The 70,894-nt window shown below is 46.9% G+C and overlaps 2 protein-coding genes across 2 annotated transcripts; both read left to right on the forward strand.

The window, feature by feature from the left end:
- Nucleotides 1-206: 206 nt before the first annotated feature.
- Nucleotides 207-18,480, forward strand: PHF6 (PHD finger protein 6; the record flags this gene model as incomplete). Its single annotated transcript, XM_084269184.1, has 10 exons — nt 207-344; nt 551-652; nt 4,198-4,331; nt 4,624-4,667; nt 14,244-14,407; nt 14,588-14,731; nt 15,967-16,071; nt 16,845-16,978; nt 17,629-17,758; nt 18,055-18,480. The coding sequence occupies 9 exons, from the start codon at nt 207-209 to the stop codon at nt 17,756-17,758; spliced, it is 1,095 nt and encodes a 364-aa protein (XP_084125310.1). The 3' UTR covers nt 18,055-18,480.
- A 14,007-nt stretch (nt 18,481-32,487) lies between these two features.
- Nucleotides 32,488-49,473, forward strand: HPRT1 (hypoxanthine phosphoribosyltransferase 1). The gene is made up of 9 exons (XM_084269315.1): nt 32,488-32,592; nt 34,624-34,730; nt 36,196-36,379; nt 41,673-41,738; nt 42,727-42,744; nt 45,033-45,115; nt 46,301-46,347; nt 47,897-47,973; nt 48,591-49,473. Exons 1-9 carry the CDS (start codon nt 32,566-32,568, stop codon nt 48,636-48,638), a joined length of 657 nt encoding a protein of 218 aa, XP_084125441.1. The 5' UTR covers nt 32,488-32,565; the 3' UTR covers nt 48,639-49,473.
- The last annotated feature ends 21,421 nt before the right edge of the window (nt 49,474-70,894 follow it).

Below are 70,894 nucleotides of genomic sequence, written 5' to 3' on the forward strand. Positions count from 1 at the left end.
TGCTGCTGGGACCGTGTTTGTTTGGGTGTATTGTAGCAATGTCAAGAAAAGGACCAAAGGGAATGGATCATTTTCAAGCAACCTATATTAAATTTATAAAACTGTAACTTAAATCGCCTCTTATTGACATTAACATACTCACTGCACCTTTCTTTTTCCTGTAGCACTGAGAGGACTGAAGTGGCATACTAAGGTCATTTAAAATCATGACAAGCTCAGTTGGACAGAAAAAAGTCTCTTCAAGACAAAGGAAGTGTGGTTTTTGTAGATCTAATAAAGATAATGAATGTGGACAATTATTGATGTCAGAAAACCAGAAGGTGGCAGCACATCACAAATGTATGGTAAGTAAAGCATAGGAAAAGGGAAAGGAATGCAGCAAGCTAGTAAAAAAGCTAAAACAGATGAAAAATTCAACCAGCTGTGGCATTGGCAGAAATGATTAATCAGGGTAATTTGAAATTCCTGTGGGTTTCATATATATAAATGTCCTATATCACATATACCCTTAAAACTTACAAAAGAATAAGTATTGTTCTTATAATTTTAGCTGTTCTCATCTGCACTGGTATCTTCACACACTGATAATGAGAGTCTGGGTGGATTCTCTATTGAAGATATTCAGAAAGAAATAAAGAGAGGCACTAAACTGGTAAGTCTCTGTTTTTGGCCTTGGAACAGACAGCAATACTCTCTTGCCTTCTGTAAAGTTTACCGTGAAGCTGGTCAGTTTATTATGTACATTGATGGGGTTTTTTGAAGTGCTGCCTTGGTGTGAGCTCTCAGGCAGTGGACAACTTATAAAAGATGTTGAAGTAAAATTGGTCTCAGATTAAGGAAGAAAAATCCCCCTCAGTATATAGGATTATACTGATACTGAAATGAAATTTAAATGCCGGTTAACCTACCCTTGAACAGCCCTTAGGAAAGCATAAAAAGTAGTTTTTCAGTCAAGTTCAGCTCTCTTGTAAACATACTGCTTTAAGAATTGTAGTTTAATCATGGAATTATTTAAAATAAGCTGGAATAATTATTTTTACAGTCACAATTTTTTTCTCATTGGCAAGTGCAGATGGTTGGAGCAGATACGGGGCTTGTTTTCAAAGCACATTTGAGAGCACGTTCACATGATGCACCTGTGTCTTCCTGTGGTGGGCTGTGTATAAATAATATGGTTTCCTAAATTTGTGCTTCTAATCCAGTAATTTCTACTTACTGTTTTCTGTTCGATTTCAGAATGAAACTCACATTCTAGGGGCCTGGTGGGGGTATTATTGTGCCTTTACCAGTATTTGTTTTTGCTGCCAAAATCTGGTTTTAACTACCAAAGATAATTTTATTGTTTCCTTATTTATATCAATTTAGTAGATGATTCTGTGAATACAGGCATCTTGTGAGGTATGTGGCTTCTGTAGTGATTACAGCTCTAGCAAATTCCTGAGAACTGAGCAGTAGTGACGTTTTTTAACCCCCAAGGAGCTGATGAAGCTAATTCATTATTTCTACTTTCTTTTTCCTTTTTTTCATTTTTATTTTTTTTTTTTAGAACTGATTGTTTTTCATTTGGGAAACAACTGAGACTTTTTAAGAAGTATTTTTTCACAAATGATCAATTCACTCCTCACGTGAAGAATTTTCAGCTTAGTTCTTTAAATAACTCTTACGTGTTCACCAGTTCTTGGACTACTCTTGGAAGTCTCAAGTACTATTGTAGAACTGATTGTATAAGAATAGTCCAGTATTTCATCCAGTGTTTCACTGGAGTCTTTTCCAATGCAGGGAACTTTTATTTGCTCTAATTAGCAGAAGCAAAACGAAATAACTACTCACAAGTCATTCATGTTGCCATCAGGGATTTGCAAAGAACACAGCAGTAAATGGAAGGACAGATCATAAAGAAACTTTTTGATTCTTGGGTCTCTTAAACGTTGTGGGGTTTTTTAATGACTTCTTTTTGTGCCGTTGGTGGTTTCTGTCTCTCTGCTTCTGAGTCTCCTTATGTTCCTTCCCTGATGCAACAGCTGGCTGTGTTCTTGGGGCTCACAAGCTTGTACGTATCAGGCACTTTGCTTTTTGCAGAAAACCTGGATCTGGTTAATCTCGTAGATTCACAGTCCTGAGATGTTCCCTATTTGGAGAGAATTTACAAGATAATTTTAGATCTTAACTTAGGTTCCTTATCTCTGTCTATAGCTGTCAGAAAACTGCAGCTCTGAATTACTCTCTGGAGGAGTCTGTCTTTCTCTGTTGACTTGTATAGGAAGCTCAAAGCTAAATGTTTACAGTCAGCCCCCAAACCCCCCTAAGGTCTGCTTTCTGTCCTGTGGGAACACATTGAGCAAAAATATCTCAGTGTGGTGCACTGGGTTAAGTAATTGTATTGATAGCTTGGTCTAAATCTGTCTGCTGACAGATTTTTTTAGGCAGTTGCTCTCCTTCCAGAGATGCTGCTGCTGACCAGGTATGCTCTGAAAATCAAGGCCTGTTCGTTGCTGAAGTGATAATGACTGACATTTAGAGCCTTTCTCACAGTAATATATTTCTGAGAAACATTTAAAGTTCAAACCTTAGGTTCAAACTAGTCATAAAACATGAAGTCTAAATATTTGGGAGCACTAGGCACTGATACAGTGTGTTAGCAGTGCATGGGAGGATTTTTTTTAAAGACCTTACCTATTTTGCAGCTTGTTAAGCTTCACATATCCCTGATAGAACTTGGGAGTTAATTCATCTGTTCACAGTGGCCATTTGGGCAGTAGCACTTGTACCTGGAATAAATATTTTGTTACTATCAGGAAATGCACACCAGTAAGAAAATAGAAAAATTCCCAATGTTGTACAGATATGTCACAGAGAGAAAGGGGTTTTTTAGTCATTTCTGGCTATAAAAATCCTGAGGTACTGACTAAAATTAACTGGATGGATATAATTTCAACATAGACTTTTATAAAGGACTTTGATCAGCCATTATTTTATGTTAAGCCATAACATATAACAAATTTATGAGATAAAATACCCATACAAATTAGATTAGGGAACTGCATATAACTATAGCATTTCAGAGCTTGCAGAGGAGTAAATGGAGATGATCCAAGGCTTTGACATTTTTACTGTTCAGCTAACTTTGTTAAAATTGAAACCCAGGATGGTGATACGTGACTTTGGTGATGTATTTATTTGGTATGTTTGAGACTAACAAGAACTTGATCCAGCTGGCAAGCTGGGCAGAAAGTGTGTTGCACAAAGATATATGTAAGGAGTATCCTGTGTTGCACACTTATGCCTGTGGATTGGGAATTAATTATCTGTGAGCAGTGTGCAGGGTACAAACCAGAATCTCTGGTTGTCTTGTCAGGGAACTTTACTGGGAAATGCTGATATTTTGGAGCAATATTATGTTAGTAGAAAGTATAGAGAAAAATCCTGTGATAATATTAATTATTTCCTTTTCTAGCACAGTATGAAAAGGGCAGTGAACAGTGTAGCAGCATGGCTGTTCATGTATCCTAAGCAATGATGAGTCTACTGCAAGAGGAATTAATTATTGGGAAAGAGAAGAGCTGAAGCAACAGGCTCCCATTTAACCTTTCCTGCAGTATAAGTATAAAGAGCAAAATTTAGTGTAACTGAAAATCAATTGTATTTAAACAATTTTTCACTAAATTCAGTGTTTTGGAAATGACTTTAAGAATAACTGTAGGAAAAAGCGACAAAGTGGCTGCTGAGGCTAAGGTAAATTTGCAGATGATCAGCATTGCTGATTCTGCAAGATTCATGGTCAAGTGAGTGTCTTTTTTCTTGCCCTTCTACCTTTGTGATGTAATTCAGAATTAAACAGGTACAATTTAGGATTTTAAATTTTCTAAAATGGCTGGTACGAGCAGACTGCCCTTGGGAGTGGGATAGTCAGTGAGTAGCTGTGTCACTTGTGGATTGTCATGGGTTTGTTTAAAGTAAATTACTTGTTTTCTTCATTGAATTGATAATCAATGCATGATGGTTATTTTATTTTTCCATAATACAAACAAATTTCTCCTTAATTTTAGTATAAATTATGAAAAATACCTGAGAGAAGGAAGACCAGTGCAAAGTGTGTAACTCCATTTATTTTGCCACCCGGACCAGTAACTATTTTGTTTTAAACTCTGAAATACTCAGCCAACAGTAACATGAATTGTGCTTTCTTTTTCATTACAGATGTGCTCTTTATGCCATTGTCCTGGAGCAACCATTGGCTGTGATGTGAAAACATGTCACAAGACATATCACTACTACTGTGCTTTGCATGACAAAGCTCAGATAAGAGAGAAACCTTCACAAGGCATTTACATGTAACTATTATTTATTTGCTACATTTATTTTTGCATTTATAGTTCACATTGTTTAAAAAAAAGGCAAAACAAAAAAATTTTTGAATCTAAACAAAATTTGCAAAAAAATTCTGATGCTGATTGTGGCACTCAAAACAGTGATGTGCTGGAAAAGCATATTTTCACTGCAAGATTTGTATATCAGTGAGTCTTACAAGTGGGAGAAAAATGTACTGGCATTTAAATTTAAAAGATGAGTAAATAATCTGTGAATCGTGACTGACTTGACAGTTTTCAACTACTTTGTTTATAGGATTTTATGTCGAAAACACAAGAAAACTACGCATAACTCTGAAGGTAAAATTATTCAATATAAATTTTTCCCATTGTAGAAAGATACTTTGGTTAAATTTAATTTTTTTGAGAATATAAATGTTTTAATGAAAAATTAAAACTACATTATTTTTTTTTTTGAGAAACAGTGAGTTTGGAATCCCATTTGATTTTCTGTGTTTTCTCTCAGAAGCATTGGTTGAGGTGGAGAAAAACCCAAAACATAAATTTCAGGATGTTCAAAAGATTTGATGTTCTGACAAGACAAAGTTTGGGTAGAAGCATTGTGTTCCTTTCTGAGAAGAACCTGATTATATTTGGAGTTAAATATTCATGGTGTTAACATCTAAAAGATTTTGTTGGCTAACAGCTGATTTTTGCTTTTGCTAATGTTCCTAAATATTCACATTTAAAAAAACCCCACTGTTAAATAGAATTTTACTCTTACTGCTGGATCCTCCTTATTTGAAGAGTAAAAGGTTTGTGATGAGATCATTTGTCTTTCTGTGTAACCTGTATGGATACATTCATAAGAGCTGTGCATCCTTGCAGAGGGCAGTAGGGAGATGCTGGCAGGATGATATGCCACAAACATAGATACATTGTGTGGTCTGTTAAAATTCCAAGCTAGTTGTGCTATTGTGTAATTCAAGGTGTTTCCCCTTCTCTCTACCATATCTGAATTAGGGTGTGGGATCAGTCATTAGTTTACATTTTGCATTAATTTAAACTGCAATGTTAACAGATCTGACTAATGACTATTAGGTGAAGATTAAAATTCGTTATTTACTCCTGTCTTTTGCTACAAAGTGTACTTGTAAGGTAATATGCCACTTTTTTATGCTCTGGGAAGTAGATTTATTAATGGTAGAGTTTGGTTATTACTTCTGTGTTCAGAAAGATAGTGAAGGCAGGAGAAAATCCCACATGAAAACTGATGGTTTGGGTTTTTTCCCCAGTCTGTTCAGTTAATTATTGGCATGTGCTTTGTATAAAATACTGATTTTGCTATTATTAAGTTTAAACAGGTGGTAGATTAATTCTCTAGAGACAGGGCCACATTATCTTGTAGATTGGCACTGTGTCTTTGGTTTGGGGTTTGTTTTGCTTGTTAGCAGAAACAGAGTATGGAAGACATTGAGTCCAGAGAGAGATTATTCTCTCTAACTGATACTTAAACATAATCTTGTGTACTTATTCATAAATGTCTCAATGTCTGACATCTATTTTAAAAAATTCCTCCAATTCTGCATGGAGCCTGATGCCAATGGACAGCTTCTTCTGCTTGGAATTCCTTGCAGGAGGAGAACTTGTGCTTTTCTTTCAGAGTTTTCAGAAAACATTATCTCCAATTCTACAATGTTATTCTCAACAGCAACAGCTGGAAAATTTTATATGGATATATTTGAGAAGATATGAGAAAAATTACAGAGGCATAGTGGCTTTTTTCTTAAATGTTGGTGATGGTAATTTATTAAAACACTGAACTAGACTCAGCCAAGGAGACCCTTAGAGGGCAGGAGAAGGAGGAATAAAGAACATCATTCAGGAAAACTGAGGCCAGAGAAACCCATAGTATCTTACTTAGCATGTTTAAAATATATTTAGTTCTGTCATGCTTTACACCTCCAGAAACACATGTAGCTGTGCTTCTCTTTTTTTGTTTTCTGGTTTTCTGTTTAATATTTGGATGTGATTTCACCCCATGCTCTTTCCCAAAGAGTTTGTTCTCTTTTTAGTCCCCACAGTTCAAGGAACTATGCCAGGAGAATATTATTACTTAGAGCTGTTGATGAAACAATGCCAGAAGCTGGGGCTCTCTTGTGATAGACCTCCTTTAAATCAAAGAAAATGAAAACACACATTGTATCTGTCTTATGGCAATAACTTCCAGCATTGTACAGCAGTGGTATTGTGCTACACTGAAAACTGGTTACCTTTAGAAGACAGAAATATACAGGGTGCTTTTCAGAGTTTAAGAAGGGACTTTGGAGGGTGCATTTCTTAATGCTGAAGTTTGCTCAGTGAAATGGTAACTGCAACATGTTGGATGGTGAGATTGAGCTTTATATTGTTGGTTTATTTCTTGAGGAGTATGTGAATCTCAAAGAGGAATTTAAATATGAAGGAATGGTGGTGTGTGGAACCAGAAAGGACTTGCAGAGAAGAGTGAGTAGAGCAGCTAGGGATATCAGTTGGTAACACAGTGGCTCTTCCTCCCACCACTACTTGTTTTTGTTTCATTTTCATGTATCCTTGCTCAGCAGTGTTTGCATAACAGAAAGTTAAAGCTTGCCTGTGGTTATATCACTCAGTGTAGGTGCAGAGCAGCACTGGAGTTACCAGTCCTTTTTAATGGAAACTTACTGCTCCTGCTCTGGGATGTTGGTTTATTTTTCTTGGTCAGTGTAGAACATCTGGGGTTTTATCCTTTGTTCTCTGTATCCAGATTTAATTGTTGAAGTCCAAGTATTTTTATTACGTTACTTCTGTTAGTGGATGTTGGAAGAGTTTTGAGGTTTGTGTGGCCCACAGTGGTTTTTTTTTTCTGTAGGCAGTACTGCTGCATAATAATGAGATTTTTTCCTTCCCTTCCCTTGGAAGCAGATGCTTTTGAGGCCATGCTTGTTCAAGTCTGAGAACTGGCTTATGTAGGGCTTTTTCTTAGACATTCTAGTTTTAAAATAATACCTGTTAACCATTTAAAAACAGCTCAAGAAAATTTCTTGAGGCTGCATGGAAATGTGGTTGAAGGACCTGCATTGGAATTAAAGTTACCCAGTTAAAACCTAATAAAAAGGACCTCTTAGATGTTATTTATTGCTGTCATGAAGTTCAAGTGGTGTGAGAATTCATCAGACTAAGTATCTCTCCACTCATCAAGACGAAATTAATGAGTGAAGCGAGTTCATTTTTCTTTAATTGGCAGGAGTTGCTGAACTACCTCTGTTTTCTTTGGAATATAAAATTGAGAAACATGGCAGCTAAGTGTTGTGATCCTAAATTCATTATCTGTTTCAGCAGACTGTTGGGTTTGTCTAATTCATCTCCACAGCCTATCCTTCAGGTGGTATACAGTAAGAGAGCTGTATTTCTCCTCTATACCCTTCGTGTGTGTGTGTATTTCAGAATGGTTCTTCAGTGCTGTGTTCCCACTAACCAGGAAAAGGACAGCAAAAGGGAGGTCACTGGGCTGTGGCTATGAGGTCAGCAGATTGGAAGTCACCTGCTCAGAGGAGTAGACTAAGTTACTGAAGGCTTCATGTCTTGAGTCTTGCCTTACTGGTTACAAATCTTAACAAAATAATCTGACCTGAACTTTCCCTGGTAGTTTAATTTGTAATTTAGGCAGGCAGTCTTAATTTTCAGTACCTAATGGGTTACAGGAATTGCTGCCAGTGCTTTCAAACTATCACAGCTAACTGTTAGCCGAGTTATTGTTCAGTTTGATACAATTGCATTGATTCTTTTTGAAGAATGGAGTATTGTTGCACTAAGGTTTTGGAGCTGTTTGTTGGAATTTATCCCAATGTACTGGAAATAATTGCTGAGAAATTGTAAAATCTGGTGACTTTTGGTTCCCTGCAGGTGGGCTGCCCTGGCCCCTGTGTTGAACTTAAAACAAATTCAGCTGATCAGGAATACTTTAATGGAAACTAAGATAGGAATGTAATTTTGTTCCTCTGTCACATAGTGGTTAAACAAAGAATAATGAATGCATACGTGTGACTGTCTGTTGTTGATGTTTCAAACAGATGCTTGGGAACTGTGGGGTCAGAAAAGAGTGTCCATAATTCCTGTTGTAGCTGTATTTAAAGCCTTGGGCAGTTATGTTTCCACAATGGAAATAAGGACATTCCCTGTCTCAGGATCCTTTCCACGTTATTCTAAAGATCAAACATGAAGTCTGTGCTGCTTGTACTGCTCTGTAAATGAAGTCAGGGTAGGATTTCTCTGTGAGACCCATTTAGAGATGCTGCAGTCTCTATCAAACTGAGTACTTTCCCAAAGCACTGTGTAAGTCAGAGGCTGGCAGGAAAAACATCCAGAACTTTTTGTACATTATAGGTAACATCCTGCTTCATCTTTGGGTGCTTTAGTCAGTGTCTGCTCCCAGCTGCATTTTCTGTAGCACTGCTCACAGTGTGAGCTTGCCTAACGCTGTGTGTACACTAATGCAGCCAGGTATGACAGTTCCCCCAACATTGCAGTTCGTGTCATTTCAGTTCTGCTGGTGGATGGTAAACTCTTCCTAGGCTTTGCTCACTCTGCCTCCTTGTCTGTCTGGCAGAGAATGCTGTTCTGAATGGGGCATCAAATGTATACTTATTGTTATGACAGACACAGTTGGCTGAGGCAGTATGTTGGCAATCTCCTATGCAGTCCTTTGTAAACTGATAAGGGATTTTGCTAATGGGAAGAAAATATAAAATAATTGAGGTGAATGGTTTGTCCTATCTGAAGAGCTGTTTTACATTATAGTTCTTCTCCATATCTAGGCAAGACATTATACAAACAGAAACTTAGTCAGCTCATGCTTAATGGGTTTATCATACCAGTTGTCATAAACTTTCTGATTATGCAGGTAAGCAAAGTGTATTGTCTGTTTTCAGTCTCTGCCAATGATTGTTTGCTTGAAAAAACATTTAGATTGTGTGGTTATGAAAGACTGTTTTATTCTGGACATGGACCCCTTGGAGTGAGTCCAGAGGAGGCCATGAAGATGGTCAGGGGGCTGGAGCACCTCTCCTATGGAGACAGGCTGAGACAGTTGGGCTTGTTCAGCCTGGAGAAGAGAAGACTCTGGGGGAGACTTTACAACAGCCTTCCCATCCCTAAAGGGACTACAGGAAAGCTGGAAAGGGACTGGTTACAAGGGCAGGGAGTGACAGGACAAGGGGGAATGGCTTTAAGCTAAAAGAGGGCAGATTTTCATTAGATATTGGGAAGAAATCCTTCCCTGTGAGGGTGATAAGGTTGCCCAGAAGCTGTGGCTGCCCCTGGATCCCTGGCAGGATTCAAGGTCTGGTTGGATGGGGCTTTGGGCAGCCTGGGCTAGTGGAGGATGTCCCTGCTCATGGCATGGGATGGGACTGGGTGGGCTTTGAGGTCCCTTCCAACCCAAGCCATTCTGTGATGAATTTCCATGTTAAAGAAATAATCTTGAGTAGTTCATAACAGAGAGGGTTCTAAATAGTATCCAGTACTTTTGGAGACCATACTAGTGATGGGATCTAAGAGGTAGCTTAATTTTTTTCCTTTCTGCTCTTTCTCAAGTTTAGATGTGATACCTGCAACTTAGTATTACTGTTTCCATTAAAAAAAACCCCAAAGCAACCCCCCAAAAACCCCCAACAAACAAACAAACATTTTGATTGTTAATTTCACATTTGCTAATCAGAGCTACTGTTATTTCATCCTCGGTTTACTTGATTCTCTATTTCCTTGCAAGGGTTTTTGTGCAAGATTCTGGTTCTTACTAATATTTATAGATGCATTTGGATTGCCATTGTTGGCTCTGGGGACAGTAAGGTTTTTCAGGTGTGCTTTTGACCTTTTTTCAATTTACAATACTTACGTTGCTGCTTATATTCCATTGGGATTCAGACATATTTTTAGGGTATCTACTTTAACTTACTAAAGTACTTTTTCTCTCTCTGTTTTGTGCCCTTTCTCTTCTAAAAGTCTAGTAAGGCTGATTTTGTTCTTTGTAATTTTTATACTTTCTATTTTATCTCAAATGCATGGTAAAACTTTAAACACATGTGTGATTTACCATGTGCCTAGCAGTGGGTCTGAGCCAGGTTCTGGTTTTTGGCTGCTTTTTCCATACAGTCCTACTAACAAATGGATTTTGCCAGTGAGTTTTGTTTATTACCTCCCTCATATACAGACTTGTCCCCTTTGCTTCTGGCTCCCTTAGTTTAATGTTTAAGGTGATGTAGGAGGTGGCTGCAGCAGCAGTATTAGCCTCTATTGTACACATCCTCTTTTTATTTGCTCTTTCACACCCTTTAAATCACTTAAATCTTTCATCACTTTGCTTTACCCTGGCTTTTGGAAACGGGTGGTTCCGTGTATGTTTTAAACTGATGCAACAGAGAATAGATCAGTGGTATCTCAACCTCTTCTCTGCCAAGCCTTATTTTAAGCTGCAAAACATCGTGATCCTTTTTCCTTCTAGTCATGATCAAAGGAGAATTTTTAGATTTCTCTCAGAAGCTGAATCTCCCTGTTAACAGTTTATGTAACACAGAATTTTGCTCGTCGTCTTTTTGTGGTACTTTGTACTGCTCATGGATTTCCAAAATGCAAATTTGGGGCTTGTTGCTACTCATCTTTCCACTCATCTGAATTTACAATATCGTGTTCTTAGGTGCTTTTTAAAAAGTAGACTGTTTCCTCTTGATTTCTACCCCCACCCCTCCTTCCTGGATCGTATCCCGTAATAAGCTTCAGGTTTTTTCAGATGGAGAATTTAGGGCTTTCTGTAGAAAGCTCGTGAGAGACCTCCTGGGAAGGCTTTAGATAAAGTTACATTGAGAATATTGTGGTGATTTTAAAAATCAATGTGGTGATGGGCTATGGGATGGGGGCAGTTGAAGAATATTTAGGGAATCATAGGGGATTCAGAGTATGGACGATATCCAGGATAAAGCGTCGTCTGGTCAGGGAGTAGTTGAACAACTTTTTGTGTTTTCCTTAGTTCAAGCTGACATGAGAAGTTGGAAACACCCAACCATCAGATGCCAGGGAAACAGGGTAAGCTGGCAGTGGGCTTGAGGGGAGGGGTAGGGCACAAACCAAACTGTATATTAAACAGTAAAGACCATCTGAGGCAGGTGGGTTTGAAAGGTGGTTACAATCTCTCTCTTCTTGTACTGTTACATAGTGCTGTTAGAAATGAGAGAAGCTTTCATGTTTTGAGGTGTCAGTCTTGCAAATAGATACGGTAGAGCAGATCCTCACTTCTTGGTGGTGTCAATCTGTCATGTCACTTGTAGTAGGAGAATTTTATTTTAATGAAGGGGTCATGTAGCATCTCGATTTCAGTGAACTCTGAACATTTTTTGAAGTGCTAGTTTTGAGCACAGAAGACAGGTTCTCTTTTGAAGAAGGCTGTGCAGTCTTGGTGCGTTTTTGTCTTACCCTGAAACCATCTTTATAAAAGATAGAATTTTTATTCTTCAAATCTTAAATATTCTAATAACTGTAGACACAAAAATAGCACTTAAAATTTATTGTGTAAGGAGGTTGTGACATTTCTTATAGAAAGTTGGTTTTCACCATGTGTGCTTGGTTTTTAGCAGATAGATTCACTTGTAGTTTTGAAAATGACTGTAGAGAGTTCAAGATATGCTTTAATGTTATTGAGAAAATAAGGATGGACTAGGAGGTGGAAAGCATTATGGCTGACAGAATTGATAGGGAGCTCTGGAAAAAATAAGGAATGTTGATGAATGGGATATATTTTGCTTCATCAAATACAGTAGGGAAACAGAATTACTTTGGAAGGAATATTTTTTACTTACTGATGTTATTTAAAGGGTCACAAATTTAATAGTCAAATTTTTTAAGACTTTTTTTCTGGAATAACCATTTATGAGTTCTGTAAATGTAAAAGTAGAGACAAAGATTCACACTTCTTTGTGGACAGCTCATATGATGAGGGACAAAATAAAATAGAATTCTTTTCTTTGGAAAGGGTATTCAGGTTGTAATAATTTGCTACACACAGTGTAAGAAGTATGATATCTAAATGGCATAATCTTGCTCGGGGAAGGAATGCTGAATGAAAAACGTGGTCAGATAGTAAACTTGGAGAAGAAAACGTAAAATGAATTGTTTTGCTAGATAGTCCATGTCCTTGTGTATTTTGTTGTATTTTTTTCAGAGCAAATAGTGCTTTTGTCATCTAATGAGAATAGCATGTAAATCAAGGCACAGCAATGTGGTGGTAGCTAGGCTGGTGTGTATTTTAGCAGTTAGGGGGGATCTGTGTGTACCTGAGTAACCTCTCCAGTTAAGTCAGAATAATTTGCAGAATTGTGTTAATTTGTTCCCAAATTTTTGCCTTTTTCTACCCATCCAGTAGAACGGAGCAGGGAGGGGAGGGTGTTGTGTTTTGGTATAACCTGTCCTGGTGCAGTTGGGTCAGTTCTCTGTCCTTCCTGAGCAAGGAGCTGTGGGGCTCCTGGGGACTGGTGGCAGTGAAGGGGCGCAGCAGGGTGTGCTTGGTGTGCAGGGCCTGGGGCTGGTACCTGGGTTACCTGCTGCTCCTGGGTGATGGCTGGGGAATGTATCAGAGTTTCTGACTCTAGACTCTTGTGCACTTGAGTCCCTGTTAATCATGAGATAGAAATGTGATCTGATTTATGTGGTGATGGGTAAGAAAGTCGAGTTCTGGCAAAGCAGCATTTAGCATTGAAACAAGGTGTCCTGTCAGATCCTGAGACCACAGTGCTTAAGTGATAGTGATGGTACCACAACAGTGCAGTGACTGTTAAAGCATAGAGTACATGTTCACATCTTCCAATTGGGAGTTCACGTTGCTGTTTGTGGTTTGGATTTTCAGAAACCATTCTGCAGCTGTGTGCATGCCTGTTTCTCTGAACAGCTCTGCTGACATCCCTGTGCAGTCTGAGCATGGTGGGTGTCAGATAGTAAAAGAAAGAAGTACACTTGTGAGCAGCTGATGATCAGGGTCTGAACAAAGCTGGTTATTCCATACCAGCTGTAACTCAACTAGATCATACCAAAAACAACCTTAAGAAGTTTGCTGAATTGATCTGTACTGCCTGTAGAGCTGTGAGTAATCAAAGGAAACTCTGCTAGAATCCCAGCCTGCAGTTCTGAGTAGCCTTCAGTAGTTGAGCTGATGTTTTCAAAGGAACTTCTCAGGCTCCTGTGGAATGGCTGTATTAAAAATAACCTTCTTATATTCTTAATGTTGATAAATTATTTATCTGGGTTATTGTCAGTGTGGATCATTTTCTGTAAACTGGCAGCTGCTTTTAGTTGTAGGTGTAAAATTCATTGTAACTAAAATAAAACTTTAGATTTGTTTTATGGAGGCAAAAACACATTTCAGTTTTAAAACTTGATGTTGTAGCCAAAGTGGGTGAATCTTTTTCTTGAGTCAAAAGGCATTAATTAATAAAGCAAGGAGAAAGGTGTTACTTAGAAGCAGTGTCATGATATCAAGTGCTGTTTACATTGGAGTTATGCATATAAAAATAATTCAAAGTTTCTTTAATGGTTGAAAACATTTGCTGGTTTCAGTGCAGTTTAAATGTGTCTTATTTCCAGCAGAGGTGAATGTATCTGAGGACACATTTTGGGTCTCAAGGTAGAACATGTAAGAAATGCTAAACCATCTTCATGTATAATGCTATAAAGATGCAGAGCTGTCTGATATGTGTAAAGATGTAAATTACTATTTCAGGATCTGCAGTTGCATGTTTGTAATAAATGAGAAATGCTATTTTTATTTTGACCAAAATACAGGTTATGGTTTTTCTTGTCTTTGGTTGGTTGGTTGGTTTGTTTTGCATAAAATCAAGAATGTTATTTGATGATGTTTTCTAACTTCTAAAGCAGATTTAGAAGAAAGTATCAATGAACACGAATTGGAGCCTTCACCTCCCAAAGGAAAAAGGAGGGGTCGTAAGGGAAAGCCAAGAAAAACAAATTTAAAAGGGCAGTCAGAAGACACTAGATCTACGTCCTCACATGGCACAGATGAAATAGAAAGCAGTTCCTATGTAAGCAGTAAATATGCTAAACTTCTTAGAAGACAGAATTGCATATTTTTTTCTCTGCAAATATAACTTTTTATTAAAATTTGCATTTGTCTGAGCCTCCAGCTGGTGGCCACAGGCTTATAAAATTACAACCTTATTTGTAACCCAGCAGTATATTTTAGTAAAATGTTTTTCTTTCAGAGAGACAGGTCTCCCCACAGAAGCAGCCCCAGTGATACAAAACCTAAATGTGGATTCTGTCATGCAGGTGAAGAAGAAAATGAAGCTAGAGGAAAGCTTCATATATTTAATGCCAAAAAGGCTGCAGCACACTATAAGTGCATGGTGAGTGACAGTACTGTTGTTAACCAGTCTATTGTGTGAATTCTGTCAGAAATGCTGTGTTAGATTTTCATGCAGCACCCTCACATGTAATTCTGCATGAGTATTGCCTGTGTGCTGATGATCTCTTTAAGTGCTCAAGTGTTGCAAAGTGAGCAGTTAGTTTATTTTTACTGCAGGCAATATGGATAAAAGTTGGCTACGTGCTAAGAGATGGAATTAGCTCAGGGAGACTCTTTAGTTATTAAAAATGCTCCCTTAGTGGCTAAATGCACACACAATATTTAAAAAGGAAAACAGAAAAGAAGTTTTAACTAAAAGAATCTACTCCAGACATAACATACCTGTACTCCACAGGCTTTCTGACAAAATCCAGGAAGAATCCATGAATTTCATTAGTTTCCTGACCACTGGATTCAGGCTGTGTGACTCAGGCAGGGGGGGACGTAGAGGCTCTAGAAAATCCTTGCCTTTGGATGTTCACATTTATAGAACTGTCAGCCTGAGAAGAATCTGCTGATGTCAGTGCACATGAGCAGATAGCACTATCCTTCATATACCTCGTTTTATGAATGAGGTGAGGCTTTGAGTAACAAACCTGGGTGGTTTCTGTTGTATCTCAAGGTGAATAAGTAGCAGAGGCTGTCTGTGGAGTACTGGTTGTCTTCCTGTACCTAATCTCACTAACAGAGCTGGTGTGCCCTGGCAGCCTTGGCTCTTGGAGTATTCTTTGCTACTTCGTGTACCTGAGCTTCACTTTTAAGGCAGTTTAAACTGATTATATCAGGATGATGATAGTGGGGATGGTACTTAAGTGCTCCATTGTCATTCCCCAGGGCTTACAAGATACGTTGTCATGGGCTGTGACTTGAAGCTGAATTATGTATATGTCACAGGGAGGAAATGGAATATTCCTAAGAAGTTTAGTGTTGTAATTGATATTATTGCCCATTTATTGTTTTGTGTGTTCATGTCATTATTTCTTATCTGCTCCTTTGTCTTTTAAAATACATTTCTCCAAGGCAACATATGTAATTAAAGCAGTCAGGTGGTTATCAGAAGGAATACTCATCACACTAATTACTCAGCATGGGGTTTTTCCTGGTTTGCCAGCAAAGCACATGCTGTCTGAGATCACAGAAGGGGATGCTCAGTGCTCAGTTACTCCTCCACATTCTAAAAAGAAGTAGTAATCATGTTGGTGACCTCACATTATTTTGGACTTGCTTGTTTTACAGTTGTTCTCTTCTGGCACTGTCCAGCTAACAACAACTTCAAGGGCAGAGTTTGGTGATTTTGATATCAAAACTGTACTTCAGGAAATCAAGAGAGGAAAAAGAATGGTATGTGTCTGCAGAAATGATGAGTGTGTTACTGATCCTACAAAGGTGTATATTGCTCTGCCTCCTTCCTTTTGTGAAACAATCTTTTTCCCTCTGTTCTGGACACAGAATCTAAAGATATGATTACATATGGGACAGATGGCCAGAGAGGAATCACCTTAAATATTAGTGGTGGGTTGGGCATGTGGTATTCAGAGCTCTTTAAGAGAGTAACAGCTTCAGATCCTGTGTTGCTAAAAGTACACTGTATAAAACTGCAAATAAACTTAGAGAATATGTTCTTCCAGTGACCTTTTTTCAACTCTTTTGATGCTTTAATATGAAAAAGTATCAAGGCCTCAGAAATGGGGATGTTAGTAAAAGGTCACACTGTGTGTTATTAAAATTCAGGATGTTTTAAAGTGGTAAAAGAAATTGGGGTGGGGGAGAACCAACTTCAAAAATTTCTTGTTCTTGGAAAAATGATTACTTAAGATTCTTCATATATTAATATTCTGACTTTAGTGGCAATAAAATGTTCTTGGAAATGAGCAATACCCGTAATCATGTAGCAATTGGCAATGCAATGGGCAGGTAAATCCTAGTGTTCATATTTTAATAAGTTAGTACTAGAAAGTCTGTGTTTTACAGTATCTTTAATTAACTTTTCATTGGGAATATGCTCTGCCAGAGAAATGACTCTGTTCCAAAATGCTAGCCATAAATATGGGGAACATGAAAGGGGCAAGAGACGGAAAGGCTGAACAGTGCTATTCTCTTCTTCCCCCTCACAGAAATGCACGCTTTGCAGCCAGCCCGGTGCTACTATTGGGTGTGAAATTAAAGCCTGCATAAAAACATACCATTACCACTGTGGAGTAGAAGACAAAGCTAAATACATTGAGAATATGTCACGAGGAATTTATAAGTAAGGACCCATGCAATTCTTGAATCTGTGTTCAAAGTGAAGATATTTCGTGATGCTTTTTCTGCATGACTTGGCTAGTCTAGTCATGTATATTATTTTTAAAATATCATTTCTTAAAAAATGGTGTTTTGAAGTAATTGTTTACTTTGAAAAGTATTTTGTTTCCTCAAACTGAACACCTCTGCAGCAGTGTTGTAATACGAGAAATGAGAAAAACAATTAACTGCATTATATTGTCCTGCTGGATTCATCTGTAATTTCTGCCAGGGAAACCCTGGATAATTATGTCACGATTCCTCCATACTGATACATTTTGTAGCTTATTTTTGGGTTTATGGAGCCCATACATCTCCCTACCTGCTGAACTGCTGGCGTCAGTGACCTGGCCGCAGTTGAGGTGCCAGTGTGGTCGTGCCCACAAGAGGGCAATCTCTGAGCAGGAGTAGCAGCTCTTGAGACCTAGACTTGGTCAAAGTTTTGTTGGCTGGGCTTCAACCTTGTTTTCCTGCTCTGTTTAACTGACTCTTGACCAAAAAACATGAGCGAGTTTAGAGTTAGCAACTGACTTGCAGCACATCTCAAAACTAACTGAAGGTCTGGTTCTGAGACGTGTTCAGTAAAAGTCCTCTCTGTTTCTTTTATGGTGCTAGACTCTATTGTAAAAACCATAGTGGAAATGATGAAAGAGATGAAGAGGATGAAGAGAGAGAAAGCAAAAGCCGTGGCAAATCAGGCACTGACCATAATGACATTCCTCAGCAGCAGCTCAATGGAAACTAGGTATGGAAGTTACTCCTGACAGATCTGTTACCGAGACTGAAACGCAATATACATTTCATGTCGTTTATTGCAGTGAAGTGTTTAAATCTAGTGTATGCAGATAAGTACTTTTTATTGGCATACTTAGAAAAATGGGGAGGATTTGTTGGGGGTTTTTTAAATGCAGCTGGTTTTGTAACAGCGTAAGGAGGGAGGCTGTTGTTTCTATTGCTAAATAGAGATGTGATGTCAGAGCTGCTAAATGCTTTTCTGTCTGATTTTAAATTTACTATTGTTTTCCATCATCTTTTAAACAGGTTCAAGGGACAGAGTTATAGAACTGGGAATGGCTAAGACATCATAACTACTAATTCTTTTAAATTGTTTTCTAAAATCAGAAAAGGGTTAGTAACTTTTTACTACCCAGCTCTGTTAGAAATTTCATTGAACTGCCTGAAACGTTCATGTGTGTGAGCCTTCAGTAAGTGGCAGAGTTTTACATGTCAATATTATGTAGTTTGTAGTCTGCAGTGTCTGGAAAAAATGAAACACTATATAAATGATATGTAATATGTACAGTGTCAAAAGTTAAGGCAGACATTGAAATGAAGTAAGATCTATATTTCTGGACTGAATAAAAACCTTAAGATTTGGAATGTGTAAGTTGTTTAGTGGCTTCATGCAACGAGGGAAGGTTTTAGCTAGTTTAATTAACACCATGGACGAGTTTGTGGTGGCAGCAAGCTGGTGCTTTGTGAATTTTGCATTTTCCTCATACACAAGTTAGGGAGGCGACACACGGGAGAGCCGCGCTCTGGTTCCGCTTGCCAGGCACTCAGTAGGAGAGGACTCGGTGTGCCCCGAAGCACGCTTGAACATTTCAGGTTGTTCCTGCTGGGGCTGCTCATTCCGCCCAGCTCTGTGTGCGGGAGATTTACTTGAGCAGCTGGTGGTTCTGAGCTGTGAGCTTTGGAACTCATGCCAAAGGGCTGTAGTTCATTCTTTCCCCACCGACCCACCTCTTTGTGCGTCCCTGATTGACAAAGAACACTTTGCTAAGTGTGATTTAAAACCTGGCTATGAAAACGTTGTGGACTCTGCAGCCCAGTCTCGTACTTCAGAGAGTTACAACTCTGAAACTCACTATGGAATTTAGCTACCATATCTGACGTCCATACCTCAAGTGTTCTGTGTCGTGTGGAACACTTCATGTTTTGTCCAGAATACGCATAAAGGTCCCATATTCTGTAAGAAGAATGAGGAAACAACCTTTTTTGCTAGATTGGTATTTATTTTTTAATCTTATGACCACTATATGAGAAACTCTGCTTATCATCCTTATTGTTTTAGTGACTTTTTTTTTTCCCTCTCTTTGTCAAGTCAACAACCACGTCATGGAATTCTACTTGCTAGAGTTTGATGTTCCTTTAGGGAACGATCAGGTCTAGGCTATACCAAACCTAACAGATCAGTCCTCTGACTGCTGTCAAAACATCTTGTCATTTCTAATGGCTCCTAGCTTCTTCAATTGGTCTGTTAAAGCACATTCTCAGACATAAGGAAATAAAACCAAAAAGCTGAATCTAGTCCACATGTTTGTCTGTTGCTGTTGCATCACCTTCTTGTTTGTTTAGGGGTTTGATTTGTTTCACTCTGAACTCCCAACAAAAACTTCTGGATTGGAAGGAAGGAAGGAAGCAAAATATACTGATTTGACTATAAACTGCTACAGTTCTTCTGTGATTGGTATTGCAAAAACAGTTCATTTGTAACATGAGTTTCTGTAGCATTTTTTACTTGTATTTTTAAAAGTTTTAACGTGTGTCATTTGTCTTCTTATGCATTCCCTTAATGTCTTGAGGGACTCAATTACTGTATATTGGAGTTTCTAACATTTTGCCTGTTAGAATTCAATCAATTCTGTTTGCTTTCCTGGAGAATAATGCCATTTTGGAAAGAAATATTGCTGTGTACAGAAAATACTCAGTTACTGCTCTAAACATGATGCCATTGATCATTTTTATTTTGTATTTGTAACTTTCAAAATTAAAAGCGTGACTTGAATTGCAATGACAGATCGATTATTGAAATTGTCTATCAAGGTCTTTTGTTTCTTCTAGAATATGAACATTTTTCAGCCACTCAGAACAGGCTTAGAATGCAAAATAACATCCTTCAGTGTTTAAATTACTTCTGGATTTGTGCCTCAGCCATGGCCCTCCCGTGGAAAAAAGGCACTTTGTTTGCGGCTACTGTATTTTAACTAAGGTTGCATGGGGTAGATCTGCCAGCATACTGATTGTATTTGAGACTGAGCTCTAATTCATAGTGTGTCAGTTGCTTAGTATACTATTCAATCCAATAATCCATCTGTTGTGAAATAAATTACCCCATTTCATGCCTGGGAGAACCAGAACAGCGCTTTACCTTCGGGTAGCAGAGCAGTGGAAGTGGCTGGTTTACCTGTTACCTCTTTGTGCTGAGGTGGCCTGGCTGAGCTGTCAGTAATTCAGAATTCATGGAAAACAAGGCAAAAGCAAAAGTCTTTTTTTTCTTACGAGCCTCGAATTTGTCATAACTGACATCAACTCATGTATGCTGGGTAAAAGTGCCTTACAATGTAAAAAATGTATTTATATGTTCCCAAGTAGCATCACCTGCTGGGGAGTAATTCTGTCGTGGTGTTAATATTTAGAAGAAATGTACCTCAGCAGTGTATTTACTGTACATCTCTTACGTCCTTAATTGTAGTTTTAAAAAGCATGACAATGTATGATAGTATACAACATTTACATCATTTTTTAAAGACAAAAATACTGCCATTACTGTCTTTTTATGTGTATTTTAGCTTGGAATTTCAGACAGTCTGTCTGAGTCGTTTCTTCTTTCTTTTTTTCTTTTATTTTTTCCTCTTTTTTTTCTCTTTTTTTGTAAAGCAATGTAATCTTTGCAAGCATATACTGAAGATTATTCTGGAGCATCTACTGCCTTCCCAGAAACGTTAGAAGTAATGAAAGTGCTCTATAGGTGAGATAGGTATGTTTAAATTAGCTAGTTAAATTAATGCAGTCTATTTGTTACTGAGATGATTTTTTTTTTAATTAGGCACCTTCTGCTTTCATCTCCCAATCGGACAATTCGTGGATTTAACAAAACTTGTCTTACAAAACTGGTTTTACTTTGGTTTTTTCTTGGTTTTTTCTTTGCCCTTTGGGCATTTCTTTTGCTCACAAGAGGAGTGTGTGCTGTTTAAAACGCCTGGAACCCTTCGAGAAGGGAGGTTTCTCCCCAGCTCACTGTACCTCTATATTAACAGATCTCCCCAACTCACTGTGTCTCTGTATTAACAGATCTGCGGTTGTGCTATACCAGGAAAGGACTGTACCAAGGAAGGACAGGCATCAGGAGGATATTGTTCAAATAGCTTGAGGATGCAGCTGGTGTAAGGCCAGATCCCGAGGCACGATCAGATGCTCTAGCAGTCAGGTGTGCTATCACTCCATTTCAAGGAAGGGCGAAAGGCCAGTTCCATGCCAGCGTCAGTGCAGCTAGCTAGGACAAAACAGAGCAGGCAGCCCTCACAAGATCTACTCATTCAGCAGGTCTTGATCCCCAGGGGGTTCTGTGATAAGCTGGTGTAACTCCTACTAGAGCCTTAACTCCTGGAGGGCGGCAGTAAGTCCATCACCTCCACTCCACAAAGTCTTACGTTAGGTACAAAGAGCTGTGCTGATCTAGAATGGTATGATTATACCAAATCCGACCCCAAAACGTAATCTAAAGGAAGAGAACTTGCTCCTTACTGCTGCCTGTGTGAAAAACAACTTCATGCTAAGCCCGAGTGAAAGATGAAGTGGTAATCTATTTGAAATATCAGACTTATCTGGCAGGTGATAATCAGTGTGTTCCAAAAATATTAATATGCTGAATCGGATTGACAAGAAAATTAATCCTCATTAGATGAAATTAATCTTAAGAGAACTGAAAGTGACTCTTCTTCCATGTCACCAGAAACAGATTCCACTGTATTCGTGATGGAGGCTCAAAACCAAAACACAGCTCTCGATCCATCTACTCCTTGAAGCCGTTTCTATATATGCATATGTATGCACATTCATTAGTCAGCAGTGACATCTCAACCCTGAAAGAATCCTGGAGAACTGTTGCTTGTCAGAAAGCACTCAGGTTAGGCTAACATCTGCAGCTTTTGCTCTAGCATACATTTACATTAGGTGTAAAGACAAGGAATGTTCAAAAGAGGGTAAATGCATTCCTATCTACAATGTTATGTATATTTTGTTCCTGTTATATTGGCTTTACTTCCAAAGTTGTAGTTTGCAGTATTAGTTTCTTTTTATTGGTATCCTTGCATATATATATTCAATAAATGAGTTATTAATTTCATGTTTGCATATCTGTCCTTCTTCTGAAAGTGTAACTCGTAAAGCTGTTGATTTCAAGCAAAAATGCAGTATTTCCTGTTGAGGTTATAGGCACAGGGCAGTTGAAGTGTGTACTTACAGCATGCCACTTACTTAGAGGTAACTGCATGTTTGAGTATTCTTCTTCACTCTGTGCAGTGGTAGAACAGTGGTAGAACTGCTTTCCACCTGCCACCAGTTAGTAAGGCGAAGTGACCAACTCATGGAAGGTTCCCGTCCTCACCCTTCTTTTTCCAGAGCAAATTAATTTAGGCTTAAGGTACCAAGGGAGCAATATAGTTACACTGCAAAAGAGCAGCTACATCCAGGATGCACTTTAGGACCCCATAAAAGTAGCGTAGGAGATGAGCAGAACAGAAGACCACATGGAAAATAGTGGATTTGTCCAAGCACACAGCTGCTGGGCTGCGACAGCAGCACCTTTCAGGGGCTGTTGAAGTGTCAAGAAATGCCATGGGAAAGTCCATGGGAGGAGTGGTGCTATTGGCCTGCTGATGAAGATTTTATTTTCTGTTATTTCCTCACCTTAAACAAGGAGCCCATTGAATGAGAGCTGTAGGTATTCACTGTGACCCAAGAAAACTCACATCCAAGTGAGTGCCAAGGAAAAAGTGGCCGTGCATCCTCTTCAAATACGAGTTGTGAACGATCCTGTGTCAAAGTGTCGTTACCAGCAGTGTGATCCCACGTCCATCATTGCAGAGGTTTCCTGAAGAGGTTCATTTGAGGCTTTCTGTCAAGGTTGTTGGGAGCAGTTTCACCATGTGGCTTTTGATGCTGTGTTAATAACTGATTTAACCTGCAGAATGGTTTTGTGTGTTGCTTCAGCCAGCTGGGATCCTCCAAGGAAGTACAGGATTTTGTTGAGGAGCCTCTTCTGTTCGACGTGACTTCTCACTGAAATCTTGGAGCACCTGTAGACACAGGAGCAAAAGACGTTGCCTTACGTAGTGCAACCTTGGGTCGTGTACTTGCAGGCGCTCTGTCCTCACAAGCTCTATTTCTGCCATATTTGGGAGATTCTGGGCACAGGCAAACCAACAGTGGTTCTCCTTGTGCCTCAACCAGATAGCCCAGGTGGTAACTCACCTGCCAGCACCAGAGACAAAGGGGGATGCTGTAAGCTCTTGAGGCTCAGCTTGTCTCTCTGCTTCCACCCTTTTCAGAACTTGGGGTTGATAGTTTAAACTGGAAAACTAATGGAAAAGGGAAACTATTGGTGAGCATCTAGAGGAAAGAAAGATCAAATTGTGTCAAGCTTACACTGCTCCTTCTGCACTGAGGTAACAAGCAGGAGGCACAGTTTTACTTTAAGTGACTAATGACTTTCCATAAGAAAGTTGGGGATGTGGAAAGTGACCCTGTAAAAACCTGTTTGGAAACCCCTACTCGGAGTAATTAGGAACCATTGACAGCCTGACTGCAAGGCTCTGTTGAGTGGGATTCTCTCTGGTTCTGCTCTGATGTGATGCTTATTGGTATTTTCTTTAACAATTTGGATAGTGTGTGCTGCTTAAATTGTAGGCAGCACCAGAGCTGAGCTAACCACCGACCACCAGGCAACAATTACAACCCAGAAGAGTCAGAATGACTCAGTAAACCCAGGAACAGACTTGACAAATGCAGATCTGTTGCACTTCAGCAGAAGCAACAATTGGCTGAACAAAACACAGGATGGGGCAGGACGGGCTGCTAGGGCAGCAGCTGTACAGAAGAGTTCTCTTGTGGTTAGAGCTGTTCACCAGCCAACATGATTCAGCAGCATCCTGTTCTACAGCAAAAAACAAAGTGGAATGTATGAACAGGAATGGAGGCTGTAAGATGCACAACATGGTCCTTCTTCATGTGGCAGTAGAAAGCTTTTCTTGGAACACAGTGTCTAGCTGTAGGCACGGCGGTTCTTGGGAAATGAGGAGCAGCTGGAGATCTCAATTCAGAGAAAAGGAGTGAGAGGGATGGTAGGGTGGAAGAGGTGATGGGGGAGGCATGTTCTCAGATCTGTAAGAGGTAGCTGCAAAGAAGGAGGCAATAAATGCTTTCCCTCACTGCTGCTGGTAGGACAGGAAAATCAGATTACAGAGCAGCCTTCTGCAAGGGAGTCAGAGAAGTGTTGTGGAGCAAACCCCTGAGCTGGCAGGGCTGAGCTTGACCTCAAGGCTCACAGCCATGCGTTTCCTTTTTCATCTTTTCTTTTAAAATAGCAGCTGTGGTACTGACAGTGCCTGTGGGCAGGCAGGCATGCTCTGGGGCAGCAGCTCCTGTCTTCACAGGCGGCAAGAACGTCCCGACTTCAGCACTGCAGCTTCTTGGAGTGAACGTGTCCCACAGCTTGAATGTACATTTCTATTTCTGTAAGTGAAGCAACAGCAGCACTTTGTAGGAACACGTGGGGTTAGTGCACACTGCTCCTTGGTGCTTCGTAGCTGCACGGGTACGGGCACTAGGGTGATGCAGCCTGATCTCTTAACCGCTTATTGTGGCAGGAACCTTAGACCTTGATCTGAATTCTTGCCATAGGTAGTCTCTTACTTTGTGTAAATCAAGTTGTCTGCTTTTATTTTTCCTAAAACAACATTCTTGCTGAGAAGAGAGCCAGCCAGGGCCAGTGCTGCCCTGCTCCTTATTCCCTGCACAGGCGTGCAAGTTGCTTGACACGTGTGCAACACCCTATTTCACACCGATGACCCCAAAACCCCCAATTCCCATGCAAAGACTCCCATCAAGCTCCTGCCTGACAGTGGAGGGCGTCCCGGAGGGTTGGGGCAGGAGGAGGAAGAAGCTCACTCCCTACCCATATACTAAAAATAGGCTGATGCTGCACAAACAGCTTCGCTGTGAACTTCCTTCTGGCACAGAGCCGTGCAGCTGCCACAGAGCTCTCAGTCCAGATACCTCTCCAAAACAAGGCACTGGAGTTCAAACCAGTCACCAACACTTTAAATCTTATTTCCCTCTGCTGTGTTGTATCAATTCTGGCTTCTTCCACAGTGCAGGTAGCTGACTAAGTTAATTTTTAATGTGTTGATTTAAACCATGGAGTCTGCACAGTTCCAAGCAGGGAGGAGGCTCTCAGTGTGAAACTGAAGTGCTTCAGGTGACACGTCCAAAAAGCGCTCCCCTGCAGGGCAGGAACTGGAGTAGCCCAGCTGCAAAAGGGTTTTTAAACTCACCAGATTACTGTTAATTAGGAATCTTAAACCCTGATGCGACAGTAGGAAACCTGGTGGGTCAGTTCCTCAGGAGGGACCCATTTAGGAAGAATAAATACAAGAGACAAGGGCTCTCCGGGCAGCTGGACCGAGTGACAGGAGTGATTCGTTCAGGCCTGTGGGTTATTTGGTTTTGCTGTATTTTTTCCAGGGATTTTTACCTATTTATAGTGCCAACATTTTGCCCTAAAATAAATCTTGTCCCAGTCTTTGTGCGTTTTGACTGTGAAGGCTGAGGATTCAATTTAAGCATCAAGCTTCCTTGTTCTTTCTTTCAATGGCCGTTGATTGTTTAGACATAACAAGAGTCACATTTTCCTTTATCATGATTTCTCATTTGTAGCAAGAATATTTTCCAAGCCCATAATTAAATCTCTGGGTCATTTTCAGCTATTTCACAGGAGTCACTGAAAACGCAGTAATTTTGCATATAGCTGTTTTTTTCCCCCCTCTTGATTTTTTTTGTTGTCAAATATTCAGCTTTTATTTAAATCCCCTGTATCCAATGATCTGATTTGTGTGGCAGTTAAACAGAAGATCAGTGCCATTGTACTTTACCTCCCTTCTAAACTCTCACCAATAGCAGGACCACACCAGTCAGTGAGTGTGTAATTCAAGATGTGCTTGGCGGGGGTTCAAAGAGCCAGGAGCTGCAGTCTGTCTCACTTCCCCTTGGAAAGCCTTTCTGATGCTGCTGAACAATATTTACACCAGAAGGGAACTGAGTTTTGGGAAACTTTTCCAGACTCTGAGGAAACCAAGCAACCTGAGACTTAGATAAGCCTTGGTGAAGTCAAAGCCTCTTGATGCTATCGCTGTGTAAAACTGGTATTAGCCCATCAGATATCACAGATTTACAATTTGAGGACTGGATTTCAGTTAACAGATAAAATTGAGAGCAGAAGTTTGGCCAAAAAAAAGTTATTTGAAGCAAAATTCTCCTATTATCATCTCTGTTGAGCACTTTATGATCCTACAGCTCTGTAATTGCAGGTACAGGTGCTCTGGTCTGCAATTAACTGAACCTGCTGTCTGCTAAATAGGGTTAGTGTCTGGGGCCAGGTGGGTTCAGAAAGCACCAAGTTACTTCTTCTGGGACCTTCAGCTTTCCAGCTGTCTGGAGAGAGGGTTCAGGTGAGGTCTTGTTTGTGGCAGAGGAAAGGTGGGTTTCTCCCCTTTGTACGGGGCCTGGCAGCTCTTTTGAGAACAGTTTTCCCCCTTCCCATCCCTGTCTCATGGGGTTTTTTGAGAACAGATTTCTGAGGGGTCAGGCAGGATTCTGGGTGGGTGACTGATAGCACACAGGAATTCTAGCTCCCTGCTGCCTGGTTATTTATCTTGGGGCTGTATAAATTCATTTATTTCCCTTTTTATATGTAAACTGAGATCTAAAAGTACTCTCCCACTGAGCTGTCTGATTCTGTCCTCACCTGGCATCTCATCCAGCCTTGCACCCTTCACTCCAATCCAGCTTCAGGGTCTGATTTTACTCCTGGACCAGCGTTCAGTGTTTGAGGATCTGAATGACCATCTTGCCAGCTCACACTGTACAACCTGAGAGACCTTGCAAACAGAAAGGGAGTCCTGGAGTGCAGTTCCTCACGGCCTGGTGTGTGCAGAACATCTCTGCTTCCCTTGTAATCTGCCCAGAGAAGATTTCTGAGATATTTGAGCGGCTGCCAGGATCTGCATGGGAGGCAGGGGCCCTGCCATGTGTGCTCTGCCACCTGATGCCTAGTCTGCACTGAGACTGTGCCAGCTGGATCTGCAAGGCTGGGCAAACACGGCCTTCCATCAGCAAGTCATCTGGTCGGGCTGCTGCCTTCTGCTCTCTTGCTGGTCTTCCTCATTCTTCTCACCTGTTGCTGAAAGAGCATCTCCACCTCTTCTTGCCTTCCCTCAAGCTCCTGTCCTCATGCAACAGCCTGTTGCCCCCTTTGCCCACTCGATTATCCAGGTTTGGGGTTTTTATAACCAGTCCTTGCTCCTGGCTCTGCTGCAGCTGTCCAGACCCCTCTTCTGAGCCAGGCAGTACAGCTCCTCTGAAATGCTTCCTGGGGGTTGCAGGCAGGTTCTGCACTAAGGTGCCAGGTGAAAGCAGTGAGGGGGGGAATGACACCTCTTTCCCTCACTCCCCCTTACCTGGCATTTGGAGCCATCCAGCCTTCTCTCAGATTCCAGCTGAAGGTACAGTACAAAGGAGCTTGCAGTGCAGAGAGCCCGGGCTGCAAGCTGTCATCTAAACACTGACTGGGAAATGGGAGGCTGGTAACTATGCCATTGGCTAAAGTAAGCTCCTTGACTTGAGCAAAAGCTCTTCTCATGCACAGCCCATCTCCCAGAAGCCTGTGTGGTGCTAGGAGTTTGCTGCATCTTGCAATGTGGACATCTGTCCAGGCTGTGCTCCCAGAGACCATTCCATTCTGAGTCAGCCAGCAGAGTAGTGAGGCTGCCATCAGTCACGTTAACTTTGGTGAGGTTTGCACTGAAAAGTGTCACAAAGAAGCTTCTGGATCACCCAGGTACCTTCTTGATGCAGGTGCTGCTGAGCAGAAGAGGTTTCCTTGCTCCTGCCATGGGGAAAAGGTACCTCTCTTAGGGATAAGGTTTGGTCCCTCTGCTTAGGGAGGTGGTTTAGCACAGGACAGGGACGGTTGGACTCGATGATCTCAAAGGTCTTTTCCAACCTGGTGGTTCTGTGGTTCTCAGTGCTGCACACTGAGGGAAGGAATGTGATTTTCATAACTCGTGTTGGCCCTGCTCTTCACTCTGCTTTGCTTTTGGAAGGGATTGCTGGGGACCTCAGATGACTTCTTCAGTGTGAGAAAAGGAATGCGTCAGCCAAGGGGGATGGGTGGGAGCAGCCAAAGGAGGTCAGCCTGGGCTTTATGGCATCCTCACTCCCGTGTTTGTCACTGACACATGATGATGTCTCTAATAGATGCTGGTGGTTCCCCTCGTGTGGCAGTAGGGACGCTGCATGTGCTTGCAGCAAACGGTTAATGAAACAGCTCTGAAGGCTGCTCTGCCATCACATCCAAAAATAAAAGAGGTTCTTTTACCTTTTGCTGTGTGAGAAGTGAGAAACTCCATCACTGCACTGCAGAGGGAGTCGAGTCAAGCTCAAAAACCAGCTGTGTCAAGCGAAAATGACAATGCTTTCCAAGTAGCTGCCTTGCCCAGGCTTCAACTTTTGTCAGGACAGGTTCAAACAAAAGCAGTGTCCTTTGGGCAGCGCTCCAGGTCTCAGGCATGCCTTCTGCCCCATCCATGCCACTTCTCAGCTCTCCCCGTGCCCAAGGGGAAATTTCCCTGGAGAGCAGGAAGAGGAGCAAGCCCAGACCTCAGAGCTGCTGGGGGGATGGTGGGTGTCCCACGTGCTCGGTCACAGCAGCGGGGCTTGGGCAGCTCCAAACCTTGGTGCCCCCCAGGGTGTAGGGCCCCAGGGCACAGCGCTGTGCTGACAGTCTGGCAGCGCTGGGCCCGTGCCAGCTGCTCTGCTGCAGTGACAGCATCGGCCTTTGCTTGTTTTCTGCCATTTCAAGGTAATCCTTGTCTGGCTGTCTGCAGCCCCTCGGGCTGGCGGGGCCTGGCGCTGCGGTACCCAGTGAATCCCACGGGGCAGGACTCTGGTGTGTCCTTAGGTCCGTGTGGTGCCAAGCGCCAGCCCATGCGCCGTGCTGGGACAGATGCTGTGGTGTGTCTGCTCCTGCAGAACCAGGGCCAGGGGGATAATCCTTAATGGATGTTTGCAAACAGGTGCCAGTAGCTGCCCTAAATGCCAGCCCAAAGCCTGGCGTTGTGGGCAGCGAAGGAGGTCGGCGTTGCTGAGCATGGCTAACGTGGGGCTTTTGCTGTGTGATTCTCGTGGCAGTGACCAGTCCTGGCACTACTGAGTAAAGGGCAGAATGTCTGTAAGTCCTCCAAACCCCAGCCCAGAATATGAAAGCATCGGGCTGGACTCGATGATCTTCATGGGTCCCTTCCAACTCAGTAAAATCATTTTCATTTTAATTGGAAAAGACCTTTAAGATCATCAACTGTTACCGTAACGCTGCCACACCTTCCAACAAAGGCTGACCATGGCAAAGATGTACCTGAAAACAAGATGCTACCTGCAGGAAGAGAGCATCAGGTCAGAGGTTTTGCCTGTTTTCAGTCTGGTAAGTAAACTGTCATTTCTGAGCTAAGCAGGGAGAGGAATCCTGGTAACCACTCGTCATCCGGGAAGTCTCAGTCTTGAAACTGGTGGATAGACACCACCTTCCAAAATCCACGGAGACGGTCACCACTGAGAGCCATCTGGAGGACTGGTTTCTGCACAAGCCAACAAGCCAGAGGCAGGAATGACATTATTTTAAACACTATTTTGCAGCAAACATCCCCCCCCATGTGTTAGGAAGGGTGTTCAATGTTGTTTTGGCACACCTGGCTTCCTCCCACGTTTAAAACTTTCAGCTAAACAAATAATTTTAGGCTGTTTAAAACACTAGTCAAAGTGAAGGGATTTCTCTGGGGCTAAGGCAGAGGTGGGCTGCTTGCATGCTAAATTCATGTTTTGCTGAAGACTCCATACATCATTTAAGGAAACACTCCTTTCTGGTTTCTCTCTTGATTAGAAGCCCTGGTGCTCATCTCAGCACTGGTTTGATACGCTCTGAATTCTCCATTTTTTCCCATTCCAATTTCTGTTCAGAAACGAGTCCTGCTGGTCTCTGTTGTGAATGTGCTCAAAAAAAACCCCAAACTGAACCAAAAAAACCCCAGCAGCTAAATTTTGCTAATTCCCTGTGAGTCACCCAGCAGCAATGGCAAAGCTGGGAGGAAAAACTGGGGGGGAGGAGGGGGATTGGTGAATGGGCAGTGACCTGAAGAGCTGACCCAGAGTGCTTCCAAATGACAAATACCCGGTTGTGTCCAGGTATCCTGCATGTGGTTACCAAGGGAGGCTTTGTAAAAAGTCTGTTAATAAAGTTACATAGCACCAGCACTCACGTGGGTCGTGGTTCAAGGAGCCTGAGCACCGAGATGCGCCTGACTGGCAACAGAGGATAAAATAATTATGAGATCAGGAATCTACTCAGAGAGAAAACATGTTTATTGAATTGGTTTGCCTTCTGAAAAGCTCTGCACACCAGAGAAATCAGAACATTGGCTCTCCCACCTTGTGCATCACCTAGCCAGAAAATGTGCAGCCCCCAGACACCACTAAGCCTTCACCCTGCCCCAAACCCCGGTGGCTCCTGTACCACACAAACAATACTGGTCACTACTAAGTCTGTTGCTGATCTCAGCCAACCAACTTCCAGCAATATCAGCAAATATTTCTGCTCTTGTAAATCCGTCCTTCCCTCCGTAACGGGGTGCCAGCGGGGCCAGGATCGCTTTCCATCTAGAAATGTGCTGGGTGGCAGGGGGAACAAAGAAGTTGCTCACCCAGAAGGTCAAAACAGGACTCATGTTTTTGTCTGCCGGGGAGAAATCGCACAGAAGGGCAGCCAACAGCCCCTACACGTGATCAGAGAGGTGCTGTTGGGTGCTGCTTTTACCAGCAGGCAGCCATGGGAAACGTCTCCAGTAACTAGAACCAGATCAGCTCCTGCAACGCGTCGGTGGTTGAGTGTGCGGGCGACAGGCGCTGCCCACTGCCCAGGAGCGCCGGGCGCTCCCCGAACCTGCCAGAGCAGCTGCTGTTTTCCCCAGCCCCGCTGGAAACAGGCCAGCTGGGACTGCGAATGCCAGTTCCTGATATGAGTTCGCTGCAGGGCGTGTGTCGTTCTGCTGCTCTAGGCGCTTTGATAAAGGCTCCTTCCTCCCACTCCAGAGCCAGCCCGCCCAAAGGCTCGCGGAGCACCCAGCTGCATCAACACCCCCTTCGTTAGGGATCGTGCCTGTTTGCTTAGTCAAAATTGGCTGAAATGGCTTGTTTTGTACAAGCCAGAGGCAGGAATATCATTAAGGAATGTTTCAATTGAGTTCAGCGTGTTTTCTGAGCAGAGGGTAACTGTCCTGGGTGTGTGTCAGGAGCTGTTCTTAACGGATGAAGTTATTTTTAAGGAGCATTATCCTTTTCTCAACACCAAGTATTTATGCAGCACTAAACTGGTGTCCACCCCGTACGGGAAGAAGGGAAAAGGCTTCAGCTGATGCCTCATTGTTCAAGCTGGAACACGAGATGCACTGAAGTGCTTTTTTCCATCACACTAACGCTGCGAAGGGCAGTGGGGGAGGAAAATCCCACCATGTACGTGAACAGTTGGGCACCCAGGGACCCAACCCCTGCGAGCCATCAGCCGCAGCCCTGGAGCAGGAGATTTGGTTATCACAATGCCCCGACACGAAGCTGGCAGCATGCTGAGGTCAAGGCAGGTGACCCTGCCCTGTCCCATCACCCCTCCTGCCACACGCCCTGCACGGGCTCTGCCGGAGGCTGAATTCCCTGTGCTCGGGGAGCAAGAGGCTCCACCGCATCCGGTGACTTGCTGGGAGACCCAAAGCCATGCTGACCGTGTCTTTTCTTTCCTCCACGGTGCACAGAGCAGCAGAGGGGACAGGCCTGCCTCGGCAATGGGGAGGGGTGTTCCCGCTGTGCCCGGGGGCTCTGTCCCTGCAGTCCCGGCCAGGACGTGAACACCCGTGGGGAGCACATCCTCCGCCCTTGGTTTTGGGGTGACAACAGTGATACACCCTGTTCCCCCCGGGGACAGGAGTGATCTCCGCGGGCAGCGGGAAGGGACGGGGCCACCCCCGCGCTCCTTAGGGACGGGGAGATCAACTCTGCAGACCTAAGGATGGGGACGAGAGAGCGCCGGGAACACCCGCACCCTGCTGGGGTGGAGCAGCCCTAGAGCGGGGTGAGCAACCACCGTCACAGCACGGGCACGACACGGACACGGACACGCTGGGGGCGGCTCCCTGCGCCTCCGGGGAGGCGGCTGCCGGCGGGGCCGCCCCCTCCGCGTCCCCGCCCCCAGCCCCCGCGCCGGGCCGCGGGCGCTGCAGGCCGCTGGCTGCCGGGGAGGGCGGCGGCGCCGCGGCCATGTTGAGGGCGGGGAGCGCGGAGGCGGGGCCGGGGCCGCTGCGGGGCGCGGCGCCTCCCCGCTCTTCACCACCCGCAGCCGCCGCCGCTCCTCCTCTGCCGCCCGCAGCCGCCGCCGCCGGCGGGCCGCCCCGCTCCATGGCGACCCCCAGCCCCTGCATCGTGGTGAGTGCGGCCCCCGGCGCCGCCGCGGCCTCCACCCGCGAACCCCCCGCGGGGAAGGCTGCTCGCTGCCGCCGCGCCGGGCCGGGGGCTGCCGGGCGCCTGGGGGGTGGCTGCCGCCTCGCCGCCGCCGGCTGAGGGGAGGGAGGGGGGTCCCGTGCCCCCGGGTCTGGGTTCTCCGTGCGGGAGCGGGGCGGGGGAACGTCCCTCGCGTCCCTCGTGTCCCTCGGCGGCGGCGGCCGCCGCCACGCGGAGTCACCTTGAGGGGAGCCCCGGCCTCCCGGCGCCGGGCCCGGGGCTCCCTCCCTGCCCCCGCCGGGGCTCTTTCCCTTCCCCCGAGCGGCCGCGGTGCCCCTTCCCGCCGCCGGGCAGCGCGGGGGGGGGTGGGTGGGTGGGTTCGCGGTCACGGGCGGGTTTGAACCCCGAGGGCGGCGGGGGGAGCCCCACGCTGCCGCCTCAGCAGTGAAGGTGAAATAACTTCCCAGCCGCTCCGAGCCCGGCGCCGCACAACTTCCTATTCCTGTTGCTGTGGCGGGCGGGGAGGGATGATGGGGCGGGGGGGACACCGGTTCGTGAGCGGGAGCGCGGGATAAGGCGCTTACATGTTGCAGTTAAGATGTATTTTCGGAGGGAGAGCATTCGGGGGGATTTTAATCGTCATCATCATCGTAATTTCGCCCCCCGCCCGTCCTTCCTTCCCCCCCCCTTCCCCCTTCCCCCTTCCCCCCCCCCCCCCCCCCCCTTCTCCCGCATCACTGCCGTGTCTCCTGAGGCTCTTACATCGTCATTTGTGTGATTTTCTGTAAAAGCCAGCGCCGGGTGCTCGTGGAAGCCATGTGGTGCCTCATGGCTGAGAGCCGCGCTGGAAATCCCTGCGGCCAGTGGGAAGCCCGGCAAGAGCTGCAGGGAGGGCCCAGCTCCCTGCCAGAGGCCGAGGGGAAGGTTTAGGAGACGTGCTGGGTACAGCCACGGGCCTGGCTCGCGGGAACACACCCTGTGTTTGAGGGGAGAATTAGTACCTGACAATAACAACCTGCTCTGGGTTGTGAGGACCCTGGTCAGGGGGTCTCGGTGCCTGCGCTGGGTGTGTGGGTAACTCGTACGGGGTCTGGTTGGGATGGGAGGGTGGAATTCCCCGTGTGGAATATTCATTATGGGGTTACACAGCTAAAAAGCCCTGTAAGCAGCTGGCTGAGCCACAGGCCAGGTAAGTGCTGGAGTAAGACTGTGTCCTGCAAGGGCAGCAGGAGCCACAACAGGTGTTTAACGCCTGCCCCTGGTGAATGGTCTGTAATAAGCTTCGGTTTTCCCTCTGAAATTCCCAACTGCATTTTGCATGTCATAGCGTTCAGCTGCATAGCCTGGGAGTGCAGTGATTAAACATACTGTCGTTTCCAGTTGCAGCAGCGTTAGGGCTCAGGAAAGGCTGTTCCTGGCGCTGTTTAGACAGCCTGCCCCAAACCTCAGCAGTGTTTGGGGTAATTATACACAGATATCCCTTAATTAATACGCACCTGCCAGCACTGCAGGCTGTTTCATGGAAGGAATTTGCCCATGTGGAACAGGTTGCAGAGGCAGGGCTTTCATTTCAGGGTCTGAGAGATGGTGGGTGAACCTCCGCGGTTTGCAGGCGGTGGGTCTGAGGAGGCTTCTGTCACCGTCACACAGCGCAGCTCCTGGTGCTGGTGTGGCTGTCTTGTCTTGCCCTGGAACTGGCACATGTGTTGTGTTGTGATGTGGTGGTGTGGAGATCTGGAACCTGGCCAGGTCAGAGCCTTTGCTTGCTGAGCTGCAGGTGCTGTTAGGATTTAGTTTCTTCCCTACCTTGTTTTGCGGAACAGCCCCTGTGAGCTGTAGGCCCTGTTAGGTGACGCTTCAGGCTGTGTTCAGTGTGACTGTTGTTTTTGTAGAGAGGGAAAGTAAGGTGATCCTGATGACCGCAGGGGGTTTGATTTATTACCAAAAGGACTTTCATTTTCTTACCACAAACTTTCTCTAAGGCTTTATAGAAATCTCACCTTACTTCCTTTTCAGATTGGTGATGATGAACAAGGTTACGACCTGGACTTGTTCTGCATACCTAAACACTATGCAGATGACTTGGAAAAAGTCTATATTCCTCACGGGCTCATCATGGACAGGTTGGTTTGACTTCAGACAGTACATGGCTCAGCTGATTTCATGGCCCTGGAATAAACAATCTTCCAGTGATAGTTTTGCTGCCTGGTGACTGTCTAAATAGATTACGTTTAATTAGAGACTAAGAAGTACAAGTGCTAATTAAGTCTTTCTTGTTAGGCTTCTAAGAGTTTGTACATTTGCAGTTACACTGTTTGGAAATCTGTCATAATTCTCATGTGAAATTCTGTAGTACCTAGCAATCTACCACTTCCCAGAGTGTCTTTGATGCTAACCTTCTCAATGCCTAATGAGATGTTATTTGTGCTGGTTCAGTCTAAAAACAATTACAGTCTCTTGAATTTCCTTAGGATATTAATGAAAGTAAATTATTAATCACATTGTTTTAGACTTTCTCATGTTTGTGTGGTAGATAAGTAATACCCAACTTTCTCCTACCTTTTTGCATCAGCCTCTGCAAATGTCGGTCTGTCACTTTTATGGTTGCCAAAATCTGTGAGGCGCTGTGGAAATTTTACCTTGTGGGATCAGAAATGGATGCATAAGCCTATTTTTGGTTTACTCTTGACAGTTGCTAATTCCCCTTATGAGAATGAACGACAAATTCAGTGAAGCAGTTGTTGGAGAGACACGGCCGTTCAAACGTGGTGCTGAGTGGATCTTCCTGGAGATCCTGTGAATAGGAGTGCATCTGGGTTGTGCATGGTCCTGTTTGAGTAGATATAATAAACATTCATACCAAATGGGTTTTTTTTTTTTAAATACAGTAAAAACTGTGCACTGGAAGTCCATATACAGGAAAAAGGTTGTCCAGAGCACACATCATTCAATACTTGCCATAAAGTTCTAACAGGAGGCTTTCTGGGAGAAACCTGCTGTCAGCTGGCACATGCTAAATACATACCATGCTTCCTAAAATAAGTTACAAGATAAATTTAGAAACAATGATTGCAGAGAAACGGTGCAGTGTTCTCTTGCTCTGCTGTGTTGGTATTGTGTTTTGCAGTTAGGACAGATTTCTGGCATGCTAACTTGGCAAATATACAGCTCTTTAGTTTACAATTTGAGAATATTTCTTGGTTAGAGAAGGCTCCTGCCTTTTTGGTTGGGTTAGCTTAACGTTGCTCTTTGCATGGCAGCCAAACCCACCTTTGGAAGGAGGAAACATACCTTCCTGCCCCAGATCTTACAGCGAAACAGCTTCAGGGTGTTCAGGTTTGCTTTGGCCGAGCGTGAGGTATGAACACAAAGGTGTTTGGCAGGGCTGCTGTTGGGTTAACCTTGAAAAGCAAGACTTTGTTGACCAATAGTGTGTAAAAGGGAGTGAAGTGGTAGGCAAGTATTTCTGAGCAAAATGTGTTTCCCAGTTTGGTGCGTATGTTTGTTACTGTTAGTGATACAAAATTCCACTGGTGTGGGGAGCAAATGACGTGTTGTGACAACTAACTCCTCCTTGGTTTTGTACAGGACAGAGAGACTGGCACGAGAAATTATGAAGGGCATGGGAGGACACCACATTGTAGCACTCTGTGTACTCAAGGGTGGCTATAAATTTTTTGCTGATTTATTAGACTACATCAAAGCACTAAACAGAAACAGTGACAAATCAATCCCCATGACTGTGGACTTCATCAGGTTGAAGAGTTACTGTGTAAGTATCTCTGCAGGACTCTGCAGTTTTTGTATACATTTGACTAACTTCAAATTACTAACAGTTTAATATTGTTGCTGCCATAATGTGCTAATATTAAAGAAACAATTAAGGGAATTCAGAGTCACAAGCTAATTTACTCTTTCTCTACCTTATTATATAGCCTGTTTTCCTCTAGACCTTGGTATCTCAGCAGCCCAGTGAAATCCTCATGCAGAACAGAGACACTTTCCATGTCCTTTACTTGTTAAATGATTTCCTTCTCAGCCCACCACCCTACCTCTAAAGCTCTGGCTCTAGAAGGATTCTCCTGCAACTGTGGTTACAAAAACTTGATTCTGGGAATTTGTATGTGGCTTGGACATCATTCATTGGACAGGAAGGCTGGAAAGCTGCAAAAACGGTTATACCCAAGTTCTCTTCCTCATCTTTTGTCTGGCTCAGCCAAACAATGGACAGAATCAGTTGTGCTTGGCCTTGAGGAAATACTAGATTCATAAACCTAGCTTTGTGATGAGCAGCCACTGAATAGGACACTGCCTTTTCAAGAGCAGGCAGGGGTTGCTTTGAGCTTACATGTTTGGGAAATAATTTATTTTCACTCTGAACACAAGGATTTAACTTCCTAGGGAAATGGAATGTTCTGTAACCTGAGGCAACGTGTTCAGCTTATAGAAGGAAGCACGAGGCTGGGTTGTGCAGGTCAAAGGAAGAAGCAGCTGTATGTCAGTACTGTATGCTTCCTGACAGCCAGTATTGTGTTTCCAGGGGTATTTATGATTTGTTCCATCAGACCATCAGTAGCATGGAAATAATGACATTTTTTGGTTTCAGTTTGGAGTGAATGAACTGTGTCATGAGGTTATGCTGTTAGCTGTGTCTGAGCAGCTCCACGTTCACGTCACAGTGTGGGCTCCTTGTTGCAGTTGCAGCCAGGTAGCCCCGGTAGATAAAAACCCCAACAACCCCTCCCCAGATTACTAAAGTAGAAACTTAACCTCATCCTTCATTTCATTAAGCTGTGAAACCAGACAGGAACTTATTTGCAAGCTTAGTTTGGACCATCAAAGTACTTTGTACATTCCTGTCTGCTGCTGAGCGATCTGTTAGCGTTTCACAGTGAAGCTCAGGACTGCTTAGGGCTTTGGTCAGGAGTGTTTGCAGGGGAAGCAGCCCCAGCTACACACAGGGGTTACCTGGAAACCACCTTCCTGTTGTTTAGCTCTGCTCTTTAATGAGAAGGCAAGGCTGGGCAGAAAGGTGTGCTGGTTGTATCTCACAGGACACTCTGTGCTTGCACACCACGTTTAAGTCAGTGGACAGGAGCTGTTTGGCACCATTTCCTTATGCTCCCCCCAGAAGATTCAGGTTCCTGTCACCAGTCCACTTAACCACTATGTCACCACGTGCCTGTGTATTCTGCCTGTAAGAGCCACAGCAGAAATCTGCACGTGTCGATTGCAGGGCAACATGTTACAGAGTAGGAAATGATGACTCCCACAGGTTTTTGGCAAGGAATTTGTGTGTCTTCTGCATCTTCTGCTCTCCTCAAGGAACACTAACTTAGCCTGTTTAAAAACAATGGAAAGGCTGCATACTTTCACTCTTTCCTCTTTCTGACAAAACTGCTGGAGAAATGGTCTGAAACACCTGGGAAAAAACCCAGCCCTCTGTTAAAAGCAAAGCTGCCATGTGAGTGTGTTTTATCTGCTCATACCAGTTAGGCATGCTTGGGTTCCTCTCTTTACTGCAACTGCTTTTGTTTATTGCTCCCCAGAACTATCGTTGCCTTGATATTAATAGGGGAGTGAGCAGCACAGTAGGTTCTATGGAAGTGAAAATGCTGGTTTTGTAGTAAAAAGGAGTAGATGAAAAGTGGAGCAATTTAGACAGAAAGCTGTCTTAAGCAGTGTTTTCCTTGAGGTGTAGGCTTCAGGGGTTTGGGGTTTGTTGGCCAATTCTATTAAAGAATGTTGATTTTGTTCTAGATGAGTGAGGAGCTCCTGTTACCTGATGCTTCCACTGCAGTATTGGTGAATGTTTCATTTCAGTGAACTCTTCAGGGGGTTATTAATATCTGAACCTATGTCCTTTAGGTTGCATAGCTTCACAGACTGGGTGAGATTGTCATAATGTGAACACGTGTGCAAGAGATTGAGCAGGTCTTCTGTCATCAGTGGTGTCAGAGTGTTAAATCTGCCCAGCAGTTTTCATCAGCACTTCCCTAGCTGGGGGCATCTGTGATGTTAGTGATGTGAACACCATCTCCAACTCCAATGGGCAGTTGGAAGTGGAGCTGCCTCTCAGAATCTCGCTCCTTTTGGTTGTGATTACTAGATCATGCTGCCTGCCTTCACAGACTGAGGAAAAAGATGTTAAAAATACCCTGGCCACATAAACAAAGCAGCTGAACTTGTGTAGTGGTTCTGAAGTGGATGTAATTGAGGTTCTATTCTTCTTCCAAACTGATCATTTAATATTTACAAGCATCTGAGGGTTTTGGGTGATTTTTTTGTGTTGCAATGCAAAGTTCATACTGTTCTGCACCCAAAAATAATTCTCTAGGAATACTGCCATGATCAAGCTGTGATTAAACTTTGCTTGTAACTCCAGCTTCCCGAGCCCTTACAGATCAATTCTAATGATCTGGCAGGCTGTTGAGAAATGGAAAGATCGTGTTCCTGAGCAGACCCAGGTCTCAGTATTCTTGACAAACAGTTTGTTTTGTTTATGCTACAAGAAGAATGGCTTTGCACCAGTCTCCTGCATTTAAACTGGGAAATGAGCAAACCCTGCTTATATAGTCACAAGGGCAGCCAGAAGACAGTGGATGTGTTGTGCTGTCGCTTGGGAAAATAGGGATTTTCAGTGGAGTACACGGTAAAATCTGGTCAGGCTGGTCAAGGCAGTGCCCTCAAAGATCTCTGCTAACTGAGCCTTGTCACAAATACTGTAAGGAACTTAAAATGCCTTTTTAAAAGGTGATCTTGGAGTCACTTGAGTCAGGAGTTACGGTCTGGTAAAGCATTATGGTTTTCCAGCTGTGACAACGGGGAGGCAGGGAAAACGGATCTAAACAGTAAAACTCTTATGTGTTAAACCACAAAGCATTAAAGTCTTACCAGCACTGAAATCAGAAATAATGCTCCTGAAGATAATTAAAACAGTGCTTAATTATTAAACAAAGTTCTTTCCAATGGAAATCTGGTTACAACCAGTGTTGGAAATTCTTTAACTGTGTTTTATCCTTTAATTGCTCAGGAACTCAGGGCCCACATAGGAATGTGGGTTTATGTGCCAGTGGAGATTCGTGGTTTGTGTTAAGGAGCAGGAATGTTTCTGTAGGTTTATTATTCTGCTGATTATCATACTTTAATATGCATGGTCCAGAGGTTTACCATAATGTATGGTTTTGTGGTGGGATTGAGTGCAGTGTGTTGCTTGTAGCCAGACAGATCATCAGGAACCTGCTCTAACCTCATACACTGAGGAGCATCAGTCAGTCATCTGTGCAGGTACTTTTAATAGAACAAATACCTGTAAAATCTCTTTCCATTGCTGTATTGTAACAAATGATGGGGGGTTTTACATCCTTCCATACAAGGATGGTGAAACCCTTGTTAGTGTAGGAAAAGCTTAAAGGAGCTGTCATTTTAGATAATTTTAAGATAAGGTGAACACAGGAAAAGCCTTTTAGCTTCATGAATACAGAGCTGGATTGAATCACATTTCTGTGGTTGATCAAGCCAGTATCTCAGGCACTCAGCAGCAGTGCATACATCTGTTGGGTCAAGCAGCAGTCATTCTGGACATCTGGTTTGTACTTTTGCAACACAGTGACATTGGTGCTGTTTGACCCTGAAACAGTTGACTGTTTATTGAAAATGAATGTTCCTTATGGTAGTGAAACATGGGGCTTCAGTGTAATTGCAGAGTGGTGTAACTCAAAGTGATGTTTTCTTTAAAATACTTGGGGTACAACTACAAAGATACTTGTACCAATATTTTTTTTTAATTTTGTGTCATAGGAATCTTAAAAGGAAGGTCTCTGTTGGCCTTATCTGCTCTTACATGCCTACAGCTGTCAGCACTTCTTTATCTTACACCATTGACACCGCTGTTGAAAGGATTGTCATACATTTCCTCTTTACTGTTGTCCCAAGTTTGTTTATGGTACTCAGTGCGTGCCTCTGCAAAATAATTTGTTTCCCTATTTTAGTAATAACATGCTTAGTTCTTTGCCTGTAATTCATGGAGCATGAATGTCTGTCTCCACGTGGCTGTGAAACAGGAAGCTGTACGTGGCTGTCGCTGTTCCCTCCTGGTCCCGTTTCTCCCTCTTCTCTGACCCCTGGGTTTTGGGAAGGAGCTGCTCTCTGCTGCATGTCTGTAGCTGTGCAGCACGCTTGGGCTTCGAGGTGCAGCAGCAAAGGGCCACCAACTTCTATAGGTGCAGGGTATGTGGTAAGGAGCTGTGAGAATGTGTGCTAAGCAATATCGACCTTTTGAAAGGATGGCATTGCAGGGAAACATCATCCTCTGTAAGCAGGAGAGCAACAAGCGTGGCACATCTGATAGGAGCTGTGGGAGACTGTCCAGATGTAAAGGCACTCAAATGACTTCAAATAAGCTGCAGAGATCTGTGAAGCACTCCTAGCAGCTGTTCTTAAACTGTTGCAGAAGATAAAAGTTACTTCTGTTTCTATCAGGGTTCAGTTTCACCGCAGTACAGTGCTGTGTGGTGATGGTGTACCTGTGCTGCCATTCGATTACTGGTTACTAATATTGGTTGTAAACTAGGCAAACACAAGCTTTTCCGGCAATTTTTGTATCTTATGTTTCTAAATATTAATCTGTGCCTTGTTTGCTGGCTATTCTTGTTATGATTGCTTATTCAAAGATTAAGGCTTTCTGAAGCATTACAGTTTAAAATGTAAATTGCCAGCTATATCGGAGCAGGCAGCCTGGGAGCTGGAGTGCTCTTTGTCTTATTGCCATATCTGTAGGAAACGCATAGCAAATCATATAATTTTAGATATGTGTGTGTGTAACAGTCACAGATGAGAGATGGTGCCTGCATTTATGCAGATTTCCTGCCAAACAATCTGTAATCTGAAATACCATCTTTAAATTTGATCACTTGCAATTTCTTAGTTAATAGGCAGGGTTGGTGCTGTGTTTTGGAAGGCATTAGTATTCACTGGTTACCCATGTTGTAGTTTTGATATTTGCTGGATGAAAAATTACTTCTAATTCTGGTTGTGCTAATGTTTGCCCTTCTCTTTCTACTTAGAATGATCAGTCAACTGGAGATATAAAAGTCATTGGCGGGGATGACCTCTCAACCTTGACTGGAAAGGTATGGGTCTGTTTAAAAACAAACCAACCAACCCACTAAAGAACCCAAGTGCCTCAGTGGTTTTAAAGTCACTCTTCTAATGTGTGAAGATTGTAGAGTTTAAAAGAGTTAAAACAGAAGAGTTTGACTGTAAATACTCACCATGGTAGAGTAGGAAAGTGGATAGACCCCACCAAAGCCATCAGTTTAGTCTGAACTTAACCAAAAACCCTCCTATTCGCTATCTTCAGCACCAGCAAAGTCTCAGGGGATTTGTTACTCTGCAGTGCCTGAGAAGCATAATCTTGTGTGGGTTGTTGTCTACAAACTCCCTTCACAAGAGAGGGGTGTAACTTATTTGCTGTGTTGGTGTTTCAGCTGCAGTAGTGATGGGAGCTCGTGCTGCTGAGTGGCGTAGCGTGCAGCCCAGGCTGGGAACAGAGGTTCCCCTTCCAGGCAGTGAGGGGAGAAGGAAGTGAGACTGTAAATTTGGAATCTGCCTTCTCTCCAGTGACTCCGTGGAGATTATTGAGCCACATGTCTGGGGTTAAAGCATCAATACCTCCTGCTCTGTCAGAGCACACTACTTTCCCCCTCTCCTTACATATGTGTGATCTTTAAGATGTGTATGTCACAGTTCAAGATATGTTGGTGTGACAGAATTGTACCCATCTCCATAGCATGAGACTCCTTGCCTTAGAAGATTACAAATTATGTAGACCCTGTTTTGATCTCTTTTGCATATATCTAGAATTCTCAAAGTCTAAATAATTTAAAGACCGCTTTGTAGTCATCATGAGACATTGAGGAGAATCTCATTGCTATTACAGCATCAGAAATGTTAACTCAATGGAATTAGCTGTTATATGTGTAAACATGCATAAATAGTGGTGCAAATATTAAACTGCAATTAAACTAATAGCTATAGAGATATATAATGCATATATATGTATATAGTACATATTCTCTATATATTAATGATTTTTTTCTTTTTTTTTCCCCCCACCAGAATGTTTTGATTGTAGAAGTAAGTATTCTGTTTCACTTTGAAGTTCTAATGTGTGACTGATGAAAGAGTTCTAATAGAAGTTGTCCTTAAGCCAGAAAATGTAGTTACTGGTTTCAAAGCTTCCAGCTTCTGATTCCAGGCCTGAATTTTTCAAGTGGGCCCTGAATTTGAAATTATATGTGTTTTGAATTCTCAAGTTCTGTTCAGCTGCCAAATTTGACAGGGAGAATAGCCATGTAAAATTGTGTGCATTTGCTTTCAGTCTTCTGGGATCCTGTCAGTTCTAAAAGGTGTTTTTAAAGAAATGAAAACATGGTGGTTAAATTTGAAAAAGTGTCCCAGATAAAGCAATATCCCAAAAGTCACCAAGCATGGGCTGTGTGTACAACAGCAAGCTGGGAGATTCAACTGCAGCGGTAGGAATATCCTGAAATGTGTGGAAAACAGATCTAAGCCAAATGACCCTGTGTATAATTTGTTTAGGAATACTGACATGGGGAAAGCTAATTCCCAGTGAGCATTTCCCAACTCAAATTCCCTTTCCTCAGCCTTGCCCTGGTTCTTTGGATGATGCCAGGTGCAGTACCCCTCAGCTCCATTCCCTGGTAGCTACTGTTGCTTAATTCTTGCTCCCATGCCTCTTGTTGGACAGTGTTGCTTACGCTCAGTAAATATTACTTTGGCAAAGGATGTTTTCAGTAAGATTGCCAATTTCAGGGCAGGGAAGCAGCAGCTGTAGACAGGAAAAATGGACGTGCAATCTACTAACCTCTTAAGACTCCAAATAATGGAAATGGCTTGTTTGTAAGCAAGGAGACAGCTATAGCAACTGACTCAGCAGCCAAAGGGAAAGATGTTTCCTCTCATAAAACGTGTTTTTTATGTATGGACATGGGTTTTATTGTGGGGTTTTTGAATTCAAGAAGGTTATATATTCCACAGGAAGCACATTCAGTTCCAAAACTCCTACCAAAATAGTCTGTGTGCAGCAGTCATCTGTGTGACCAGGGGTGTCCTTTGGAGTATATTTTACCTCAGATAAGCAGGTGCATTTATTTACCTGCCCCATTTCACATGAGTTCATACCTCTTCAAAGTCCCAAACTAGATTTGTTTCTCATTTGTTCAGTGAGTAATCTATCAAGTGACTTGTCTTAAACACTGTCAAATATGAACCCTTTTACTGATTGCTCTTTTAACTGTTAAGCAATAAAAATGCATGTTTATTGTAGGTTTACTATCTTGTGCACCAGAGCACTAGGTTTTCCTATAGGGCATCCCTTCAGCGTGCAAAAAAACTCCAAACAAAATGGAGATTCTCCTCCAATAAACAAATCCTTGCACTACAAAATCACTAATAGGCTCTACTGTTATTTCAGGTTATGGAGGTAGCAGCTTCTGTTTACACACCAACTTTTAATTTATCTATGTATCTGTACATCCTTTGCTTTTCTTGAGTTTAGAACCATGATTTCAAGCTGGTATTGCTGATGGGTGCTCTGGAGTGTTTTGTTTGGATTTTTTCTTTTAAATTTTAATTTGGAGTTGTGGGAAAATAAGATGAAGCTGAGACAGTGCTGCTTCTGTGTGTTCTGCCTCCTTCATTGCAAATAGACTTGATTTCAGGCCAGGGTAAGGACTGTCCCTCTAACCATAGTCTGATTATTTCAGCCCAAACCAGGAGTCTGTTTCTGATGCTTCATATGTTCTTTTCTTCCACTTATGTGCACAGTGGGTGGGATTAAAGTGGTGTGTCAAAATTCACCTTGGTGTGTGTGAATATAGCTTTTTAGAACCAGACCCAGATATTCACAGTGCAATTTCTTTGGCTGTTTCTTGGCTATGTAATGTAAATTGCACTCCTCTTTCTTGAGTTCCAATAGCAGGTGGTTCTACCTGTTTTTTCCCTTGTTACTTTTCTGTTGTACAGATCTGCCCCTGTAACTGAGCCCAACAGCGAGAGTAACTAATGCTGCTCTTGCCACACTGCAATTAATCGTGGTTTGTCTACTAGCTGCAAGGCATACAAGCCATAAAAATCTCCAGAAGGAGCCAAGGTCATAGTTCAGTAACTGCTTTGAAAGTCATTGTTAACCACAACAATTAAGAACTATTGTTAATGTGTGTGATCACTTCGCTGGGCACAGTTGTGTAAGCACAACGTGGGGTTACATGTCACCTGGACTTGATTATGAACAGTATTTTGGCATATTTTCATGCTGTTGCAGATGAACAAGGTCTGTTGTGGAGGCTTGGAAAGGCTTCTCTGGTGTGTTTGCTCTTCTCACTTGAGATCTCTATTTCCAGGATATAATTGATACTGGTAAGACCATGAAAACGCTGCTGTCGCTGCTGAAGCAGTACAATCCAAAGATGGTGAAAGTAGCCAGGTAAAGCTTTAATGATGATTCTGTGCTGTATTTCACCTAGAGAAGGGGACACAGTATAGAAAGAGAAAATATTTGTCACTGCAGTGTACATCATGAATATAATACAGTATGAGAGAAGCCCAGTTTCCTATTGCTCAGACCTGTTGCAGTAATGTAGGTCTGCCAAAGACCTGAGCAGGTAAACATGATCATTCTAGACAGCCTGAAGTGAAATGTTCTTAGCAGTGCTTGCTTCATTTTTATTTATTTGTTTTCCTATTGGCAATGAAGCAGTTGTTGCAGGGAGATGTGAATCAAAGCAAATATAATTTGGTGGTTTTTTTATCAGATCCTAGACCAATTCTGAAAAGTTAGGTCTCACAACTAGAAGTTTCAGTGCCTGTGTAAAACTGATGAAGGTAGGTAAAGCCCTAACTTCAGGGGTGATCCACAGGGTCTGTGCTTAATGCAGAGTTATGCCAACTTCTGTCTTTACATTCAGCCACTCACCACCTTGTCGTTTCCTCCACAAGTCTCTCTATGGCACAGACAGGCAAACATCGTGCCCATGGGGTTGTATTGTAAGAGGCTGAAGTGCTCAAACTACCACTTTGATTTGAGTGAATCAAACTAGCAGAGCATTTCTCTCTACTGCAGCAGCCCCAACTCCCTGTAACTCCATGCTTTTTACACCTCTGACTATTATTTCTGGATAAGTGGAGTTGGTTTGTATCACTTGATCATCAGAGCCAATTACTTTACTGCCAGTGAAACACAGTTGAGAGCATGTTGTGCAAGTGCAACTGAGGTTGCATTTCAGCAGCTGAACTTTTGCTTCACAGTGCTAATGCTGTTGAAAGGAGTTCAGTTGGTCTGGCCAGATCCTGACTTGTTGCCTCTTTACCTGTAAGCTACATTGTGCCTGAAGTTCCTAACACACATAAAACCTAATTAGGTCACTTTTCACAATGCCAGTCCAGCCAGATCACTTACCTCCCAGCCTCCTTCTTGCAGACCTGTTAGTTACCTTGTGGGCTGTGCAGGAAGTTTTGATTTTGTCATTCTGATCAACTGCACCTGCAAATAATAGTGTAAAATGTGTGTAGTTGTGCATGTTCAGGCTAAATTCAGCTTGTCAAAACATTGTCCTGTATTTGTACCTGGTGCTTTGCCATGTTTCAGGTTTGTATCTGTTTTATTTGACAGTTTGTTGGTAAAAAGAACTCCGCGAAGTGTGGGATACCGGCCAGACTGTAAGTGACTCTTGGACAAACATTATTCATTTTAAAAAGTATGTCAGTGTGCTGTGTACCCTTTGCTCAAAGTCCAAGAATGTTCCAATGATTCTTGATAGTTTTTTTTCCCTCTTATTTGAGGAATTTAAATACTTGGAATGTATTTTCACAGAGTTAACCTGGATTTGGGCTGATCTTTTTTTTTTCCCTTAACTTTGTCACACTTCACTATGTGAAAAGCAGACTCTGATGTTTTGGTCCAGGTTACACCTTTTTCATATGCCAGTTCTCACTTCAGTCAGCAGACTCTGCTGGATTCACCTTTTGACACTTTGGGGACTGATTTGGGTGCCTAAACCTAGCTACCAGCTGCATGTCCCCGGGAATGTAGGAGGACCACACAGGGTAACAGGTCTAATAAAAGTTTTCAGTGATAAGATGCTAAATTGGCACAAAGCCAGTTATGTCTAGGCATCTGCATTGCTCCCTTCTTGTCTCCTGTCTGTCCCAAGAGCACAAAGAAAGAGACAGCATCCAGAGGAGACAGAGGTACCAGAGCAGTGGCTCCTCCTGCCTTGGGAAGGGCTGTGTGCTCTAACCCTGTTCCAGAGGCTGAATCCCTGTTACTCTAGACTGTACTTTCACTCCATGTGAGAGTGGAGTGAATTTAGCAGCAAGAGTCACATCCTCTTCCTCCTCCTTTCCAAGATTGTACAATATTTTTTCAGTGCCTCAGAAGCTTATCTGAGGTGCTCCCCTCAGTCAAGGATGCCCCTCAGTCCTGAGATCTTATTATAGGCTTAGCTGGGTTACTGGTCTGCCTTGTGAGCATCTTCCAGCAGGTGACTTGTTTGCCATCTGTCTGCAGAGACAACCTGTTCAGGGCAGGACATGTGAGCTCTGAAAGAAGAGACAGCAAGGCAGCAATGGCTGGCCCTCTGCTTTATCCCTGCATTATTAGGCCAAGTAGGCACTAAACGTTGCCTTAATTTTTCCAACAGTGTACATCACCTTTCCTTTGAGTTATGTGATTTATCTCCCTATTTTTCTTATGGGGCCTCATTGAAGCCAGGGAGAGAGAAAACACACAGCTTCCCTGTGCTCAGGAGTCTTTCACTGTAGCATGAGGGCAGAAAGCATTTTCAGAATTTTATGTTACTTTATAGGGATCAGGATCTAAGGCATGCTTTAGCAGAGCTGTCCTGAGTCATAGTGGATTCCTGCTCTCAGTGCTCTTATATATTTGCAGAGTTACAGGAAATTTTTAAGGAGTTTTAAGTTCTGATAATATTCCCCCATCTGTAGATGACAGGGATTCTGGTCATTTCTTGCAGGCTACATGCTGCTACATGGGAACCACTAAATGCATCTATTTAGTTTTGCTTTAGTTGATGAAATAAATCAACAAAGTAAGTTAAAATGGCTCAAATATTAGTCTGAGGGTACTGAGTGGAAGGAGTAAAGTGCGTTAGGATGCGTATGTATCTCTAAGTCTCTGTGGAAAGGTCTGGTGGACTCAAGGAAGTTCTTTTCTAACATACTGGTGACTCTCTTTTTTTTTTTCCAGTTGTTGGATTTGAAGTGCCAGACAAATTTGTTGTGGGATACGCCCTAGATTACAATGAATACTTCAGAGATTTGAATGTAAGTCACTTTCCCTGTATGTTTTTTCCTCCATTTAAAACCAGGGAGCAGGAAGGAAGGGCAGTCTGCTCACATCGCTCTCCCTCCCCTGTAAACCCTGCCTCATGCCAGTCTGCTCTGGTGGTGATGACACCTTAGAGCAAGAGTACAGCTTTGGAGCTCTCTCAGAACTAGAGGTTCATTTTGCTCCATGTAGAATGGAAGCCACATGTCTCCTGTCAGCTGGGAAATAATGTGAAGCCTCTTGTCTTACCACGAGTCTACAGGAAAGACGCGTTAGTTGTAACTATTAATGCTTAGTTATATAAGAATTAGAGAAGAGGCCTTGGAAGTTAAAAGGGGTTTGCTTTTTATCCTAAGTCGTTACAGCCTCATCCGAGTCTCACCAGTCTTATATCAGACGCTGGGTGTGACAGTTAGAGGGGGGAGGAAGGCAGCAACAGTGAGGTTTTTAGACAGAAAAAGGCTCAAGTTGTTCTGCATGACCCTGATTCTGTAGTACTAGAACATGTGTAGCCCGCTCATGGGTCTTTCAGAAGCACTTTATTCAGTACACACACAAGCCATGGGTCTCTGTTCCTTCCCTAACAGGAGCTTTTCATTCTCTTCTGTTTCAGCACATCTGTGTGATCAGCGAGACGGGGAAGCAGAAGTACAAAGCGTGAAAGCACAGGCCGAGTGCTGTGACAGCAGAGCTTGGACAGGTTTTGTTTACTGAGTCCTATCTTTCACAGGCTTCAACTCTGGTACACCAGCTACAATTGTAGAGTGCCCCCCAGCCCCATTGTCAGACGCTTACTATAATTTATTGCATGTACAATACAAGATCTTTTTTGTCTCCTTCATTTATACTCTAGAGATGTAAAACAAGCAGTGCAGGTCTGCACTCCTTAGTTTTGATTTGCACTACGACTCTACCGACTATTGCTGCCCCTGGTTGGGTTGTGCTGTTTGTGAGCTCCAGAGTCTAACTCTTGCAGTGGTAAATTGCTTAAACCTCATCAACCCAGAACTGAAATAGTTCAAGTACTGTAAATGTAAAACTCTTTATGATAGGGAAGTCTATTAGTAATATTTTTAAGATCTGTAATTTAAGTTTTATATTTTAATGCACAGCTGTGATTGTGACTGATGGGCAGTTGCACCTTTGGGTGTCAGGAAGCATGTGGAGCAGCCAGTTACAGTATCTGTAATCTCCAAGGAGCTCATTCAGGTCTCCTGGAGTTGCCTTATTGCTGTAAAGGAAGTCTGGGTGAAAAATGTTCTCTTTTGTTTGTTTGTTTGTTTCAGAGGTGGTGGAATGATGAAACAGAATGTTTAAAGTCTAGTTTAGTTGAGCTGCCTGTTTCTGTTAGATTTTTTTTCTTTAAAGATATCATTCAGCCAGTGGAATTGCCTTTTAAATTTAAACACTTTTAATATATTTCTGGAAGAGAAGTATTGTAATGTTTACTTTATAAGATCTACAAAGACAAAGTACTTTAAATAAAGGCTGTCTCTTTAAAATAAGCCCCAGAGCTCTGTGCTTATCATTCCGCTTGTTGAAGTGCTCTAGAGTCCTTTTCAGCAGCATTTCTGGCAGCGAAGGCAGAACCTGGCTGCCTGCGTGGAGCTTTTGGTTAACGTTACCCTGTCTCCAGGAGGGATGACAAAGTGCTGAGGGGAGATCCTGCTTCACGTGCGTGTTCTGTGACAAACCAGACAGAGAAAACGGTTTGAGCGCTGCCCTGCGGTCTGTTTGGCAAAGTGAAGCGTGGAGATGATCTGATCACTGAACACACACGCGTGGAAACCCCCAAGGTAAGGGGCTCTTGGGCAGGAACCACACAAGAACCGCAAGTCACACAAAACCCACTCAAAAAATCACAAAAATAAAAACCACACTGAAATCGAAAATCACACAAAACCCACTCAAAAAATCACAAATCACACAAAACCAACTCAAAAATAAAAACCAAATCACTCCAACTACAAAATCCCACCAGAATCTCCAAGGTCCCACCAGAATCTCCAAGGTCCCACCAGAATCTCCAAGGTCCCACCAGAATCTCCAAGGTCCCACCAGAATCTCCAAGGTCCCACCAGAATCTCCAAGGTCCCACCAGAATCTCCAAGGTCCCACCAGAATCTCCAAGGTCCCACCAGAATCTCCAAGGTCCCACCAGAATCTCCAAGGTCCCACCAGAATCTCCAAGGTCCCACCAGAATCTCCAAGGTCCCACCAGAATCTCCAAGGTCCCACCAGAATCTCAAAAAAATCCCACAAAAACAACTCAAAAATAAAAACCAGATCCCACCAGAATCTCCAAGATCCCACCAGAATCTCCAAGATCCCACCAGAATCTCCAAGATCCCACCAGAATCTCCAAGATCCCACCAGAATCTCCAAGATCCCACCAGAATCTCCAAGATCCCACCAGAATCTCCAAGATCCCACCAGAATCTCCAAGATCCCACCAGAATCTCCAAGATCCCACCAGAATCTCCAAGATCCCACCAGAATCTCCAAGATCCCACCAGAATCTCCAAGATCCCACCAGAATCTCAAAAAAATCCCACAAAAACAACTCAAAAATAAAAACCAAATCACTCCAACTACAAAATCCCACCAGAATCTCCAAGAGCCCACCAGAATCTCCAAGAGCCCACCAGAATCTCAAAAAAAATCCCACAAAAACAACTCAAAAATAAAAACCAAATCACTCCAACTACAAAATCCCACAAAAACAACTCAAAAATAAAAGCCAAATCACTCCAACTACAAAATCCCACCAGAATCTCCAAGATCCCCCAAGAATCTCAAAAGTCCCACAAGAATCTCCAAGATCCCACAAGAATAAAAAATTAAAAATCAAACAAAATCACACAAAATAATTATCACACAAAAATAAAAAGCACACAAGAAAATCACAAAAAATCACACAAAAATAGTCACAAAAATTAAAAATCACACAAAAATAAGAAAAATAAAAATCATACACTAATCAAAAAATCATGCAAAAATCACCCAAAAATCAAAAATCACGCCCAAAATTACCCCAAAATCACACGGTTGGAAGAGACCTTTGAAGATCATTGAGTCCAACCATTCCCATCCTGAGCTAAACCAGATCCCTGAGCACCTCATCTGCCCTTTTTTTCAACACAGCCAGGGAAGGTGACTCAGCCCCTCCCTGGGCAGCCTGTTCCAGCCCTGACAACTCTTTCAGGAAAACATTTGTTTCTAATGTCCCATCTGCCCCTGCGCTGGGGCAGCTTGAGCCCATTGCCCCTTGTCCCATCTCCTGTCCCCTGGCTGCAGAGACCATCGCCCACCTCTCTGCACCCTCCCTTCAGGTAGTTGTAGGTGGGGAGAAGGTCTCCCCTCAGCCTCCTCTTCTCCAGGCTGAACACCCCCAGCCATAGACAGGACCTACCTTCTGTAACCCCATGTTGACTGGGCCTGATCCCCTGGCCATCACACGTGCTGCAGGACAGCTCCCAAGATGAGCCTCTCCAGGATCTTCCCCAGGACTGAGGTCAGGCTGACAGGCCTGTAGCTCCCCGGATCCTCCTTCCAGCTGTTCTTGTCTGTGGGTGTCACATCTGCCAGTCTCCAGTCCAGGGGAACTTCCCCAGTCTGCCAGGATTTCTGATAGATCGTGGAAAGGGGTTTGCCCAGCACATCTGCCAGCTCTCTCAGCACCCTGGGCTGAATCCCATCAGGTCCCATTGACTAGTTAGTGTCTAACTGGCCAAGTAGGTCACTAATCATTTCCTCCTGACCCATGGGAATTGTGCTGTTCTTCCCCTCTCTGTCAGACGGATCCTGAGGATGAGTACTCAGGGAATATCCATCTTTACTATTACAGACTGAGGTAAAGAAGGAATTAAGGACCTCAGCCTTGTCCTTATCCCTTGTCACTAATGTTCCCTCAGTATCCAACAAGGGATGGAGATTCTCCTTGATCCTCCTCTTACTGTTAATGTACCTAGAGAAGGACTTTTTATTCTCTTCTACAGAACTGGCCAGGCTGAGTTCCAGTTCAGCTTTAGCCCTTCTGACTTCCTCCCTACATGATCTCACTAAATTCCTATAGTCGGCCCAAGACACCTGCCCCTTCTTCCAAAGCTCAGATTTTTCCCTCTTTTCCCAAAGATCTTCCTGGATGTCCCTGCTCAGCCAAGCTGGCTTCCTTCCTTCCTCGGCGACTCCTCTTCCCACAGCCTGGGACAGCCTGTTCTTGTGCCACCAGGATTTCCTTCTTGAGGAGCAGCCAACCCTCTTGGGCTCCTCTGCCCTCCAGGGCTGCCTCCCATGGGATCTTATTGAGCAGCTTCCTGAACAGACCAGAGTCAGCCCTACAGAACCCTAAGGTGCTTGTTCTGCTGTCTCCCTTCCTGACTTCTCCCAGTACTAAGAGTTCTGTCAGCTCATGGTCACTGTGCCCCAGGCGTCCTCCACCCTTCACATCCCCCACTAGCCCGTCTCTGTTTACAAACAAGTCCAGCAGGGCACCTCCCCTGGTGGGTTCACTCACCAGCTGGGTCAGGCAGTTGTCTTCCAAACACTCCAGGACTCTGCTAGGCTGCTTCCTCCCTGCTGTACTGCACCTCCAGGAGACAGCCGGTAGATTGAAGTCCCCAGTAAGGACGAGGGCTGGTGATCGTGAGACTTCTCCCAGCTGTTTAAAGAACAACTCATCAGCTTCCTCCTCCTGATCAGGAGGTCTATAGCAGACTCCCATCTCTATATCTCCCTGATTTCATTTTCCTCTGATCTTTACCCAGAGGCACTCAGCCCTTTCATCATCATACTCCAGCTCCAGGCAGTCAAAACTTTCTCTGACATTCAGGGCTACCCCACCTCCTCTCCTACCCAGCCAGTATAGTTTATAACCAGCAATTGCAGTGCTCCAATCATGTGAATTGTCCCACCATGGTTCAGTGATGGCAATCACATCATACTCTCCCTCAGTAACAAGGGCTTCTAATTCCTCCTGTTTATTGCCCATGCTGCCTGCATTGGTGTAGATGCACTTCAGCTGGTCTATTGATCTTGCTGTGCTCCTCAGGGAAGCCTTGTTTCCCAGGTGACAGCTGGTTAAGTTACCTAGCCCATTGGTAGTAGTTACATTTCTACTCTGCATTATCACACTACCCCCTGGACTGACTAGGGTGGCTGACTGGAGGTCACTGCCAGCACACTGTTCCTCAATAACTCAACCACCACAACCAGGTTTTTTTCCATCTAGCCTGGCCCTGTCCCCCTCCCCCTTCTTATCTAGTTTAAAGCTCTATTAATGAGCCCCACTAGCTTCTTTGACAGTATCCTTCTGCCCCTTGGGGATAAGTTCTCCCCATCCCTGGAAAGCAAGGCTGGTGAGTCTAGAGCTAGCCCACTGTCAAAGAACCCAAAGTTCTGTTTCTCACACCATGCTCTGAGCCAGGTATTAACTTCCTGGCTCTTCTCCTTCCATCCCTCCCCATTCCCTGTAGTAGGAATGATGGAGGAAAACACTACCTGTGCTCCAGATCCTTGTACCATGCGTCCCAGAATCACCTACAACAATGACCCATCTTTTTGCTTTAACAGAGCCTGTTTTGATGGTTTGCTTAGGGGGTCTTGTCCTAGGGAACACCACCTCAGGAGTCATTATCCTATCAGCTGTCTCATTATCTGGCTGGTCCCCTTCAGTAGGGCCTTGTATCTATTGCTCAGAGGACCCTGAGGAGGAAGGACAGGCATGGAAGGACAGACACCCTCCTACTACCCTTGCCACGTACCTGCTTCCACTCATCCCCTCCGTTACGACTGTCTGGCTTTGGGGGGGGGTACAGGGTCCCTCTGGTCCTGGGCGCTGCCAGCTGGGATCTCACATGTCTGTGGCTGGGAGGACAGAACCTGCCTCCTCCGATCTGTCTCCATTTCAGCCTCCCTGGTGCTCATGAGCCTGTCTAGTTTACCTTTGAGAACACCCACCTCTTCTCGTAGTCGTGCTGCTCTGCTGAGGAGACCCCTCCTCAGCTCACTCCACACACAGCCGCGACCGGAGCTGCCTCCTGCTGCAGGCACGTTGTGACACCCTGTCGTGGTTTAACCCCGGCTGAGAGCTGAGACCCACGCAGCTGCCTGCTCCTTAGAGGAAAAGAGCAGGGGAAGGGGGAGGGGGGGGGGGGGGAGAGGCAAGGGAAGGGAAAGGAAGGGGCAAATAACAACCCCAACACCAAGAAACCAAAAGCCCGTGGGTTGAGATAAGGATAGTTTACTAAGATAACAGAAAGACCAAATCTAACAATGCTGACAGGATTTTAGAGCAAAAATCTCTGAAGCTGTTGATACCCAACACAGTTTCTCACCGAACCCACAGCTCAGGCCGTGCCACCCAGAGCCGTCCCGGAACCCGACCGTCCCCCGAAACCTGCGCATCCTGGAGCCTCCTGCTCCTCCTCCCATCAGCCCCCTTTACACTGAGCATGACATAATTGGCATGGAATACTCTCTTTGGTCAGTTGGGTCACCTGTCCTGGCTTCATCCCCTCCTTTCTCATGAATAGAGAAACATGAAGAACTGAGAAAGTCCTTGACCGCTTGACACAACTAAAACCATCAGGGTGTTATCAGCACTGCGTTCATTTTAACTCTCAAACACAGCATCCCATCCGCTGCTACAAACGAAGTTCACTCCATCCTGACCGACGCCAGGACACCCCCCGCACCCCAAGCCCCGCACCCCGCACCCCCACGCGCTGCCGCGGCTGTCGGAGCTGCGCTCCTGCTCCCACAGTGGAAGGGGCGGGGGTCGCGGCCCTACGCCGGGCAGACACCATCACACAGCACCGTACCGCGGATTAACGAGCCTCACCTGCCCGGTCCTGCGCTCCTCTGTCCCCGGCCCGGCGGGCTGCGCTGCGCTGCGGGGCGGTGCGGGGGGGCAGCGGCTGCCGCCTTGACCCCTCTTAAGGCTGGAGGCGGGGTCACGTGACGCCAGGGGGCGGGTGAGCCCGGTCGAGCTGCCGGGCGGTCGCCGCGGGGCGCAGGAGCCGCACGCGGGGTGTGGGGACCCTCCCCGCACAGCCCGGGCTGACCGCGGGATCGCTGCCCCCGCCCATCGCCGCTCACCGACTGGCGACCGTTAGGGTTTTACGGCGTTTAAATCCCCCGCGGTTGTTCCGGTCCCGCCTCCTCCCTCGCCTGATTGGCTGGGTGAGCTCTGTCGAGCTGCCGGGCGGTCGCCTGATTGGCTGGGTGAGCCCTGTCGAGCTGCCGGGCGGTCGCCTGATTGGCTGGGGCAGCCCGGTCGAGCTGCCGGGCGGTCGCCGCGGGGCGCAGGAGCCGCACGCGGGGCGCGGGGACCCTCCCCGCACAGCCCGACCTGCCGCGCGGCCCCCGGGCTGACCGCGGGATCGCTGCCCCCGCCCATCGCCGCCCACCCGCGGTCCTTAAGGCCTCTCCGTGTGTGTGTCGCGTTCCACTCCGAGCACAGCGGCCCCGCTCACACCGCGTCCCTGCGCCGTGCGGTGCCGCAGGCTGCGTGGCGGCTCCCGCGCCGTGTGCGGGGGTGACGCCGCTGGCTGCCCGCGCTGGCAGCTCTGCCCGCCTGTGCGCACGGGTGTTGCTGAAAGTGTTTCCGCGCTTTCCCACCTCCTGCTCATCGTTGTTGTCCTGGTGTCGGTCAGGATGGAGCTCACTCCGTCTGTAGCAGCGGATGGGATGCTGTTCGGGGGGTGAAATGGGAGCAGTGCTGGTAACACCCTGCGGGGTTCAGTGGCTGACGGGTGGCAGGGGGAGGCAGCCTGTGCCGGTGAGGAAACCCCCGTGCGGGTAAGTGAACCTGGGCCAGGAACAGGCGGGTGTTCGTCTAACAAGCGATTAACGGTGGGATCTTTCTCTTTCCCCCACTGTAACCAGCGAGAGAACCAACCTCATGTGTGTTCTGCCAGCCCTGGGCTGCCTGCAGCAAAGTGCTGTGTGTGTGAGCCGCGGCTTTGGGTGCTGGGCGCGGGGGGTTCCCAGGCAGTCTGTGCTCTCCTCCAGGCAGCGAGCCCCCCACATCTGCCCTTCGCAGATGTAGCCAGGAAAACCCCCAGCAGCAGATGTCTGTGCATATAAATAGGACCCATCTCTACCCAACGCCAGTCCCGGCTCTGTTAGGCAGGTTCCCCACAGCTGGGTAACCTGCCTGTGCCTCACCTACAATCCTGAAACTCGGAGAGTGCTGCTGGGAATGCCTCAGGATTGCTTCTGGAAGAGACTCCTACAGTGTTTTGCCACACACGAGAGTGAAAAGCCCTTTTCATGTCACCTGCTCCAACCCTGCCGCCGAGAGCACCGTGTCTGCCCACTGACCCGGCACAGCAGAGCGCGCCGGTGCCTGGCACGCCGTGCAGCAGCCACAGATGCTGGCGTGGGGCTGGGTCTGCTCCCAGAGCCCAGCCTACCCTGGACAGCCACCCTCTGCCGCAACGTGCTGCTGTGAGCACAGCCAGCGAGCCGCCTGCGGAGGAGCTGCCGTGGGGATGGCCGTAGGCACGGGGTGTTGGCTTAGACCCCCTCCCGTCCGGAGGGGGATACCATCCTTTCCCTGGGACTGAAGTTTCTGGGTAAAGATGAAACATGTCCCCTTCCGACAGGGAATCCGCGGGGCCTGGGAATCACTGGCGGGGCGATGCCGATGCTTTGCTTGCCTGTTTCCCATGTGAGCGGCTGGGAGGTGGTAAAGCCAGTCCCTAAGGCTGGAGGTGAGGGGGAGAGGAGAGCATGGGGGAACGTGTGCTTTGAAATGTGTGCTGCAGTATGTTTATCAGATCTTTTCCTCCGTACGCTCCTTTCTTGCTTATTTTCCCAATCCCACTCACCAGCAACTGGGGAAAACGAGCTGTGAGGCAGAAGCATCCTCGGCAGCGCACGCTCCTCACACTCGCAATTAGAAAACCCTCTTGTGCTTTCTAGCAAGGAGTAACCCCCAGCCCTTGCCTGGCTGCCTCAGCCCCCTCCCAGCCCTTGTCTGGCTGCCTCAGCCCCCTCCCCGCCGTCAGCCCCTGCCTCGCCGTTGTGCTCACTCAAAGCATCTCTTCTCAGTATGAGCGGGGAGCTGTGTTCGCTCACGGAGCAGAGGCTGTGAGAGCTCACGCTGGACAGTTTATAGATGAGTGGATGCTCTGCTCGGGTCTTGCTTTGAGTAACCTCAGCACACCAGAACGGGTTCATGTGCGGAATCCCTGCGTGCCAGGGGAGCGCTTCGATTCGGAAATGAGACTCCAACGTGTCTTCTGCTGCCATTTGGGGTGTTCATTGCCAGGAACCGCTGAGCCGCCGGGGCACCAGCGCCATCCTTTGCTGGGGAGCTGCTCCCTGACACCTTTGGTTTGACCCAAGATTTTTGCCCCCCCAGCTTCGCACTGGGAATACTGGCAGCTTCCCACTGCAGCCAGCTGCGTAGCTGAGACACTGAGGCACCTCAGCCGGGGCTACCCTCGCTAAGACACAGAAAGTGGTTTGGGGTTTTACTTTTTTTCCTTTCTCTCCCCCTTAGTGCGAAAAAAGCCAGACCTGAGCTTAAAAGGATCGAGCACTGGGAGCTGCTGGTGTGCAAGGCGCTGCGCACACCTACAGAGGCCGGTCCTGGCTGGATGTGAGCTGAGGGGAAGCAGGTGGGCTGGGTGGGTAAGAAGTGCAAGGAAAGCAAGATAATGCTGGATCCCACAACGAGCCACCAGCCCTTGCCAGAAATTCCTCTTGCATCAAAGGAGGCGAGCAGGGAAACACTGAAGGCAGATCAGGTGGCTTTTGGGGTTGCTTTGGAGTTTTTAGTGTTTACTGACTCCGCAGCACCTCATTTGGCTCCCGCCCCGCCTCCTCCCTAACGGAGGTACCCGGTGCTGTGAGCAGAGCAACACCCCCTCAGTCTCGGGCTGTGGGAGGGTTTCGATCTGGGCGAGATTTAAAAGAAAACAGCGCAGAACCGGGCAATTAACGAGCTTTCCAGTGCCTGCTGAGCACAGCCAGCAGCCGGGCAGGGCTGCGCCCCGCTGCCCGTGGTTACCCGCCCCGGGGACACGCTGGCCTCAGCCCCTTTGTAAAGCCACTCGAAAACCAAACCTGCCCGAAGCCGTTTCTCCCGCCGTGGCCGCGTGTTCCCGACCCCAGCCCACCTGGTGGACCCGCCCGGGACCCGCCCAGGTGCTGCTCACCCGCGGGGCTGCGGGCTCAGACCAGGGATGCTCTGGGAGCCCTCCTCTTGCTTTGGGGGGGGTTTGGCTTTTGTTTGGGTTCGGGGGTTTTTAAGTGCTTCGTGCTGGAGCGCTGCCGACGCGCAAACGTGCTGACAGCAAACTCAGGTTAAGGGGAAAAAATCAATGGCAGGAGCTGTCCCGGCTTCCCAGGCAGCGCAGCACAGCCGGGTGGCTCCCCCCAGGCTGTCCCTATTAATAACTGGCAATATCCCGAACTACTTGGAGTGGAGCAGAGGTACGGGAGCAGCGGGGGGGTGGGTAACCCCCCCCCGTCAGGCATCGCCGTGCTCTGCCCCGCGACACCACATCCATCACCCCGTCCCTGTCCCGGGGACCACTCCCACGGCTCGGGGCTGCTTCCCACAGCACGGCCCCCGCCCCAGGCACCCGGGGCTTTCTTTGATCTCCCCAGGAGAATCGTTTTCTTTCCCATCGGCTGGATTCAGCCTCTGAGCGTTCTGCTTGCCCGGTGCTTCTCCTCTGCTTTGCTGCCGAGTTGTTTGGAGCCTGGCAGGGAGTGCGAGTACAGAACTGACCACTCAGGGACCACTCTCCCTGTAAGCCAAGTTCTTCAGGAAGGTGTTTTCCTGAGGACTTTATGTAGCACTCCAGGGCTGGATGTGGAGAAAGGGGGACCGACCCCTTTCACAGGCACAGGATGCTGGAGGCTGATTTGAACTGGGTTGGTTTGTGTTCAGATATTGGGGCTCTGACCCATCTGTGGGTAGGAGCTTTTAAAAGCTGCACCTCCCCCTGCTCAAAACATTCGTGTGCTGGGGACACACACACACAGGCAACGTCCCTTGAGTCAATCTGGGGGTACCGATGCTGATCTGGGGGTACCAATGCTCACTGCCCCAGCCAGGAGCAGCAATGAGGCTGTAAATCAGCAAGAGGATAATCCCCTGCTGCCCCCCGCCCCAAACTATTGTCTGTGATTAATTAATTCCTAAAAATAGTTGCAAAACCTAATGTTCTGGGATTCACAGCCACAGCTCAGAGACTGCAGATCTGGGCTGGTAACGATGTACCCTCACTGGAGGGGGACACAACCTCAGTCCCCCGGCAGAGGATGGATGCTCCAGCTGGCAGGCACCATCCCAGCCTTTCCCACGAGGAGCATCCCAGACCCCACCGTAGTCCATGTGTCTATCCCTTGCTCCCATCAGGGTTGGGAAGCTGCAAGAGATGCGATGTGATGCCAGGGGCAAAGGAAGGAAAACCTTTGCACCTTGGGGCTGGGCTCCCTCTGGAACTGCTCTGCAGCAATGGCTCTGTGGATGAGCCCTCAAGTGCCCCATCTCACACCACAGCCCAGGTGCTGGATGGGTGGCACCAGCCCCTGAGCTGGTGACCCCAATGGTTGCTGGGGGGAGCTGCATGGGGCTGGGGAAGATGATCCCCAGAAGCACCCCACACACAGCTACAGGGTCCCCCCTCCTTCTCACCCAGTTGAAGCAGTGGGCACCAGTCCCAGCCCCTCCTGAAGGACCCCACACCCCCTCCCCAGCTGCTGGAGGCAGGGTGCTGCTAGGGACAAGCACCTGAGGGCCAGTATGACCTTGCTCCCCATTGCCATTGTGCATCCCCAGGCCCTCCCTCCCTTCAGAAGATGCTGGGGAAGGGCTTGGCCCTGTCTCCCTGTGCTGTGACAGTGACCTCTGCCCGCTCCAGCCTGTGCTTGGCCACTGGGTACCTACCAGCCCCGGGGTGGCACAGTGCAGCCCCCCCCACGCCCCCTCCCATGAATGACACCAGGCTCTCGTTCATTGCTGCCTCCGCAGTGGTTTATTGGTGTGGGAGCCTCCGAGCAGCGGTGTAGATGGCACTGTGGGGGTGCAGAGGAGGCACCCCAAGAGCCAGAGCCCCAGCTCCTGTGGCAGGGACTGATTTCCAGCCTCACTAAAGCAGCAATGCAATACTGGAGAGCAACAGGCAATCCCAAACTCCAGTATTTACGTGCTGCTAGAGCACTGCTGACAGCTCTCCATCCTAGTGCCTCTCCATGGCCTCCAGCCCCCCTTCCCCCCCAACCCCCAAACACAGGGCAACAGAACCTGGCCCATCCTTCGCCAGGGAAAGGACCAAAGAGCGATGGGTGAGGGGGTAAGGGGCCAGCTGAAGGCACGGTGCTCAAGCCATCATCCGTGCCCATGATGGAGAAGAAAAAGGAGCTACAAGTCCTCCCTGCCTGCGGGACCAGCCCCACTGGGACACACACACAAACTCCCAGGGACTGCAGTTGGAGCTGCAAAGGATGTGCAGCGGACACAAGCACCAGGAGGACTTATCTACACATACCTGTTCAACTGAACTAAGGAGATACATGGAATGTGCTAGCTTCCACATCTATGATAACCAGAAGCTCACTTTCTTGTCTTATCCTTGAGGTAATGAGGCAGCCCAGAATGGTCTGTATCTCCTTGTCCCTACAAACCATGATGTGCTGCTACATCTCCTCAAAGCCCACTGAATGTTGACATTCCAAATGGTATTTTGAATATATATATATAAATATATGTTTTTTTTTAAACCATGATATAAGGTACTGAAGAAGTCTACAATGAAGACATTTAACATGCATGAGTTACCACCACTGGACAGGTTTTTTTCTTCAAGGTCCTATCAGAAAGTCTGTAACTGTAAGAGAACAAGCAGTTACAAAGTGCAAACAAACCAGCTTCAGAAACAAATAACCAAAAACCAACAGCTCCCCACCAGCACCCCCAAAAACATTCAGGCTTCAGCCAATCTACACGTTCAGACCCCACAGACTGGCTGCTTGGGTGGCAGATCCCACAGACCTTCCTGGCTATCCCAGCGGTTCCTGGGGAAATGTCACCTTGTACTTTCCTCTCAGGAGCTGCTGAACACCAAGGACTTCCTGGGAGCTGCAATGTTAATCTTTAGATCCAGACTCCAACAGTTCAAACCTGTTCAATTTTTCCTTAAATACATTCTGATTTGGCTCATTTTGACTTGAGAAATCTAAACCCACTACTTTTCATTTCCCCCCCCCAGGCTTGAGTATGCTTCCTTACTACTTCAGTGGACAAACCTTCCACCACCAGCAGTTAGACACCCTGGAACTCCATCCCCTCCCCTGCCCGTACCAGGGGAAACCAGCAGTGCAGGGCAGAAGGGAGGCTGCAGCTCTGAAGGATGCGACTGCCAGCGCCACACAGGCCAGCCCGCGAGGGCTGCGCAGGAGCTCTGCAGACGTCCAGAGGCAAAATCACATCAGGCTGGTTTGGTTTTTTTTCCCCTTTCCTCCAGTTATGTGACAACTTCCTGCAATTCTTTTTCTTAAAAAGCAGCATCACAAAACACTCCCAGCCCCGAGTGGCGTCAGACGCGCCGCCATCGGTCCCCTCCGTGCACCGGACACCAGGTCCTCTGCCCTCCTCCGAGTCCCCACCCCGTCAGCAAACTTAAACCCAGGAATCTCAAAAGCTCTCCTGGCCAAATGATTGTGAATTTTACAATCAAATATTTGCCAACAACAACAACAGGAAAGCAGCACTTCTCTCCTTTGCCCCTCAAGCATCCTCAGCACTGACAGCACCAGGTCCAGCTCCTCACCAAGCAACTACTTACTGCAAAGTGAAAGTACCCAAGGAAACACCAAGCCCTGTAGAAGCTAAACCAAAACATCCACCCCCCCAGTGTAACCTCCACCCCCCCAGTGTATCCTCCACCCCCCCAGTGTAACCTTACCGTTAATTGTTTCTGTAACAACATTCACTTGACTGTACTTGTGCAGTCTGATTTTTTTTCATCTCTTCAAGTGAAAAAGGAAAAAAAAAAAGGGGGGAAAAAAAAAAGCAACAGCAAACCAGCTCAGCTCTAGAATCCATTCTGATTGTGCTGGAAGTTCATGTTTTAATTAATGATATACTTTAGATATATATATAAATGACTCTCTAGCCTAGGTCAACAAGAAAGTAAGAGCTCTCCTCAGCAAAGACTTCCCAACCTGATGGCTTGGTACACCTCCACCAGCCCAGAGAGCAAAACCAGTGTTCACACTGAGTATTGGGCAAGTGGAGATCTGGGATAGGCAGTGAAATACGTATCTGACAATCTGTGTGTTTACAACGTGAGGGCATCGTTATTTCAAGCAATAGGAAGCTCTGTGCTTGAATCATCCCACCTCACACTTCCTTCAAGCCTGGTCTGTGCCTGGGATTCTCGGTTAAACCGGAGAGTTGGCAGCTGAAGGAGATGATCTCAGCTCATCCCACCCCTCTGAGGTGGCACCTGCAGCGCCCAAGAAGGGACCAGCATCTCGGGGGAACCTGCAGTTAGGGATCCAGGAGGATGTGGATGCTGCAGGTATCTCAGAGCGGGTGGGACACAGGGGCTTACCTTCCCAACTCACCTCCAGATGCAGGGGCATCGGCTCCTTCTGCCTGGACACTCCCTGGACACGGGGGAACTGCTGTTTCAATGCCACTGGAAAGCAACACACACAAGAGTTTATGAGGCGCTTCAGGAGGGGGCCGAGGCTGTTGGGCAGCCTCAGGACAGTCCCCTCCCCAGGCACACACACACACCAGGAAGGCTGGGCTGGGCACTAACATTTGTAAGATTGGGCAAAAATTAAAAATCAAGTTTTCACCACCAGCAAGGGCAGACCCTGGAGCAGCACCTCAGAGCAACCACATCCCCCCTCTCCTCATCCCACAGCCGGTGCCACTGGCGCCAGGAGCGTGACTGTGGGCAGTGGTACCCAAGGCAGGCTGGAAACCCTGCAGCGTAACAGAAAGGGGGGACAGCACGGCTCCTGCCAACCCAAACCAGCAGCAGCTCTGAGGAGAAGCAGGAAAGGCACCACACACGACCACAGCCAGCAGCAAGCCCACCTCCCGCCTCCGAGGGGTTAAACAGCAGCAGCAAGGGCAGCCGGTTGGTCTTGGCAGAGCAAAAGCAAAGGAAACACCTTATTTATGCTGATGTAGGTGATACACCACCCTCAGGACAAGCAGGTGGGATGCAGAGAGGCTATCTGGGGTCAGGGGGTTTTTTAGGGGCACTTTCAGGCACTCAGCCCTTCACTGCCGGGGCAGACAGCACCCCAAACCTTTGAGCAACACCTCACCACAACCAGCAACAGAGATGTCCCAACGTACTGGTAGCCCCAAATATGAAGACCCAAAAGCTCCATCTTCAAGCAAAAGCATCCCCAACATCTCTGCCAGCCCAAGCTCTGTGCCTCTGGTGTGCACACCAGCTATTTCTAGCAATCAAGGCTTCTACCTGTCATCTCCTTGAGGCAGCCATGTAGGGAGGTTTAATCAGATCCCCCAAATAACAGAGGAATTTGAAGGCACAGAAATCCATTAACGTAGCTCACCAAACAATGCAACCTCTGCTTGCCAAAGTATAGTGAGCAATTAAGTCACAAACATCCCACCCGCCCCAAAACACACGCACAAACCCAGACCCAAACTCGCCCTGAAGTACAGCGTTCCCCTCAAACACAGCCGAGCCCCTCCTCACCGACACGGGAGCCAGAGAAACGAACAAAAAGAGGAGGAAAACAGTAAAGTGAGAAAGTTCACCGTGGGAAAGCAAAGGAAATAAACAGAGGAGCCTGGGACAGGGCAGATTTGCATACAGAGCCCCCGCCGACTTGCACACTTCAGGGGTAGGTAAAGCTCAAAGACAAGCACTAAGCAGTTCTGATGTGTATCTATATGTAAAGATACACAGATATACAGAGAGTACACGGGGTAAAAAACCCAGCCCCACTCTGCTATCCAAGGGTTTTTCAGGAGATACACACAAATGAATCCCGGCCGTTGTTCTTACTTGTAAGAGTTTAAAAAAGAAGAAAGAAAGAGAAAAGGCGTTCCCTATTTTTTAGGAAAAGCCTGGAATAAATCCTCCCATCGCAGCTGAAGGCCCCAGGTATTAACTAACAGGATACAACCAGAGTAACAAAACGAAAATAAGGGGGAAGAGCAGCACCACCGAAACACTTCCTATCTGCCCGGGTCTGAAAAATCACACGGCTCTCACCCCTGCCTCCTCCCAACAACGGGACGAAACCACAAGCCAGGGACTGATACTCACAGATGTGCCCGACAGCTGGAGCCGGACCCGACGCCCGACTGACGGCCCGTGGGACCGGCCCAGCTACCTGGCGTCCCACCCGACGCGCCCCTGCCGAAGCCGAGCGGGGGCTGCCCGGACAGAAATGACTATTGAACGAGCACCCAGCTCAGACGTGGGAACCACAGGCAGCCAAGCGACTTTCACTCGTGCGGGGCACCCACGGCACGTCTCCCCGGCACGCGAAACCCGCCCTTCAGCCAGCGACACAATTCTCCCTGGGTGGCACAAAATAAAACGCCTAGAACGGGTTTTCTGCCCGTCCGGGCACCCAGGCTCAACGGGAGGGGATCACTTCCCACAGGCTTTGTTAAAGGAATTGTTTTTTTCCCCCCACCAATCTGCCCAGGAGGAGGTCAGAGCAGCAGCACGTGTTTGGTATAAATAATAGTCTATGGAAGCTGCCTTTTAGCTTTAGCAGGGCGTGCTTCTCGGGCGTTAAAACCGCCCGACGTTAACGAGCCCTTAGGTGGGGCAGAACACCCCGAAACCAAACTGCAGCCACAAAGGGCAAATTCAAATCATGCAGAGAATGAATTCGTTAGCTTCACTCGCCCCGAAAATCCCCCCCCGAGTTACCGGCGGGACAGACCAGGGGCTGCTAATCCCAGGGAGAGCTACTGCTGCTCGCCAAGGCCGGCGGGGTAAGACTTCAACTTACAGCGCTCCAGAACACCACTGAAATCCACGGTACAATTCCAGGATCCAGAGTTTTTTCTCAGCACTGGTGAAGAGAAGAAAAGTAGGATGCTCCTTGTAACTTCCACATTATTGTTTTTTGGTGCATTGTCACCTCATCCAGCTTTAACCAACAAGGGATGGATCTGGAAGCCGGACTCCTGCAAAGTTTATTTGTTAAGAACAGAAAACGATTAATATTATTAATTTTTCTTTTGTCAGATGAACATCAATTCAAACCAAAACAAGCACACAAGAGGTTTTATTTTTTGATCCATATATCTGATTAATTTCCCTGCAGCTTCACTTAAAGCTTCCACTTTATATCCCCTCAACACTCACTGCACGAGTTCAGTTTCACTGCGCTTCCCACCAGAACGGCTCAACCAAAGACAGACTTCTCAGAGCCACGGGCGAGCTACAGGAGTTCCTGGGGTTTCTTCGGAGCAGAGGATGCGGAAGCCTGGCAGACGGTCCCTCACCTCCGCGCGTGCCAGGCTGCAGCACCGGCGCTTTCTTTTCAATCTCGAGGGGAGCAAATCGAGTTTTAACCTCGCAAAACCCGCTCAAGGCACAAAAATCGCTCTTGTACCTGATGCACACGTGGGGGGAAAAAAAAAAACCCTCGGTCTTTAGGAGAAACGAATGAAAAGGGGAAGGGGCGGGCGGCGGGACGCGCGCGGCTCCATCACCGCGGCTCCATCACCGCGGCTCCGCGCACGGCGCCGGGGAGCCGGGCTCAGCCAGGACACCCACACTTCCTGCGCAGAGCAGGAGCCGCCGAGGGGGGAATAATAGCCAAAGCTGGGGGACAATTTCCTTCATTTTTAATTTTTTTCCACGTGTTTTAAGGGTTTTTCGGATTGTTTATTAACTCACTGGCGCCCAGCAGCGCTCTGCCCCGCGGGTGCGGGAGCCGGCGGGGGTGGCAGTGGGGGGCACGCAGCCCGGCGTCAGAACGAAGCGGGGGCCGGCAGCCGGCGGGCTGCCCCGGGTTTCCTTCAAAATAAGAGAGAAACGGGAAAAAAAACACCCACACCACCCCCCCCCCCTAAAAATACCCCCCCCGAGCCACACCTGCGGGGGGCGGGCGCGGCTCCCTGCAACGCCAAAAGAAAAAATCATATATATATTAAAAAAACTCCTCTTGGTAACAGCCCCCCCCCCCCCGAGGGAAATGGGGGGGGTTTGGGGGGGGGGGGGGGTGTGTGTCCCGCACCCACGTGCGGGGGGAAGGCGCCGCGCGGCGCTCCCGCCCTAACGGTCCGGCAGCGGGGGGCCACCGCCCCGCCCGCGCCCCGGCCCCGGCCGCTCCCGCTGTCACTGCCCGCTGCGCCACGGGCCGCCGCCACCCCCCGCACCCCCCCACTGCCCGTGGCCGCCGGCTTCCCCCCCCTTTCCCCTTCCCCCCCCCGCCCCGGTGCCGCCTTTGTGCCGCGCGGGGCGGCGCCGCGCGGGCGGGCGGAGGGCGCTGTTCGGTGCCGCCGCTCCCCACCCCACCCCCCCGCCAGAAAAAGTTGTTTTACAGCTTTTTTTTTTTTTCCCTTTTTTTTTTTCTTTTTACCCTTTTCCCTACAAGTTTCACCCGGGACCGTCCCCCCGTCCCCCCCCCTTCCCCTCACGGGAAGCGGCGCGACCCCGCCCACGGCGGGGAGGTGGGGGGGGAGATAAGCGGCGGGAGGGGGGGGGGCCGTGCTGTGCCCCCCCCCCCCCAACCCTTCCCCGCCGTCCTTTCCGTCGGGCAGCGCAGTGCGCCCCGTCCCGCCGCCACCCCCCACCAACCCCCCCCCGTATCGCCTTTCCCCCCCCCGCCTCCTCCCCGCCGTGCCCAGCCGTGCCGGGCCGGGCCGAGCCGTCCCGCCCGCAGGGGCGAGAGGGAAGGAGGGGGGGGGGGGGGGGCGGCGGTCGGCCCCCCGCGGCGCCCCGGCCCCGCCGCCCTGCCCACCCTCCCTCCTCACCTCCGAGTCCACTCGAAAATGGCGCCGAAACCGAAAAAACTTCGCAAATTTCATTGTAGGCGGTTGCAAGGGCTGCTGGGAGCGGGGGCGGCGGCAGCACCGCCCGACGGGGCGGGACGGGGATGGCCGCGGGGACGGGCGCGGGGCGGGGCGGCCGCAGCCGGGCTCGGTGCGGGACGGGGCGGGACGGGACGGGACGGGGCGATGCTCCTGCCGGGAGCCGGGCGGGCGCCTCCCGCTACCCGCTTCGGTGATGAGCATCCCCGTGGGCATGTTCCCGCGGGGGTGTGGAGACGTTCGGATCGGCGGGGAGCAGCCCCGGGGGTCGCGCCGCGCCCGGCGGAGCGGAGGCGGGAGGCGCCCGGGGCGGTGCATTCAGTTGCCCGGGCTCTGGTACCCTGGCAGCGCGGGGGCCTCGGCGCCTCCTCGGCAGCTGCGTGCGGAAGGGGAAAACTCGGGGTTTCCTAGTTTTTTTCCCTATTTTCCAAGAAATAGGGAGGAGAAAATAATCACAAGGCACACACGGGACTTGCGGGCCACCCCAGCTTCGCCCTTCGTGCGGGCAGGCTCGTTGCGGTGCCTCTTCCCTCCACAGTTCACAGCCTCACATAAACCGCCCTGGGGTGACGATGCTTCCTCAGTCCCCGTTGGGCGATGGTTGATCTATCGCAGCTCGGTGTGTGCTTCTGTCCACACGCTGTTTTAATTTATTGCCCCTCACCCCCCATTGCTGTGATGCTCGAGTTCTCCACAGACACTGATCCAGCCTTTCCCTGACCGCAGGCTCAGGAGCTGTTCTCCATCACACTCCCGAGCACGGCTGGCACAGCTTTGTAACCTGCCTGGCGTCACCCAGGAGCGACAGGAGTGGGGTTTTGGGGCCCACAGCACACATCCCGGGCGGGGGGTGGCACCACGACTCTTGCAGGGAAGACGGGCAGTTTGGACATACAGTTTCCTGAAGATTTTGGGATCTTTAAAACCAGGGAACTACTTGAAAGTTTCCAGCACAGGGACACAAAGATGATGAAGGGAGAGGAACTTCTTCCCTCTCCTGAGGGAGCCTGGAGGAGAGAAGACTGAGGGGTGAGCTCATTGATGTCTATAGATCGGTAGAGAGTCAGGAGGCTGGAGCCAGGCTCTGCTCAGGGATGGCAGCGACAGGACAAGGGGCAGCGGGTGCAGCTGGAGCAGAGGAGGTTCCATGGGAATATAAGGAGGAACTTTTTCCCTGTGAAGGTGACAGAGCCCTGGGACAGGCTGCCCAGAGAGGCTGTGGAGTCTCCTTCTCTGGAGACATTCAAACCCTCCTGGATGTGTTCCTGTGTGACCTAATGTAGGTGATCCTGCTCTGGCAGGAGGGGGTGGACTTTCAAGGTCCCTTCCAGCCACTGACATTCTGTGATCTTTGGAGGTGTGGAAAAGTGATGCTGGGACAAAGCAAAAAGTTCAGAAACCTCCAGCTTTGTCACCTCCATTGCTGGGAATGGTCAAAGCCATGAAGCCTCTCACGGGCTTGGTGGGTTCATAATCTTCCTGTTGCAGTTTTTACTTCTACGCCCACCCCAAACTGCAAACAACCCCCCCCCCCCAAACCCTGTTGCTAAATAATTGCTCTGTTCTCACAGGTGAGCAGCGAAGCTCAATTAATTATGCTTTGTGAAGCGCTTCTGATCCTCTGATGGAAACATGTAAGGGCAAAACACTATTATTTTGCAACTTGCAAAGGCTGATAAGAGCGCTGAAAACGGAAAGAGCCTCACCACTGAAGGGTATTGCAGCCCTGCGCTTTTTCCACTCCAGATCTCAGAAACTAGCTGATGGCTGCTGCTTTTCATTTAGAAGGGCTTTTGGGTTTCCCCCCCCCCCCTTTTTTTTTTTGAAAGAAACTCAATCACTACCAAGTATTCTGGAGGGACTTCATCTTTAAACAAATAATGTTTTTCTTGTTGGGTGTGCACTATTATTTTCTTAATTATTCCTGGATTTCTGCCTGTTCCACCAAGAGTTTTCTCAGATGGCAGAAACAATTGGTCCTTTTTTTTTTATTATTATTGCGCTAATAGCAAAAAGTATCCCTAATAAAAAGACTCTGTACATCCCATAAACTCAAACGGGACATGTTTTGCCAACAATCACACCTCTTCACTGAGGCATCGTATACGTGTCTCTATTTTTTCTCTCTCTCTCTCCCTCCCCCCCCATCACTACTATTGTTTACTACTCGGCCTCACCGGCTGGCTGCGTTTTGGTGTCAAAACGAAAGGAATCGAGTCATTTATTTAGCAGCAGAGGCCTCCCACGCACCCCCAGCGCGTACGTCGAGAGCCCAGCAGATGTGGCGGGGAATGAATGGGCGCAGAGACTCACCTACACCCCTCGCATCTCCTTGTGGGTGGCCTCTAATTAATTTGGCTTCGAGGCTCCGCTGCAAGGTAGATGGGTTAGGAAGTCTGGCTCGGAGTCATCTCTTTGAATCATACCTGTTTTATGGAGAACTTCATTGTGCAGCCGTGTCTGACTCGCACCCTTGAGACAACTAATTAAACAAATAAAAGTAATAATTAAAAAAGCCCCACATTTGCTGGAATGTCAAATGTAAATGTCAGCCTCATGAGTGGAATGGTATCTTGGGAGGCTCCTGCGCGTTTAATCAGTCGGTTGCACCATCCGTATCATGGACTCAAAGGCAGCGGTGAGACCCACGAAAGGCACTGGCTTCACATCAGCAGAAGTGTTTGCCAAGCTTGGATTATGTCACTGCTTTATGATCTTGCTTTGTAAAGGGAGAATACTCTTGGGGAGAAAGGACTCGGCGTGCCGGATCCACAGCGAGAGGAGGAATGAATGCTGCTCACAGAAACCGGGGGGTGGGGAGGGCAAGGATTGGGTTTGCTGGGTGTTGTTGCAGACGGATGCTTTGTGGATGCCTTCTGCAGGCAGGGGTGGTTCCCTCAGATCACTGGGGGCTGAGAGCGCAGAGCCCAGCACCCCCCGAGAAGCCGTTCTCTGCTCCCGCGGGCACACACCTGCCTGGGTGTTGCCTCCTCGGCACTCGGTGCATCGCCCTTTCGCTCCAGAGAAAGCAGCCAGCAGCGCCCAGGCCCGCTGGCTTCCCCTCGCCCGCGGGGTGCAGACACCCGGCTGCGTCGGGGCTTGTCAGACACCCCAAAACCGCGATGCCTTTGCAGAGGTGGCAGCTACGGAACCGGTTAGCAAGCCCCAAACGTCCCCACACCACACGTACTAAATGCGGCCTGCTGAAGTGTTCCTGCTCCTCGTAGCAGGGACGAGCTGTGGCCACCCCTTCTGTGCTGCGGGCTCAGGGCAAAGGGAGGGAGATTTTTTTGAAGAGACCAGTTCTGCTTGTCCAGCGCCAGCCCTCGTGCTGGTCTTGCCTTGTCTGCAAGCAGAAGGGAGTAAAGGAACAATCCTGCAGTTTCTGCACCCTTTGAGGAGTTCAGGGTTGGTGGGACGGGGAGCACTGGAGGGGACAAATAGCTGGAGAGAGAGGTCTCCTCAGAAGTCACCCCTGGGGGTGGGAGCTGTGCTGCCTGTACTGCCCCTTGCTTTCCTGTTGCTGCAAGAGCCTTGTGTGGACGCCACTCCCCGCCACTCCCAGCTTGCTGCCGGAGCATCCTGCCCAGCCTGGAAACTTTCCACAGCTACTGGGCTAATAAACTGCGGCTGCTTCTGGTCGAGTGTCTGGCCGGCCCCAAACCGCACCCCGACACTGGGGTTTGGCAGGGAGAAGGGAGGGGAGGTCCCTGTGTCTGCAGGGGCTGTGTGGGGTGCAGGTGGTCAGCCCAGGGTGCCCGGGGTGGTGGCGGGGAGCAAGTGCCTGTGTGCATGGCCGCAGCAGCTCGTGGCTCCCCACGCCACGCACCGCCCTGCGCAGCCCAGCAAACCGCCCATCTCGAGCTCCAGCTTCTGCACTAACCCTTCCTCCAGCG

This window comes from Gallinula chloropus (genome assembly GCF_964237585.1).
Source record: "Gallinula chloropus genome assembly, chromosome: 11".
NCBI lineage: Eukaryota > Metazoa > Chordata > Aves > Gruiformes > Rallidae > Gallinula > Gallinula chloropus.

What these genes read in the sequence shown, in the direction of transcription:
- HPRT1 (XM_084269315.1), top strand. Translation starts at nt 32,566, where the DNA reads ATGGCGACCCCCAGCCCCTGCATCGTG. An exon ending in CCCCCAGCCCCTGCATCGTG is followed by an intron (nt 32,593 to 34,623) that starts GTGAGTGCGGCC and finishes CTTCCTTTTCAG; the next exon opens with ATTGGTGATGATGAACAAGG. An exon ending in TCAGGTTGAAGAGTTACTGT is followed by an intron (nt 36,380 to 41,672) that starts GTAAGTATCTCT and finishes CTTTCTACTTAG; the next exon opens with AATGATCAGTCAACTGGAGA.